Source organism: Lotus japonicus, chromosome 2, assembly GCF_012489685.1.
Source record: "Lotus japonicus ecotype B-129 chromosome 2, LjGifu_v1.2".
Classification (NCBI taxonomy): Eukaryota; Viridiplantae; Streptophyta; class Magnoliopsida; order Fabales; family Fabaceae; genus Lotus; species Lotus japonicus.
In genome coordinates, this window is record NC_080042.1 from 50561752 (window position 1) to 50633540 (window position 71789).

Here is a 71789-nt window from a genome sequence, read left to right on the forward strand (position 1 = left end):
CTCACTCTTCAGTATCACAGATATAAGTGGAATAACATAGTTAAATCAGCGCAATCCAATAAGCATAAACAGCATATTCCAACACATCCTAGATTAACCATTTAGCACATAACATGTGAATCATTTAGCACACAATATCAAGGCATCATGAAATCAACAAGCCCGGCCGAAGCCTCAGAAATCATTTCAGACATTTAGCAATTAAGTGCATAACACATAAATCAAGTCGAATTCGTCGACACCTAAAACATTATCTAGTATTTCAGAGAGTAGCCCTCACCTGTAGATTCTCCAGGGTTCTCTTCAAACGTTCCTACACGATCAACTCCTTGTTCCACGGGAAATTCCTCAAAAGAACCTTTAGAGTAAAAACCACAGAATTCCATCAGAATCTATCAGAAACTCAGCAATCAATGCTCCCTAAGGTTACACGAAGTAGCATATACTCCGAGGTACGATAATCTAGTGCGAAAGGACAAGTTTTTGAAAAAGAATTTTCTTCCTCCTCCTAGGGTAGCTCTCGGCCACACATGGTAATTGTGTGTGTCGATTTTTCTTCGATCAAACTTGGTTCCTAGGCTATTATCAACCGTAACTAAGGTTAATCTAAACTCGGAAAAATTATCGGATCGAAAACTGTCGCAGGGGTATTTTGGTCAATATTTTAAGCTCGAAAACTCAAAATCAGAATTTCGAAAAACAAATTAGATGGGGTTGATACCAACGACGATTATAACGACTAATCTTACTAACGCTAAGCTCAGTCGAGGGTTTTAAGCCCAAAGGTTGGAACTTTAGCCAAAAATGGGTATTATGAGCAGAATTGAAACTCGGCGGCATTTCGGCGAGAATCGGCGAAATGTAATCCGCTAAACATGCTCATGGGCACGCAGGGAATAAGTTTGGATAAAAAGATGAAGTTATTTGGATAGTTGTGCAAAAAGCTCAAAACTTAGAGCACAAAAAAGCATAGAGAAAAGCGACAGAATTTACGATCAGAAGTAAGGATTAGCACCAATACCTTGAGGCCTACGCGTAACAACGAACTGTGGGACGATCAGGCAAGAATCTGCGAAAAACTCTTCTCCTCCTCCTTCCTCCTTGGCCGCGGGTTTGGGTGGGCTTTTGGGTGAGATTTTGTTTCCTTTTCATTCTTCAAGCTACACATATATATAGGGAATGAAATGGAAGATATTTTGTAAGATTAGATAAGGATGACTTGGTGGAGGGATAAGGATGGATAGATATTTTGAGAATATCAGATAAGGATGAATAGATATTTATCAAAGATCGGATAAGGATGAATAGATATTTATCAAAGATCGGATAAGGATGAATAGATATTTATCAAAGATATTTTGAGAAGATATTTTGGAAACCGGTACAGATTTGTTTTAGATATCGGAGGATTTAACTCAAAATGAAAATTTCGCGATTCCTGATTTTTCCTGCACATTCCTCCGTGAATCCTAAGATAGGGTTTGGGGACAGAATTCCAAAACTAAAAAGAGGTTCCTTGGATTTTAAGTGAATAATGCAAAGTCGGTGTAAATCTATTTTACCCGATAAGTTACTTTTTGCAGTGGATGTCGGAAGAGAAAACTTCCTTCTGAAGAAAGATTGAAAATATCAAGAGAAATGGGCGTATGCGTGTGGAATCTTCATTTGAAGCTCCGAATAGAAAAAGTCTTCATCAACCGTTCATTTTAGGTTTCTTGAACTATCAGGGTTTTAGTTTCGGCAAACCTCCGAGTATTGGAATTTGACGTTCGTACAACCTAGAGTTTCGCCTTGAAACGATTGTCATATAAGGATTAAGAGAAGTTCTAACATTTCTCTGAAGATTTTTGGAATTAGTTTCCATCGTCTCTTTAAGTGTAAATTAGCTATTTACTAGCGTTCTTGCCCTAGGTTTAAGCGAATACTAATCGTGCTATAACTTTTATCGACTTTGATGAAATCCTTAGACTTCTCCTGAAGTTTCTCCTTCATAAATTTATTCCATTCGATAAACTCTTGTTGAGGTTTTTCCTTCACGATACATCAAGCCTAATCGTAAATGGAAATCTCTTCCACTTATTCTAAGCTTAAAAACTTGGGTCTTACATACATAAACTACTCGAATTGAACTATGGACCCTTCTTTGGGTCTGGAAGGTTTTGATGCCTTTGCTTCGAGAGGAGTAGCCTCTCATCATATTGCAACAATGACACACATCCTGTCTCATAGCCTATCTTGCTTAGGCTTAGTTTTAGGAGACTTTTACTAGGAACTAAAAGAATGAGAGATGTTGCTTGATCATCCATTGGGATGCAGCGAAGGACCTTCGCAAACCAATTCTAGATGATTTGTGAAAAATGTCGATTGATTCAAAGACAATGTTGAATTATAGTAATTTTATTCAAATCCAAGACATAAACAAAAACACATAGTATTTTTACAAAGGAGGACTTATTTTATACTTTAAAGAACAAAATGTACAAATTAAATAAATATTGCTTTTAGGAGAAATATGAGACATTTAAATTACAAAAGTAGAGCGATCTATTTATTTATAAAAAAAACATAAATAGTTGCAACAATATTGTCTACAACCAACTTCCTCTTGCATGATGTTCAAAAGAAAAACAAAACTTCCTCTTGCATGACCTTAACCATAACCATTAGAGATGACATTATAATTATTTATGTTAAAGGTCAAGATTGTTGTATTGAAAATTAAATAATTAAATATCTTGAATAATTGGTGAAAATCAACTTTTTTCTACACTATCATTTGGAGATTTTTATGACGAAAATCAAATCACACTAGAAAACGGCATGATTCTTGCTAATTTCTACAAAATAGTACAAGATGTTATAACTGAAAATTCTGAAATTCCAAATTCTCCTCAGCAGAATCTGCAAAGTTAGAATGTACATGAAAGGGTAAGGGTTTTGTCAATTTTATTTTTATTAAAAAACTTCAGGGATGGTCCTGACTTCAACCTGCTTTAGATAAAAACAATATGCCAGACACCAACCCAACCATACCGTTTCATTTACTTTAATTTTATTAATCAAGAAAACACCAAAATGACGCTGCACCAAACAAACAAGGGGCAGCAAATTATATTATACTAAAAATAATTGTCAAAAGTTTTGCTATATGAAAAACCAACCTTTTTTTTAAAGGTTTCCAAGTAGGCAAAACATAAAAATATAAACATGAAACATTTTTTCTCAAAAGATTGTCCGTTCAATTCGTTCAAATGTAAGAGTGATTTTATTTTAGCACTTAATTCATTTTTTGTAGACCCGTACTGCCACATAGAATTTAAGGCACCCATAATGTCTTAATGCACATTTCGCTCCAATTAGATCTTACGTTACTTTTAGTTGAACCAACAATACCGAATATTTATATTATTTATTTTACATTTCTTGTATTGAAGAGAGAGAAACACTAATTATTTTATATAAGATCTCACTTTTGAAGGTAGCGAGCTAAGACACGGATCTAAACTTTTGTTAAGATCTCAAACCAGGTAGAACAACTCCAGTGGTGAGATCTTGTTAGATCAAAATCTTATTTTAAGATGTGAGATTAGGATCTCCATTCGAGATGCTCTAAGTACCTTTTAAAGCGACTCGTGTTCTCGAAGACATATCTTGACCCATAGTGGTGTGTGTTTGTCCGAATCCACCCAAGCTTTTTATAAAAAAAAACATAAAAATGAAATAAAATAATTGTAGAGAGTTTGAGAGAGAGGAAAAGAGGGTGAGAGAGAGAACCCAGATTTGGTGTCACCACTCAGTCCTCACCATCATGTCAAAAAGAAGAATAGGAAAGTAAAAATCTCAACTTTTCTTTTTCCTTCTTTTCTTTTTGCCTTTCAAAGACCCTCAAAGTTGGTGCCACCTAATATGCACCACTTTTTAGTGGTGCAACCTTGCACCACTAGACCAATTGTCCATTTTACCCCTGTTAAAAAAATTATTTTATAAAAAGAAAAAAATATTGGTATTACCGGGTGGATTTTGATGGGATTAATTTTTTGAACAGGGGTAAAATGGACAATTAACATAGTGGTGCAAAGTTACACCACTAAAAAGTGGTTCATATTAGGTGGACCCTTCAAAGTTTGGGTTTCATGGCAAGCAATAAACATTTAACGTCCATTAGTTATGCCATGCTATATATAGCATTGAGGAGGGACACACACACACAAACAAAAACACACACCAGAGCGAGTCATTGCCCTGTCAAAATCCTTCAAACCAACGTCGTCTTCGGAGCCTCTTATAATATTATTGCTGCTATTTCTTTACCACCACAATATCCGGTGTACCCATTTTCTCTGAATCTTTTGCAAAATCCCCTGAATCATTCATTTTCTTACCAATTCCTGATACCCTTTGGTGAGAAATCTCTTCTGGGGTCATAAAGTACAAAACTTTGTCTCGGATTCAAGGTGGGTCGTTGTGATGGAACAGAAGCATGTTCTGTTGTCAGCATTGAGTGTTGGGGTGGGGTTGGGTGTTGGGCTTGGATTGAGTTCAGGACAGGCTGTGCAGAAATGGGTTGGAGGGAACTCTGATGAGGTTTCTGGTGAGCAAATTGTGGAGGAGATCAAGAAGCTTGTAGTTGATGGGAAGGACAGCAAAGTTACATTTGATGACTTTCCTTATTACTTAAGGTGATTTTGAAATTTCTGTAGAATTTATATAAATATGACTTAAACTTGATCTTATAGATATCTATGTTTTTGTTGCCATTTTGACCTTGTATAATGACATTTGAACATTATCAGCATTATTGGGAGATTTCATTGAATCTATACTTATAATATATGAATTAACATGGATCTGTCTCAGTTTGACTTGTAAATTTCATGGCCATCTGCTCTGAATCTTGTGGTACATATAAATTTGGCTCTCTTTTTGGGGCTTTTTTCTCTTCTTCTCTGAGAGTTTCTTCGTTTGCTTGTTACTGAGTTCACCTTTGCTCCTTTTTCAACCCCAAACTCTGTCAGATTTTCCATTGGCATATTTCTGTTTGGTTTTACAAAGAAATTTGTTGCATTTTGATAATATGTTGGGTCAGAGACAGGGAAGTTGCAAAAATAAGTGATGGAACATTCCTGTTAGTATGTGTTGCTTCTCTGAAATAAATAAAAGAATGAATCTGATCACATTTTTTCTTCCTGAAACCAGAATGTTTTTTTTTTGTTATGAAAGAATTGCTTGTTTGAATATACAATTCTATTGTAAAATAGATCTTGTTATGTGCGCTTGCACTTTTTGTAGTTTTGTTATGGTTCACCGTTCATATTAGTTCTCTGAAAAATTGCACTATATTCCAAATTAGAGCTTCACCCTTTTCATAGATGTAACAAGTTCTGTTTGTGCTATTCTATACTTCTTGTCTACTTCAAGCTAATGATTCCATTCTGATCCAACGGTGATTACTTTGCACTTAAATCCATGTAATCAATACTAGCTGACCTAAAGATCATACTTCTGTTATCTGAAAAGCTATTATGATTGAGGCTTGAAGTTCAAGTTGTGGTAACAACTACTTGAAGTGAAATGGCTGCCAAGTGTGACCACAGGCCATGGCTATTAACATCTGAGATTAAAATCTTCTGTCACCGTATGGTGTCCCTTTCCCTGTCCCACCAAGAAAGTTGAGTCATGACATTTAAAACAACCCTTATAAGGTTATAAATGTCATATTCATGCCTTTTTTAATTGACATGATACAATTTTATTGGTGGAACAGGGAATGAGACACCATACAGGGACAGAAGATTTTAATCTCAGATGTTAATAGCCATGGCCTGTGGTCTGAGGGTTGTTTCTGCAACTACAGTTCATGACCATAAGGTCACAAGGAACAACCTTACTGTGATGCAAAGACTCATCATGCTATACCTCCTTGATGTACCTAAACATAAAGAAGAATGTTATGTAATTCCTAGTGTTTGAAAGTTTCTCATATCTAGATACTCTAGCACGCTTTATAATAACCATTAGTTTCTTCTATCCTTTTCTTACATTCTTTAATTCATAGGCCACTAAGTTGGTATATGACAACTGTAAAGAAATTTAGTATGTTAGGAAATGATGTTGATTGTTAACTACTGAAAGTAAAAATATATTCTTTTTATATTTGATTGTGCATCTTGGATTAAATAGAACTCAAACTATGGCTTTTTTCTTTTAATTTTATATTCCAATATTTAAATGAGTTTTCAATTAATGAATAAACAAACTACATAACATCAACCTTTAGAATAGATGTCTATATTTGGAGCTCAGGTCCAGTCACTGTTACACTTGATCTACCTTGGATGATTTTTTTAATACATCTTATCTCAACTTCTTATATTATATGGCATTTTCAGTGAAAGAACTCGAGTTTTGTTGACAAGTGCAGCATATGTTCATCTAAAACATCTTAACGTTTCCAAGCATACCAGGAACCTCTCCCCAGCAAGCAGGGCAATTTTGCTCTCTGGTCCAGCAGGTACATTGTGTAGAGTTTAATCTTTTGACACATAAACATCATTTAGTTATCAAGTTTGTGTGATTAATACAAGTTACTTTTTAATTTTTGAAGAACTTTACCAGCAAATGCTTGCAAAAGCTTTAGCACATTACTTTGAATCGAAGTTGCTATTGATAGATATTACCGACTTCTCCATGAAGGTAATATTTTTATAGCTTCTCAATATATTTGCTTTAACTGATGATATACATATACTCATATCTTTCATGTTTTCCCTTACACAGTTGCAGAGCAAATATGGATATACTAGAAAAGAACCAGTAAGTTTGGTCTGCTCCATACTATATTTGTTCTTAGAGAGAAACCCTCAATTAGTTTCCAATGTGAATTACCAACTTAAAATTTGTCCTTACACTAAAAAAACATCTTTTTAAGTTCTCAAACTATTCAAATTTTGGTTATGTTAGACCTGTGGTGTTGGTAACTTTTGTCTGTTCAGGGAATAATCTGATCAACATATGAATAATTCGAGGACATAAATGAGTATTTCTTTAATTTGAGGACTAACTTGAAGTCACAGTTAAATGATGGGCGATACATTGGGGGTTTACTCAACATTCTAGTCTCTAGACTTGGCTAAATTTCCAGTTGCTGGCTTTTTTGCATATATATTTTCAGAAAAGAGCAATTAAACCATTCAGTTATTTGGTGATGGTGAGATTTTCCTGACTTACTTGCTTCTGTTTATACAGTCTTTCAAAAGGTCAATATCCGAGATGACTTTGGAGAGAATGTCTAGTTTGTTTGGTTCCTTTTCAATGCTGCCTCCAACCGGCGAAACTAGAGGTACTAGATGAAATAACACTCCTGTTTAAAAGTACTAATTTACTTGTTAATTTATCTAATTACATGCGATAGAGTTTGGTAATCCATGACTTCAAGGTATCAATGTTTAAAAGTTATAGACATTGGTTTGAAGTTATCATAGTCATAACATAGCAAATGGTTGTGAGGAATACATAGAAATTGCATTAACTGATACCCTCTAGTTGTTGACCTTTATCTATATGTTGCTTACTTTATTTATAGAATACATCCTTTATTTGACCTTGAATGATAATTTCTTTAAAAGGGACTCTGCGTCAACAAAGCAGTGCTGTTGAAAGTTACAACAATCATCCAAAGCTTCGGAGGAATGCGTCTGCTGCGTCCGATTTAAGTAGCACTGCTTCCCAGAGCGGTCCAATAATGCCAGGTTAGAACTAGAAGATACATATCAAGCCAGTTTGGCCTAGCTCATATGTCACAAAGATTGATTTGAACTACTACTTACAATTCATTAGTGCATCCTGTGAGCTTCTTTCAACATAGCGCTTTAAATAGTAATCACTAGGGTGCTTTTAGAAGTAATACAGTGGTAGTAAACAGAACTAATCTGATACATCAAAATTCATGCTCTGATTGTAACACATGTTCCAGGAGTAAACCAATCTATTCAGGAACTAATCTGATACATCAAAATTCATGTTCTGATTATATAAATTCATGTTCTTTATAGCTATGCTTATGACTTTTTTGAATGATTTATTCAGGTTCTTTAAGGCGTGCAAGTAGCTTGTGTTTTGATGAAAAGCTCTTCGTGCAGTCACTTTACAAGGTGATTTAATTTCTGATAACTTACTTTTTTTGATCAACCTTTGTGGCAAATTTTAGGTACAGTTCTAACAGGGTTATTGTTATTTTGGCAGATTCTGGTTTCTATCTCAGAAACCGGTTCCATTATTTTATATATCAGAGACGTTGAGAAGCTCGTTATCAAATCACCAAGGTTATATAATTTACTGCAAAAAATGATAAAGAAACTATCAGGCTCGGTGTTGATACTCGGTTCCCAGATATCAGATCCAGAGGACGATTGCAAAGAAATCGATGAAAGGCTCCCTATGGTATTCCCCTATATCATTGAGATCAAACCTCCTGAAGATGAAACTCATCTTGGCAGCTGGAAAGGCCAGCTTGAAGAGGACATGAAAATTATTCAGTTTCAGGATAACAGAAACCACATTGCTGAAGTACTTGCACAAAATGACATTGATTGTGATGACTTGAATTCAATCTGCCATGCAGACACTATGATACTCAGTAATTATATTGAAGAAATTGTTGTATCTGCAATATCATATCATTTGATGAATACCAAGGATCCGGAATACCGAAATGGAAGGCTAGTTATATCATCCAATAGGTAAATATATTATCAAATGACTATTTGTTAAGCAAATTGATTACATGACAAGGTTTTCTAGTTACTGATCTCGTAAATGCACAGTTTGTCCCATGGATTGAGTTTATTCCAGGAAGGCAAGTGCAGTGGGAATCTGAAGACTAATGATTCGAGCAAGGTAATGTTTTTTTACTATTATATCATCTAGAACATAAAGAATTCTGAAGATTGCTTATGATTATACATTTATTCATTGAGGAGTTTTCTTTAATGTCAGGAAAATGTGGGAGAAGACATTACTGGTGCAAAGAATGATGTGCGGTGTGACAACCAAGCACCTGAAAACAAAAATGAAACAGAGAAAGCCATCCCTGTAACAAAAAAAGATGGTGAAAATCCAACACCTGCAAAAGCTGTAAGATCAATTTACTCAGCACCTAAGCATGTATAGTGCTTCTTAGAACATGTTTGGAAAGCAGAATCAATTCTAGTTTGTTAAAATCAATTCGAATAAGTTGAAATGATGTTTCCCATACGCAATTACAGTAGAATCAATTTTGTCATCCAAAATCAATTCTGCTAACGCCAATCCAAACATACACAAGTTCTTATCTACTGATCTGATCCTCGTAATGTAGTAGTTAAAACAGGAACTAATAAATGAACATGATCCATATACATACTTTTAACAGCTGACTCTTTTGCTGTTTTCAATCTGAACAATAGATACACTGTCATTATTAGATCGTTTGAGCGCAGGTAGGAAACATCTTTATCATCATAGACTGAATGTTTTGCAGATATTCCAGGACTTTATAATTGTTCATGGCTGATTAGAGCTTACATATTACATGGTTATTTATTTATTTTTTGGTTTACTATAATTTAATTGCATGCGTGCAGGAAGTTCCTGATAACGAATTTGAGAAGCGCATAAGACCTGAAGTTATCCCTGCAAATGAGATAGGGGTTACATTTGGAGACATTGGTGCAATGGATGAGATTAAAGAATCACTTCAGGAGTTGGTAATGCTTCCCCTTAGAAGACCAGACCTCTTCAAAGGTGGTCTTCTAAAGCCATGTAGAGGTATATTACTTTTCGGGCCTCCGGGAACCGGGAAAACAATGCTTGCCAAAGCAATTGCAAATGAAGCTGGAGCAAGTTTCATCAATGTTTCAATGTCCACCATCACTTCAAAATGGTTTGGAGAAGACGAAAAGAATGTCCGCGCTCTGTTCTCGCTAGCAGCAAAGGTTGCTCCTACTATAATCTTTGTCGATGAGGTTGACAGCATGCTTGGTCAGAGGACTAGAGTTGGAGAGCATGAGGCCATGAGGAAGATTAAAAATGAATTCATGACACACTGGGATGGGCTATTAACTGCACCTGGTGAGCAAATTCTCGTTCTTGCTGCAACCAATAGGCCATTTGACCTCGATGAAGCAATTATTAGACGGTTCGAGCGCAGGTAGGAAACATCTTTATCATATTGTTTGGCATGATCATTTGTTGATTCTGTTCAGCTACAGCATCTTTACCATTTTAACAAAGACACATGCATTATATTCATTATTTATGATGAACAGCTGGGGGGCCATAAGAAAACAAGAAAAATTCATGATAAACAGTTCATAATACTGACATTTCATCAATTTCTTTTTGAAAAGAAGCATGAGATCTCAATTATTTTAATCTTTTAGTGATGCTGTTCAATTTTCATTTAGAGTTGTCCCCTCTTCTTTTTTATTTAGCTAGCATATGTCTCCCTCAGAAGACAGATCTTGTGTAGCTTTTGTTTCCCTACTTTCAGCAACTTTTTCTGTTTCCTTGTTGTTTAAATTATTCACCAATTGAGAGTCCCATTTGCATAACGGTAAACCAAACAGGCTCTGTGTCTAGGCTTGTTAATAGTGCGCAATAGCTCTATAGCGTAGCACCTTGGGGGTTCACCGCTATCTGTCGCTATTTGCCGCTATAGCGCTCGAAATAGCGTTTTTCGGGATTGCCGCTACGCTACGCTATCAGCCATTAACAACCTATCAAATATCTTTTGTGAAATCGATAAAATCAAGTGTTCTTTTCAACTGTAAAATGACAATTCTCATCAATTATGAGCGCTAGCAGAATCATCTAAGAGCAATATCATTAGACAATGTTCTTTTCCCAAAAACATTCTTATTCTCTTGATTTGTTGATAGCATCTTACTAATTTTTAAATGTTGAGCAGGATCATGGTTGGCCTTCCATCTGTTGAGAACAGGGAAATGATCCTGAAAACTCTCCTGGCTAAGGAAAAGCATGAAAACTTAGACTTCAAAGAGCTGGCAACCATGACAGAAGGATACAGTGGAAGTGATCTTAAGGTAAACTTTTGCTGAGATAACTAGTTTTATCTTGTGGTGATGATATGATCTGATGCTATAAATTTATGTGCACAGAATTTGTGCATCACCGCCGCTTATCGACCTGTGAGGGAGCTAATACAGCAAGAGAGAAAGAAGGATATGGTAGTTGTTAAACTCCTACTGTGTTATGATTAATATCTGTATCCAATGCAGTGCTTTATTTTTTAGATGAAGGGCTAACTAAATATCAATTTGCATGTTCTAACAGGAAAAGAAGAAAAAAGAGGCAGAAGGCCAAAACTCCGAAGATTCTTCAAATAATAAAGATAAAGAAGACCAAGAAATTATCCTGAGGGCTTTAAACATGGAAGACATGAAACAGGCCAAGGGTCAGGTAGGGTGAACTGAAAATCATACACTTAAAAATGGCTAATTAAGCAAATTTAAAATTGGCTTTGTTAAACTCTATGAAGTGAAGCTGCTGTTACAAAGGAATACAGACAATGATATATATATCTTTCATTTGGGTAAATGATATTAAGGATATCTTTTTAGGTAGAACTTAAACACTAATATCATATGCGAGCAATCAAATATTCAACATTGGAGCTATTCTTTTTTAAAAATCAATTAATTCATTCTTTCATTTATCATTGGATTAAAAATGGGCAAACCTGGTGTTACAAAGCTCCCGCTATGTGAGAGAACCAGGGAGGAGCCAGACCCACTTAGTGAATCTAATGCAGGCAGCCTTAGTTTGCATTTTTGCAAGAGGCTGATTCCACGGCTCAAACTTATGACTGCAACCTTACCGTTGCATCGAGGCTCGCCCTCATTTATCATTGGATTGTACACCATATTATTCTTACCCTAATCCTTTGCTGGAATATACTTTCTACCTTATGTATCTAGATGCCGAGACATATTCTGATTAGATATATGATTGAGTTAATCTAATAATTTATTTGTATTGAAGAAATAAATTATGATATTTCAGGCATCTATTTCCCATATGGATGAACTGATAGATGTCTTCTTAAATGCAGGTGGCTGCGAGCTTTGCCACGGAAGGATCAGTAATGGCTGAGCTAAAGCAGTGGAATGAGTTGTATGGAGAAGGAGGTACAAGAAAGAAACAGCAGCTCACTTACTTCCTTTAGATTGCGAAAAAACCACTTGAGTTTTGGATTTGTCCCCATTCATCCAAAAGGATATATGTGAGAAAAACGGAAGGAGTCCTTCACCAGAGATGTTGAATTCAAAAGCATGCTGAAGTTTCCCACAGATCAAAAGTCATGAGATCCTATATCTCTAAGAAGAGCACGACGAGTCGAAGCACGTTTATCCTCGGAAGGATGGTTGAATCATTATGCATCACCATGTTTAGGAGGGGGTTCTCGGTTTTTTTTGTTTGGATTGTCAGCAAACCAATGAACACCTGTATTGGGGGATTTATATTCTGTCATGTTTGGGTTTGAAGATGCAATAGGCCTTTAGGAGTTAGGATTATTTTATACCACGCATTTTAGCTGTATTATATGATCAGAATTTTTAGACAGTTGAATTATATAAATTGATTGTGTAGCTGAAATGTAGTTCATTGAGTTTGGATAAATTATTGCTATGAATTGAATTGCATTCAATAGTATAGCCAGTTCGTTCTTAAACTGAAATATCTAGGAGGAAAACTATCTTAGAGAAATGAAAAATCGTGAATGGATGTCAATAGTCTGAAGATGATATTCAAACTTCAGCACTCAAATTTGAAATGCCTAAATTTGAAAGGAAAATATATTTATTGAAAGAAGTAAAACCCACTTCCGTGATCTTTATGACTCGAAAGAAATTAGTGGGACACTTCTGGTGAAAAAAAAAAAACTCAGGGTTTTATGTAGAATTAGAATTAGGATAGTTGATAGGAAGATCAATATCCTTATTCATTTAGTAATTTTAATATAAGCATAATTTATTTTTTTGTTTTTCAAATAATGATACAATGATATGTCATTAACTAATATGTGTTGGCCCAAAACGAAGGTAATTCAAATCCTTGGACATGTGGGTTCAAGCTGGATTTGTGATGCATGTATAAGAGATAAAATAGTGTGAAACCAGAGTGATCAAGTGGTATTCCAGCATCTCAAAAGGACAACCACAAAGGAGTGCCAACTCCAACAATGTCTCAATATGGGAATCAAATCTTCGTTGCCTTTATGTCCCTTCTCACCTGCTCTAATTAAAATAATCTCCAAGGAAAATAAAATTAGTGTGCAATAATGCCATCAATTACTAATATTTGTTAAGATTTATTGGCGTAGCTGTTTATTTTCAATATTCCAAGTGTAATTAGAAAAGATATAACATTTTTCCGGTTTTAGTTAAAACTAAGGGGGTGTTTGTTTTTCAATTTCAACCATATTAGCACATAGCACACATTTTAAAACATTCAACGTGAAAAGAAAAGGGTAAGTTCCGTTGGATGAAAGCTGGTTAAGGTTGAGTATGCAAACACAAATTAAATGTATAAATACGCATTATAAAATGTGTGATTATGTTTGTATTATCATAAAATAAAAATGTGATAAGCGTCAATTTACAATATTACTCATGTTAAACCTCGCCTTTACGTCTTAGGAATACTTTAGTAATATTAATATCCCTAAAAAGTGATGTTACTTTATTATATTCAAGCAACACATTAGTTCTCTTTAAATTACTTATCCACATCCTTTCAAAACACAAATTTATTCTTTTAAATATAATTTTATTAACATAATTATAACAAGGTTGTCTAAATGACCCATGATAAATTTTGGGTTAAATAACTCATCATCCAATCACATTGAAGATAAATGAGTTGGAAATAAATTAATAAATAAAATACAGAAATTCCAACTATTTCATAACGGTTAGTAAAACAAACCCTAAGTTGCAACAAAGTTGGTTCAGCCTCATAGTTATTATTTAAAAGAAAAAAAAGGAAAAAGACAATCAGGATGAGTGATTTCCACCTAGAGATGAGCCTCACAATTATTATTTAAAAGTAAAAAAGGAAAAAGACAATCAGGATGAGTGATTTCCACCTAGAGATGAAAATAGGCTAGGTTGAAGTAGGATATGCATAACTAGGCTTAGTCTGGTTAATAATTTTAAGGTCTCAACCTGACCAGTTACTCTTTATAGACTTTTTTTTAATTATGGTCTGACATTCTTAAAAGTCTAGCCTACCTATAGTTTATGTAAGGAACTATTTCATAATAAGATTTTTACATTTGCTAATAAACTTATTGTAAAGAAACTAGTTGATGCATATGCTAATGAGTTAGTCCCCGAATGATAACTCAAGTGGTAAGAGCTAGGAGACATATAGGTTGGGTGAGGAAGGTCCAGAGATCAATGATAGCTTATTTGCAAGTGTACAAAGTTGCCCGTAGTAATAAATTATCGATCCCTCGAGGATTGTGATTCAATACTAATTATATTAACTTCTAGTATTTAGATTATGAAAATAAAAACCAATTTTAAAGATTTTAAAGATTGTAGCAATCACTCATAAAAAGTAAAAGCGAAAATCAAATAGTTTAAGAAATCAGATGAGAAAAATAGTACTTGGGTCCTGTTTCACCTATTCGGCTTATGCCTTTATTCTAACAATGTTCATATGAATTTAATAAACTCCTCTACGGCGATTTAGCCTATGTTCTAGGATGTTGATAACTCACACGCCCTAGACTTTCAATTCAATTACTAAGTCTGTTTTACGAGCACCTAGACCAGGGAATTGAAGATTAAGTTCTATTTAAACTAGCCAACGCAATTAGGTTCTACTCTTGAATCAAGCAGTAGGGAACGCTTAACCTAATTGTTTCATTGTTTCTCTAATTCCTAATCAACTTCCGTTCTCATAAGAATCAGTAAATTACTCGCATGCATTCAAGTATAATCAAGATAAATTGAAACAACTACGTAGATTAATAAATAAAATTCATATGAAGCAAAGATTCGAATCAAAACATAATCCTAAAAAGGATCCGCATCCCAAGTACTAAAAGAAGTTTAGTCAAGCATGGCCATAATCAAGAATTAAAGAGAAAGAAAATAGCACCTAAAATCTCCGGGAGAAACCTTGCAAAAGCTCTCAAAACCCTAAGAAGTCTGTGCTCAATTCCAATCACCAAAAGCCTCCAGAAATAATACTGCTACCAAAATATATATATTAAGTTTTTCCAAATTCCAAACGCCGCCACCGGCCACTTTTTCCTTCTGTTTTATTTCCTTCTTTCACGTGAATATGCCACCGCATAAGACAAAAGAAAACCGCCACGTGTCCTCTTGCAATTGGACCAATGCTAAAGTGGGCTGGATTCCAGTGCTTCGCGTGCTACGGTCTAACGATGGACCTCTGCTACGATCGAGCCACATGGCGGAGAGTGAAGTTTCAACCTTCGGATCTGCTGCGGGTGCATGGAAGCTCCTGTGAACCATCAGCACAGGATTAGCTCTCTTATTCTGGTTTTCTCTTTTCTCTTTATTCTGAAAATCCTAAATAAAATTAAAATAAACTAATTAAAATAAAATCCTAGAAAGATAATATTAAAAATAAACAACCTAAATCCTTACTAAATCTATCATTTAAAAAGTACTAATTAATAATAAGATAAAAACTACTAAAATCTAACAAATCAAAATAAAAACTCCTAAAATCCTAAAATAATTAAAAATCCGAAAATTACTTAAAAATATCATAAAAACTAATTAAAACTTAGAAAATAAATTAAAAATAAAATAAAAGACCCACAAAAATACCCTTATATCCTCGGGTCAACAATCAATCTCTGACGGGCGCAATTTATCTTTTCGATGTATCAAAAAAAATGCTAATTAGTTAAATTACACTAAAATAAATTTTTCTATAAAGGCTAGCAAGATATAAGTTACAAGTTTACAGCAAAAGTAAGCTAGAGATTCCGTGGGAGTTTTTGGTGTCTGATCTGGTCTAAAATTATAGGTAAGGTATTTACATAGATTATAAATTTATTTCTTTTTTGGTACATAGATTATAAATCTATTTCTAGATACACTAATATCCTTAAATCTATAATATCAAAATATTAATTTCAAAAAAAATAAAATATCATAATATTGTAATAAAATTATAAAAGATATATTTATATTAATCATATATTTATTTAAATATTCTTATTAGGTATATAAAGCTTTTTGATACGCAATAACCTAACACTTTTAACTAAATAAGTTTATAAAAAAACCTGAACTCTTAAAAAGTTGGTATTGTCCGGCCGACACCAAGATGTATAGCCCTTATGCATAGCATGGTCTATCGAATCCCTATTTCCAACCACAAATATGGTTGCAACTTGACATTACTAGAACCAACATCTTCAATTCATGTTCCATTCGACCAAAAATAAAAAATAAAAGAATTCATGTTCCATAATCGGAATGGCGATACATGCTAATGAAGGTGCCCACTAGAGTGCACAACTTTGATTCTGGTCCACTGGTGGACTAGAGGGCAATATTGACTTTTCCCCTTTCCTTTACCCTCTGCCCTTTACCTTTCCCTTTCCCTTTTCCTCTTCATATTCCTCCCACTTCTTTCCAACCAGCCACCAATCTCCATCTTTGGCATCTTGTCACCCTACCATTATCATCTTCTTTGAACAAAGTGAACTTGGTATGCAGCATGCATAAAAGAGGAGCTACTCGTGGATACAAAAAAAAAGACTAAAATTTAATGTTCCACCAAAGACCTTCAACTCTGTGACGGGTTGACAGGTACTGGCGCACATTAGCGACAACGCCACCGCGGGGACAGCGGCGGTGGCTTTTAGTCCAGGCTTCCACCACACACCAGGTCGCGATCTGCTCTTCCTCTTGTCCAACTAGTCTACCTCCGTCACGGATCTTGCTGCCATCGTTTTTCAGCATCACATGGCCGATATGCTCTTCCTCTTCCCCTGTTTTGACCTCTGTCTTTCCACGCACTTGTCTTTCCTATGGCTTCATTCGCTCTTTCAACTCTCTGGAAAGTGAAATCGAATATGTGTGCCTTTACAGGTCCAGTAAGAGAGAACACTCAGCGTGGGGCTATCTCAGAGCAAGCCAATAAGGGTGACCAGGACGGCTGCGCTGAGACACAATCAAAGGGGAAAAGGCATTGGTGATGTGGGGAATTAAAGGAGGCTTGGTTATGGAGGAGGTCTTGATGATGGAGGTAGGTGGTTGAATGGGGTTTAGCTGGGATGGGAAGGGAGAGGAAGGGAAAAAAAGGTTTGACACTTTACATTTTTACCCTTTTAGTTTTCAATAAATCCTAACCAATGATCCAAAGAATATTCTAAGATTCTCTAATCCAATGGTGTTCAGGGATGGTGCACCGGTGGACCAAAATATAAATGGTCTACCCTAGTGAGCACCACTAATGAATTCGGAGATTAATTGAACCTTCGTCACTTTTATGTATATCTCATAACTCTCCTGCTACGCAAAAAGCTAGAATAGTCTCAACCATTGTCACATAGCACAACACATAGATAATAATTAGAAACACTTGTGAATGAAAAAAAAACTACACTGTTGCATGGCCGGAAAAAACAAATTTACCGGAGCAGAAGAGTGAAGAGAAACACAAACTTGAAACCAATATGCTCCCCTTTTATCTCTTTTAGTGCTCTATGCTAGGGTTTTATGTTTTAGGGTTTTGACCTTAACAAAGACCAAGAAGAGACTTTACTAAGAAGAGTTTTCCTACTCCATCAAGGGAGCTTTTTTCTTCCTTTAGGGAAGCTGTCTAAGATACCTTTGAGCTCACAATTGATTTTCGCGATGTTGCCGCTCAAATGGAGGGAACCTCTGACCCTCACGAGGATCGAATCGAACATACGACTACAAAAAACACAGCTGAAATGGAGACCAGATCTGCAATGACACTGGCGGAGCACAACACAACCAAGAAGATCCGGCCATGACAATGGAAGGAGGAGCAGTGGAGCTACAAAGCAACGAAGATACGAGCGGATAGTTGGTGAAACGCACCTTAGTTGGCAAGATAATTACCGACAAGGTACTCAACAAAACGACGATAAAAATGATCCTTGTCAAAGCTTGGGGTTTTCCCACAGGGCTGTAGATGGTGGATATGGGGGCCCAACTGCCTCCTTTTCACCTTTTCAGGAGAAGGCTACAACACAACACATCCTTCAGGAAGGACCCTGGAGTGTTATGGGGAGTTTACTCAGCCTTCAACTATGGGCACCACAAATGACGATCTTTGAGGTCCGCTTCATGGGATACCTCTAGACATGATGACGACTAGTAACGCCACACACATAGCTTCTATTTTGGGAGAACCGCTAGAGGTGGAGGATCCCAGAGTTAACGGGAAACTTCTCCGACCTTTCTTTAAAGTGAAAGTGGATATAAACATAAACAACCCATTTGTCACAGGGTTTTGGGTACCGAGAAAGAACTTACCAAACGTCTAGATAACCCTGAAATATGAGAAGTTGCAGGGGTATTGCTACGACTGTGGGTTCTGGTCACGAGCAGAAGGTGTGTAAGGCAGCAAAAGCCAAATCCACAGTTAACCCTTAGCCTACCCAGATACAATCAAAACCTAGTAGTCGATTACAACAAAAGCCAAATCAACAGCTAACCCTAGTCGATTGCAGCTTCACAAGCATTTTAAGGAGGGCCTAAGAAGCAGGAGGGAGAACACAAAAATGATGATGTGAGCAATGAATCTAGCCCACCTAGTTCACACCGTGAACAAGTGGACAAAGAGCTGAAATATTGGCAACAGAAATTAAGACCACAACAGGGAAAATTCGTTGTGGAGATGGAAGACGCCTCAAGCCAAAAAAGGTTGTTCCGCGACAAATTGAGGAGGGTGATCTGGTTCTACGACGAAAAACGAGGTCGATTGACGACAACAAGCTCACCCCAAACTAGGAAGGACCCTTTAGAGTCCTGAGGAAGGTTGGAAAGGGAGCTTATCACTTGGAAACTTTGGAGGGGAGGCGCATCCCGCGTTCGTGGAATGCCGCTAATCTCCGCTTTTATTATAGTTGATAAAAAACAATGAGGGGTGTCAATAAGCGACGTACTCTTTTTCCTTCGCGCCAGGGGAGTTTTTAATGAGGCGTCCAAACCTTGAAAAGCAAAAGCAATCGCCCCCTAGTTCTACTTTGTTATGTTTATGATGAGTTTGTAAAGAGTTTAATGTCAAATGAATGATTTAAATGACAAGTCCAAACAAATGATTTTACAAGTTTGATATCTCAAACATAAACACGATGCTTCATGGTCAATAACAAGGCTGATAATATGTAACCACGTCATTAAAGACGACTTTGTGCAACGTAAGTTGCACCGCCAAACCTGGGCTGGTCACGCCAAATATATGTTGGATAATGGCCACACGGTTAACCTGGGTTGGTCCCGCAAGCTATATGTTGGATAGTGGCCATACGGTTCAGCGAGCTAGGAGCCGCTTCATGTGACTTGGTTGTTCACATCTCCAAACCTAGGCTGGTCCCGCCAACTATATGTTGGATAGTAGCCACACGGTTCCGCGAGCTAGGAGCCGCTTTATGTGACTTGGTTGTTCACATCTCCAAACCTAGGTTGGCCACGCCAACTATGTGTTGGATAATGGCCACACAGTTCGCGCTTAGAGAATCGCAGTAAGAATCGAGGCACGAATGAATGAGTCTCAAAGAAATACAAAATATGCCCAGTTTTAAGGCCAATCCGTTGCATCCCATAATGTTTTCAATTTCAATTTCGATTCCTTCTTTGTTTACTTTAAAGAGTTAATTATCAATATTTGTTTTATTTAAAGTTGAAACTTACGTTTTCAGAAAAGAACAAAGGATTTATACTAAAATGGACCATAACTTGCAAATATAGATTGAAATTCGTAAACATTGGCGGGATGCAGAAAAATAAATGACAGGACTTCAAATTGTCAGACTTACAAAACAATACATCAAAAGCAGGAATTAATCAGCGGGTTCATCCCCGGTTGCTTCTTGAACCACCGACGATTGCTCTCCGGCATGAGTGGAGCCGTCAGGGACCTGGATCTCAACACTGGAATTGGCGAGATCCTCAACAGCCATTTCTTCGTTAACATCCGCCATAACATCCGCCGGACCGCTGCTTAGGTTGGTCTCGGCGGGATCGGATGCGATGGGTTCCTCATCGTCAGAATCACTTTCAGATTCGTCGGAATTCGAATCATCGGACCCGACCAATCCTCCATCGACAAACCGCTTATAAGCACCTAAGGCTTTCAGGTTGAACTCAGGGTTAAGAAACCGAAGTTGACGCTTGGAATACTTGAAACCTTCCTCATACTTCTCAATGGCCTTCCCGGTCAAGACCTCGTTGGCAGCGTTGGCCTTGGCGAGATCATTTCGAATAGCTTCAATCTCAATCTGGTGGCGAGAACTCACATCAGCGAGTTCCCTCTCTTTCAGTTTTAACTTCTCTTCCAATGCGGTCCGCGTGGCCTCCAAATCATCTTGCAAGTTGGAAACATGCCTCTCAAGGCTGGACTTTCGGGCAGCGTCTGATTCTAAACGCTCTCGCCCTGCATCATGTGTTTTATAAACTTGTGCCAGTGATGTGGCAAGAGATGCGACCTTCAGACCATGATTAGTGAGAGCCTCGCAAGTCTCGTTCATTCCCAGGTGCCGGATAGTAGAAGTAAGTTGGTCTAGGGGCAGGTTCGCCACAACGAACTCGTAGGACTCCAGCTGGGGGTCCCAAGGGGATGAAGCCTTCTCAATTGATAAATCTTCAAAATCTCTTAGGAGATCCCGCCAATTGTCACTCATGGACATTATGGATGAAGTTTTGGAAAAGGAGGAGGCGCCGACTACCACAGTTTGGGCCTCAACGACCTTTTTCTGTGGCCTGTTAAGAAATTTCTTCAGGGGGGGTGTGTTGGCTTCAAAAGAGGCACCCCTTTTTCATTTCCCGGTGGCGGGTTCTGGGGAGGGGACCTTCGCAACAACTTCAGCTTCTTTCTTCTTCTCGGATTTTGTTTTCCGGCGGGTCCCTAATTCGGCTTGTTTCCGCAGCTTTTGCTCTTTCTCTAGAGCGCGTTGGCGCTTTCGAAAAGCATCCATCACATCAAGGGAAAGACCGGCGCCACCAACTGCACAACAAACAGCAAAGATATTAAAAAATTGAAAGAAAAGTGTAAAGTAATTTGAAACAGAGTGAGAAGTTAAGCACTCGCCATTACACAAGTACTCGTCCAATTGGTTATTGGCGACAACTTTAATCAGGTGGGCACTATGGAGGATGGGTAGAGTTTCCAAAAACTCTACGGCATGAACTTGGTCGCGGGTAAGCATCCCGTCAACAATTTTGATAGACGTCTGAGGCTTGTCAGTCCAATAAAAGGGGAATTTGTAGGAATAGTCGGTGTAAGTCGTCAACTGCGCAAAGTCAGGATTGTCGAAGACTTTAAACCAACGTCCGTGGAAGGGTTTGTGGTAATTATTCTCGAAGGCGTCAAAGCGAGCCAAATTGTTGTATAAAGTAAAGGAAATAAGATTCGCGGTGACTGAGGCCACACCTTTGACCCAATAGAAGGAGAAAAATAGCTCGTATGATGGCGTGATCCCCAAACGGTCGCATAAGATTTCTAAACAGCGAAGAAAACCCCAACTATTAGGGTGCAACTGAGTTGGAGCGACATTCACCACGTTGAGGGTCTCGCAGATGAAATTGGAAAAGGGAAGCTTGAAGCCAAGATCCACAAACAGTGTGTCGTATAGGTAGACATAATGAGAGGTGGGCACGCCAATAGGTTTGTGGGAGGTCACTACTTCCTTAGGTCTCGGCACACCCAGTAAAAGAAGAGGATCGTAGACGTCGCGACAAAGGCCACCACAAGCGTTTACAATTGCTTCAAGATCTTCGATTGAGGTCTAGATAGAGGGTGTCTAGAAATCTCTGTTCATTCGCCAGAGCGGGTCTAAAGGTTCGGGGAGCGAGATATCAAGAAGTTGAGATCTCTCGACGGGAATAAGGGGTTTCAGAAGAGCTAGCGAGTCTTCAAGATCTGATTCAGTCTCGCCGGCTGCACCTCCAGGCGCCACTGCAAGAGGCTCGCCGGAATCTGGAAAAGTGGGTTCCCGAGAGTCAAGAACGGTGGCCAGAGAAGAAACCCTTTCAGCCGTTAGAAATAAAAAACAAAAGAGAGGCCTTCAAACGGTCGGCCGGAGAACCGATGAAGGTGGAGAGGAGAAGAAAAACTAAAAAGACAAAATAACAAGATAAAAGGGAAAAAGAAGAGGAAGTTTAAGACTGACCGGGAAGAGAGACAGGCATGGAGGCTTGGCCACCGGGCATCGGAACCGAACCGGCGCTTAGTGCGGCGTTGGTGGAGGAGATTTGAGCGGCGCTGGATTTTTCTGAAGCCATTGCAAGACGATGGAGGTTGACTGAGAAGTGAGGGAAGAAATGGAGAAAAGATTGGAACTTTGCTTGAAGAAGTTGAAGGAAGGGTGAAAGTTTGAAACTTTGCAGTTGGAGCCCTATTTATAGGCAAAAAGTGGGAACGGTTGAAAAGAGACGCGCTGTTTGCACGCGCCGTTCTGAATGGATGGGGGCCCGCATTTTCAAGAGCCTCAATGATTACGTTGGTAACGGAGCTCGGGAGCACCTTTCGTTTCCAGAGAGAGAAAATGTGAAGAAGAAGCGAGACCACAAGTTTCTTTGGGCAAGATATAAAGTTGTTAGATGATGTGATGGATCAAAAGTGAAAGGGCAGGTTTGATTTTCAAAAACTGGACAGTTGTTCACAGCTGTCACCCAAAGAAGGCGGGTCTGTTTGAAATCAAGGCATGTGGACAGGTGATAGGATATTGAGGCGGGATGTTGGCTACGCTTGTGGGCAGAAGAGAGAGACTCGCCGGGGGTAGTCAATAGAAGATGCGCTTCATCCTTGAAATTCTGGCAGGTATAACACGGATGTTCTACCAGATGTCTAAGGCCTCTTGTACAACATTACAGACAACACAACAGATAAAGCAACAAGATAATCAACTGAAACACAATAAAAAGACACAGGAAATTGTTAATCCAGTTCGGTGCAATATCACCTACGTCTGGAGGGTTTTCATCCAAGAGAGATAATCCACTATTATAGAGAATTTGTACATAAAAGGTTTCACAGGAACTGCCCCAGTTCAACTACCTTTTCTACCTATCTCTACCCGTGGAATATTGCTTAGGTCTCCCCCTAAGTATGAGAACTCCCTCTCACTCTCTTACAATCACTGCCACAGTGATTGAACTCAAGTATGAGTTGCAAAGATAGATCTCAAGATCACACAGTAAACACTCACCCTTAGCTCACAACAATGGCATAAAGTTGCTAAGAGTACAAGCAGTATGAACTCGATAAAAACCCTAATGCAAATAATACATTCGACACCTAGAGCCTAGGTCTTGGGTCTTCATATATAGTCTTCCAGGCCTTGTCTTCATTGAGCTTGAAAGATCATATGGTCCATACACAATATCAGGAAGTTGTTATTAGAAACAACCGAGTAACAAATCTGCACCAGATGCTCGTACAATCAATAATTAAGCAGATTCCAACTTCCATAAATAGCTCCAAATCAAACCCCCTTGAACCGGGTTTGATTACACACGAATACTCCTTAACGGTGAACAGAAGATTCCAGCAAAAACCTAACTTGAATACAAGACTTCACAGATAACCAAATAACCAACTAACAGTAGATACTCAGGGACGACAGATGTCATAGGCCAGATGTTATAACATCGGGTCCGACAAGTTGGCACACACATACTTAGCTAAAATGCAGACAACCAAACAAAGGAACAACAATCCTTCAGGAGAAGGCCTCGATATCTTGTGGGCATGTGGACAGGTCCCGCCGAGTATGCTCTTGGCGAGACATTATGGTCTGGGAACCTCACGTTGGCGAGTGAACTTGGAAATACACAGGCAATAGATGTGGACTTTAATAGGTTCGGGACTATGAGTCCGACCCATAGAACATAGATGATGCCCATAAGTAATAGATTAGGGTTTATGCATCAGCCCCACTGTAAAAGGCTAAAGACTTCATTGAATAGACAGGTTCTCATTTCTACTTACATTTATTGTGTTTACGACTCCGAACCCTAGACCATAAACCCTCCGATTCGGGGGCTCTTGGCCGTGTAAGAACAGTTTTATTTTAAAAATACCTCAACTTATGATTAATAATTTTAATTTCAGGTTTAATTTTAATATATAAGAAATTATAAATTTTTACAATTAGTAATGAATATAAAAACTTATAGTTAACTATTTATAATTAATATTATGTAAAGGTAGTAAGTTTATTATTATTATTATTTAAAAATTCACCTCAAGTTTTAATAATTAAAATTTAATTAATCTTAATATTTAATTTTAAATATTATAAAGTGAAATATTAAAATTTTAAAATTTAATTTTTAATATGAGTAATTGAAAAGTTTAACAATTAATAATTAATATAGTAAATAATAAAGTGGATTTAGTTTTTATTCTTGTTTTCAATTTTTTATTTAATTTTTTTTTGGAATTAATAATAAAGTGGATTTAGTTTTCATTCTTGTTTTCAATTTTTTTATTTAATTCATTTAATACAAAAGAAATTTTTTTTTTGAAAATATTTTTTTGCTTGATATACATAATGCTATTTTTCAAATGTACTTTACATATAGATATAAATATAAATAGATATAGATAGATTGATTTCTCTACCGTTACTTAAATTCTAAACAATTGCAGTCGACAGTTTTTTTGTTTTATACAGTTTCAAATCGCCATTATTATTTGCATATATTTTAGTTAGATGGAGGGCCTAGACGTCCATACCAACGGTTGGTTGTGGATGTTAAATTTCACTCATTAATTCAGTCCACCTATAACCGACCAGGCCAATTGAATTATTTTGTATTCTTTTGTTTTTTTTGAAGCAAATTATTTTGTATTCTTGTTCATCACTCGTGCATCACCAAATTAAAGAACCAAAACAAGTTGATTATATTACAATAAGACACTAAACCAAGTGAATGTGATTATGTATGATTATGTATAATCACATCACATGTTATTGTACTGCATCAATTTAATTAGAGTAAAATACACTTACCCCATTGAGATTTGCCACAAAAACACTTAGTCTTATTCTTATTAAAAATATACACCCCACCCCACTTTATTTAACAGAGTTAAGTTACTGAAAAAAACTGAAAAAAAAAACACACTCTAAATTATAATTTTTCTCTTTTTAAATCTTTCAATAATTTTTTTATATGATTGTTTAAATAAAATAAAAATAAAAATTTAAAAGTTTAAAAATAATTTGAAACATAACTTTTTATATTTAAACATTGATAATGATATTAGAATTTAGACTTTAAGCACGCCAACCAAGATCAATGTCGGAAGAAAAATGGAATATGTTGAGTAGTGATTTTTGTTGAGGTAAACTAGTGATTGTTATATTAGAAAAAAGTTAATAATGATTGTTACATGTTTTTTTTTACTAACCATGGTTTATGTTGGGTTAAATAGAATATTCCGTAAGAATCTTTAATAATGAAGTTAAATCTATTAAATAGAGTGAAGTGGTGTGTCTATTTTCAACAAAAATGAAGCTAGTGTTTTTGTTGCAAACCTAACGAGGTAAATGTATTTTACTCATTTAATTATAGGATTTATATGATCCAATGAGGAGACAGTAACAAGTTTTTTTTTGACAGTCAGGAGCCAGTAACAAGTTGGAACTTAGAAATAAGATAGAAATGCAGTAAGAGTATCATAGCTCCAATTATTCGTGGAGTAATAATTAAGTGATATAGCAAACATGACCCGTCTTAGAACTCGGTTAACTTTTGAGTTAACCTCTTCAATGCAATAGAGGAAGACCCTCCTTCTCCTCTGGCTTCCACCGGACTCATTTTCATCTTAAAAATCCTCTGCCGAATCTCTTCCATGAGCTCCTTAACTCGGTCCCCCAACTCAGTTGCACTCACGAACCCATCTTCAGATTTGTTCACCGCCAAAGCCACCTTCATTTCCTGCACGAAGATCACTTTGTTCAGCTTCTGCTCCCCAAACAGAGGCCATGCCACCATGGGCACTCCCTCATACACAGCCTCCAACACCGAGTTCCACCCGCAGTGAGTCACGAACCCGCCCACCGAGTCATGACTCAGTATCGCCGCCTGCGGGGCCCAGTCCCTCACCACCATCCCCTTCTCCTTCGTCCTCTCCAGAAACCCTTCAGGTAACAACTGTTCTGGTAAGGACTGGCGGGAACCGACCTGAGTAACGTGTGGACGTTCACGTGAACCTAACCTAAAGCTCCTAGCCCACTACTTTAGTGAACTAGAGCTGGGGGGCTACTGTTCTGGGACGGGTGTACCAGCGCCCGATCAGGATCCCCCCGAGGGAGACCCAAGGGGGACGACCAAGGTAAGATGTCACTGTGCTGCGACGAGCGGGCCCTACCCGATCGGGATCCCCCGAGGGAGACCCAAAGGGGACGACCGGGGGGAGATGCCCGACCCCTGACCCCCGAGCAGGACGACACTCCCCTGGCCCTGGGACATGGGTCCCACCACCTAGGGGTTGACCTAGGCCAACCACCCTACGAAACTAGGGTGGTTGGATGGTGGGTCCCTGGGTAATCTAAGCCATTGGATCACTGCAAACCGCAGAGGGGGCAGAAAGATCCAACGACCCTTAAACCACCGGTACGGACCATGCTTGACGTTGCATGGCTCCAACCCTAAATACTCCAACGTGTATATAAAGGGGGCAACTCACCAAGGTTAAGGTACGTTATTCTCTTCACTTCACTACCCCCTTACTCGATTCCCCTACTTACTTTGGCATTGGAGTACCTTGCAGGAGCCCCTCCCGAGTCCGTTCTGCAGTCCAGCGCACCGGTTCCGCTTCTTCTCTTGGCTGCCCCGCTCCCGTGATCCTCCCGATCATTTGGCGCCGTCTGTGGGGATCGAGTAAACTTTTCCTTCACCACGTGACGTCAGAGACAAGTGCAGCAGCAACGCGCAATGGTAGAGACTCGACAGACTTCTCGCCGTTTCAACCGAACACCCGAGGGCCATGTGGAAACTCTGGACGAATCCGCGAATCGCCAACACTCCCCCCCACCCCAGAGGACTACCCCACCAACTCCACCTCGGGGACGATCCCCGGAGGCAGGGATCCTTACCCCCCACGCAGCGCACGAAGCCCTGTGCAGACTGGAGGCCCGAGTTAGGGCGATGGAGGAGGAACACCCTCCGGAGGAAGGGCAGGAGCGCAATGTCCAAGCCCGCAACACTCGGACGAGATCCGCGCCCTCCGTGCGCGCCTCCGCCAGCTGGAGGAATTGGAAGAACTGATCGAGGCCGTACCCGATACAAATAATTAATTTAGAAAACTGTAGTAACTAGGAAGTGACTCCTAGGTCGTTTCCCAAGGATTATCGTTTCAACAAAGATTCAGTATTAAGAACGCACAACGCACACACACTGGGGGGTTTTTGTGATTCAGTTCAAAAGATTAGCAGTAAGTAAAAAAACAGATTAATATGATAAGTAAAGACAGACGAATCCCTTTGTTCAGTATATCGCTGCTCAATCACGGGTATTTAAAGATCAATTCTTGTTATTAGTTTCCTAGTTCGTGAGAATTAATTAACTAAGCGATAACTAATTCACAGATTCCTAAACTAAGCGATTAAGAATCGTTTACGCCCTAATATGAACTAAGCGAACATACATCATCTTATATTTTCAATCATAAGGAATTAAGCAAACCTAAGTCAGAAGTAGAGATGAAGAAAACTAATCAGGCGAATTCTATTAAGCACTATACCTCAAGAGCGCGATATACTTTGCAAAGGAATTCGTTCGAAAGGAATTAGCCTTCCATGGATGGGGCGAATTCAGCAATTAAATTGGAGGAAGCAGGGAATAAAAGCATAAACCCTAGCAGAGCTCTAATAATTACTGAAAAACGAAAATTATATTAAATAATAGCAGAAGGCAAAAGGTAATTGTTTCTCTCAGCACAAACCCTTAAATAAGAGCTGAGATCACAAATCCTAATCAAAATCAAATCCTAAAAGATAACAATAAATCCTAACAAATCCTAAAGATAGAGTTTTAAAATAACAACCTAAATAAGTTTGAATCTGAAAGATATCAAACTTAATTTATTCCGAAATTAAATCCTAATATTTCCTAAAATACAATCTTCACTCCAGCACAATTAAATCTTCATTCCACAAATCTCCAAAATGCCCTTGATGTCAAATAAGACCTGAAAATAAGAATAAATGTAATTAGACCAAATAATATAAATCTCTGTCAAGCAAGGTCAATTAATTACGAATAATCATTAATAATGACAAATTAAGGCTATATAAAATGGGTAAAATATTGCTCATCAAATACCCCCACACTTAGCCTTTTGCACTCCTGGGCAAAATAAAGAATTAAGAACATGAAAACCAATTTGAAACTAGAAGTGAATCATGCAATAACCTAAAAGATCACATACTTAACAATGAATCCTAGGAAATGTAGAGAAATGGGCAAAATCAAGTGAAGAATCAAAGAGACAAGAAATCCATGAATATCATCCAAACATCCAAGCATGTAAAGTAACCAATCAAACCAAGAGGTGAGAACAAAGATGATAGAACCTCACAAATTATGCTCTCAAAGTGTCTACACTCAAGTGTTTAAGGTTTGTGTTTACGCTCAAGGCACTTCATGAGAACAAACACTACCATAGGCTTGGCAGGCCGCTAACATCAACAATCAAAAACACATGCACATAAAGATCAAAAAGGACTTTTAAAGGTTGTATTGGGGCCAAGGACAAGGTAGGATAGAATATGGGATAAGTAGCTAAAACCTTAAGAAATAGAGGAGCAATGGGGAATAAGTAAGAAGTAAGTCAAAATCAACCCAATTTCATAGCATAAGATTTGCAATTCTTCCTCCAATTCCACACTTCAACTTTTCATTCTTCCTTCATTCATTCATTTTTTTCCTCTTTGGCCTTCTTTTTTTTTCTTTTTCTTTTTTTTTTCGTTTTTTTTTATTTTTTTTTTTTTTATTTTTTATTTTTTATTTTTTTACTGAATAACAAAGCTAGTAAGAAAAACAGCACCACCATACTATTTACAACAACCAACTAAGCATAACCACCGAGAATTGGAAGAATTAAAGAACAATGCACCCTTACCCACTTAGTACTTACTCCCAAGACAATTCCAAAGCTCCAAAATTCCCTAAGATTAGGTCAATCATGGTTTTTTCACTTATAAGCTTGTAATGAGCTAAATAAAAGGAGGGTAAAAAGGCTCAAAGTGGCTATCAAAGGATAAATTCATTCAAGGTAGGCTTATTTGGCTAGTGGCTTATTAATTAAAAGAAGAAAATGTCTAAAATCACCTCAATATGTGCATGTGAATATCAAGTAGAAACAAGCGTCAAGTCAAGTTCTAGAGTGCAAGTAATCAAGAGTGCAATCACACAAGAAAAAGATTAGAGATGGCATACAGTTGACCACCTATAGGTAAGGCTCAAAATCTCTCACAGGGGAATTAAGTCTATCATAATTGTTTCCACCCCTCAATTTTCAAAAGTAACTTGACACACAAGAACACATGGATTCACATCACAAGATATCATGACTCAATTCAAAGAAGGAAAATGCCCATAATCTAAACAAGACCTAAGAATTCAAAGAGAAGCATGCATCAATTTATTCATCTAATTTATTCTACCTAAGCTAATCTCCCCCCCACACTTAAACTACACATTGTCCCAATGAAGCATAACAAATATGGAATTGAACAAGTGCAATGAAAGTAAAGAAGGAGAAAGAAAACTCTCTGATTCATGGCGGGAGGAGGGCGGAAACAACCAAGGAAACATCTTCCATGGTAGCATCCACAAGAGAAGGGTTAGTGAGGAAATGCTTGAGGCGATGACCATTAACTTTGAAGCTCTTATCTGTGGATTCACTTTTGATCTCTACAGTACCATAAGGAAACACATTAGTAACAACAAAAGGACCAATCCACTTAGAACGAAGCTTACCGCTCATTAGGCCAAGCCTAGAGTTATACAACAACACTTGTTGTCCAACCAAAAAGTCTTTTCTGGAAATCAAGCTATCATGGAATATTTTGGTCTTCTCTTTGTAGAACTTAGAGTTCTCATAGGCTTCCAAGCGGATCTCATCTAACTCACTCAATTGAAGCTTCCTTTCGCCACCAGCTTGATCAAGAGCCAAGTTGCAAGTCTTCACAGCCCAATAAGCCCTATGCTCTATCTCAACTGGAAGATGACATGCCTTACCAAAAACAATGCGATAAGGAGACATTCCGATGGGTGCTTTGTAAGCAGTACGGTGGGCCCAAAGAGCATCCTCAAGTCTATTGCTCCAATCCTTCCTGTTAGGCTGGACCGTCTTCTCCAAGATCCTCTTTATCTCTCTGTTGGAATTCTCAGCTTGCCCATTTGTTTGAGGATGGTATGGTGTGGAAATTCTATGAACAACCCCATATTTCTTGAGAAGAGCTTGCATGGACCTATTGCAGAAATGGGTGCCTTGGTCACTAATGATTGCTCTAGGAATGCCAAACCTGCAAAAGATGTTAGACCTAACAAAATCCACAACAACTCGAGAATCATTAGTCCGGGTGGCCTTAGCTTCCACCCATTTAGAAACATAATCAACAGCAAGCAAAATATAATAAAAACCAAAAGAAACAAGAAAAGGACCCATAAAATCGATACCCCAAACATCAAAGACCTCACAAAACAGCATGGGCTGTTGAGGCATCTCTTTTCTCCAAGAAATGGTACCGCCTGCTCTCTGACATGGCTCACAAGTGCTGCAAATCCTTGACGCGTCTTTGAAGATGGTGGGCCAGTAAAATCCAGAATCAAGCACCTTGCGTGCTGTCCTTTGGGGTCCAAAGTGACCGCCCACTGCAGAAGCATGACAAAACTGAAGGACTGATTCAATCTCATGATCCGGAATGCACCTCCTAATAACCTGGTCAATACAAAAATTCCACAAATAGGGGTCATCCCAACAATAATATTTAGCTTCACTCTTAAGCTTAGCAATCTGGGCTCGAGATGCAAATGGAGGGAAAACAGAAGCAACTAAATAATTAACAATATTAGCAAACCAGGGTGCTGGAAAAGAAACTGAAATATGAAAGAGTCGCTCATCCGGAAAGTCATCTCTAATGGGTAGAGTATCAGCATCCCTCTCTATCCGACTCAAGTGATCGGCCACCAAATTCTGTGCTCCACTTCTATCTCTAATCTCCAAGTCAAACTCTTGGAGTAAGAGCATCCATCGGATCAACCTAGGTTTTGATTCAGCCTTCTTCAACAGGAACTTTCGAGCTGCATGGTCAGTGTACACAATAATTCTAGAACCTAGCAAATATGATCGAAATTTATCTAGAGCAAACACAATAGCTAGAAGTTCTTTTTCAGTGGTTGTGTAATTCGCTTGTGCAGAATCTAAAGTCCTAGATGCATAATATATTACCCTAGGAAACTTATCTACTTTTTGAGCAAGGACAACACCCAATGCGTAATTAGAGGCATCACACATGAGCTCAAAAGGGGCTGTCCAATCAGGTGCCTGAATGATAGGAGTGGTGGTCAAGGCTTTCTTTAGGCAATCGAACGCCTCTCTGCATTTCTCATCAAAATCAAACGCCACTTCCTTTGCAATAAGTTAGAGAGAGGAATGGCTTTCTTGCTGAAATCCTGAATGAACCTGCGATAAAAACCTGCATGGCCAAGAAAAGAACGCACCTCTCGCACGCAAGAGGGGTAAGGCAAATGTGAAATAACATCTATCTTGGCAGGATCCACTTCTATACCTTTGTTAGAAATCACATGACCTAGAACTATGCCTTGCTCTACCATAAAATGACACTTCTCATAATTCAAAACAAGGTTAGCTTCAATGCACCTATGCAAAACTTTATCCAGATTATCTAAACATGTATCAAATGAAGATCCGTAAACAGTGAAATCATCCATAAATACCTCGATGCAACTCTATAAGAAATCACTGAAAATACTTACCATGCACCGCTGGAATGTACCAGGGGCATTGCATAGGCCAAATGGCATCCTCCTATAGGAAAAGTGCCAAAGGGACAAGTGAATGTGGTCTTTTCTTGGTCCTCAGGAGCAATGTGAATTTGAAAGTACCCAGAAAAACCATCAAGAAAACAGTAGTGACTTTTACCTGCTAAGCGCTCAAGCATTTGATCAATGAAGGGCAAAGGAAAGTGATCTTTTCTGGTTGCTTGATTGAGCCTCCTATAATCAATGCAGACTCTCCAACTATTTTGCACTCGAGTAGGGATAAGCTCGTTCCTCTCATTCTTCACTACGGTAAGTCCTGTCTTCTTAGGGACCACTTGAACTGGGCTCACCCAAGGGCTGTCAGAGATCAGATATATAATTCCAGCTTGTAGCAGCTTGGTGATCTCCTTCTTCACAACATCAAGTATCACTGGTTGAGTCTCCTTTGTGGTTGTCTTACTGGCTTCGCTCCTTCTTCCAAGAGTATTCTATGCATGCCCATGGATGGACTAATCCCAGGAATGTCAGCTAAGGTCCAACCAATAGCTTTCTTGTGCTTCTTTAGTACTTGCAACAACTTTTCCTCTTGATTTTCATGAAGGGTTGAGGAAACAATGACAGGGAGCTTCTTATCATCCTCCAAGTAAGCATACTTGAGGTTATCTGGTAAGGGCTTAAGCTCCAATATGGGTGCCTGCAAAACAGATGGAACCAAACTAGCAGATACAGTTTCTGCAGCCTGCACTTCAACAACTGGGTTAGTGCAATCAGATTTCTTAACATCTGAGTCAACAACAACAGTGTCCAAAAATTGATCAATGCAAGAATCACACATTTCAGTAGCAGTACATGTATGACAAGTGTATGACCCAGTTAGTGAAGGAAAATCAGAATCATGTAGGAAATCAGATTCATGTTCATCAAGCATATCATCAAGCAGTTCATCAAGCAAATCAATATGAAACACAGAATAGTCTTCAGGTGGATGTTTCATAGCATCAAAAATGTTTATCCTAACCACAATATCACCGAATTCCATTGTCAGTGTACCAGCATAAACATCTATCTTGGTTCGGGCTGTCTTTAAAAATGGTCTCCCCAAAATGATAGGAACTGTATTACGGGAAGATCCTTTTTCCATTTCAAGCACATAAAAATCAGCATGGAAAACAAGTTTACCAACCCTAACCAAAACATCCTCTACCCAACCAGCAGGGTGTGTCGTGCTCCTATTTGCTAATTGGATGACAACACCCGTAGGTTTCAAAGGTCCAAGTGAAAGTGATTTAAAAATAGACATAGGCATCACATTAATTGAAGCTCCTAGATCTAGCATGACATTTTCAAATTTAGTATCACCTATGACACAATGAACATAAAACGTACCTGGATCCTCACACTTTTCAGGAACATCAGAAACAGGAGCAGGTTTACCAGCTTTACCTATGATTGCAGAAACGTTTCTCCCCATGCGAACTCTTTCATTTCCTTTCAGCTTCCTTTTCTGAGTGCATAATTCTTTCAGAAACTTTGCATATCTTGGAATTTGCTTGAGTGCATCAAGTAGAGGTATGTTCACCTCCATTTTCTTGAATATCTCCAAGATTCCCTTATCTACCTCCTCCTTCTTTTTGCTTAGCATAGCTTTCGGAGGGAATGGAAGAGGAATGTGGAAGGTGGTTGTACGTTGAAAGTTCTTGTGGCAATGGTCTCTGTCTCCTTTTCAGGTTCAGGCTCTGGTCCATGATCTGCATCAATTTGCTTCCCCGACCGTAAGGTGATGGCGCTCACATTTCTTGGATTGACAACCGCCTGAGAGGGCAGCTTATCAGAATTCTGGGACTGTAGCTGGTTTATCGAAGTAGCCATCTGTCCTATCTGGTTGGTCAGATTCTGAATAGATACTTCCTACCTTTGAATGGAGGATCTGGTGTCTTGTTGGAACTGCATGTTTTGGGCTGTCATCTGCTTCAACATCTCCTCCAATGAAGATTCTTTAGATTGCGGTGCAGCAGGGTTGTTAGCCTGTTGTTGTATTGGAGGAGGAACATATGGTCTAGCAGTATTCTGGAACGGTGCTTGGGCAGGTTGTGACTGATCAGACCATGTAAGATTTGGATGATTTCTCCATCCAGGGTTATATCTGTTAGATGACAGATCATAATTTTGCTGAGGTCGATTATTGAAAATGTTGGCAGCATATGCTACAGGATTCTCATTTGTAGGTTCCTGTAGAGAAGGACAAACATCAGTATTATGGTCTTTAGTGCAAATGCCACAAACCTTTGCCTGTTGTGAAGGTTTATTCTGGTTCATGGCCAATTGAGTAACCAAGCTAGCAATGGTTTCCATCCTCTTCTCAAGCTTGTCCATCCTTGGATTTGTCCCAATCTCATTAACAGTTTTAACAGCATCATTACTCCTTGTGTGAAACTGCTGAGAATTAGCAGCCATCTTCTCAAACAACTGTCTGGCTTCAGAAGGAGTCATGTCATTCAATGCACCTCCACAAGCAGCATCAATGAGATGTCTCTCCATGTTGAGCAAACCCTCATAGAAATACTGAACTAGGAGCTGCTCGGAAATCTGGTGATGGGGGCAGCTCACACATAGTGTCTTGAATCTTTCCCAGTATTCATGTAGAGTCTCTCCATGTAGCTGCCTGATTCCTGAGATGTCTTTTCTGATTGAAGTTGTCCTAGAGGCAGGGAAGAACTTCTCAAGAAACTTTCTTTTCGAGTCGTCCCAGCTTTCAATGGATGAAGGAGGCAGGTTATACAGCCAAGTCTTTGCAGTTCCCTGAAGAGAATGAGGAAAAGCCTTCAAACAGATATGATCTTTGTCAACTTCAGGAGGCTTCATGGTGGATATGACAGTACGAAACTCCTTGATATGCATATGAGGATCTTCACCTGCAAGACCACCAAACTTAGGCAATAAATGGATAAGTCCAGTTTTGAGTACACATGGTACATCCTCAGGATACTGGATACACAAGCTTTCGTAGGTGAAATCAGGTGCAGCCAGCTCCCTTAATGTTCTCTCTCGCGGTCCTTCTTTAGCCATGTTATCAGAAACTGCAACAAAATCAGAATCAAAATCAAGGTCAGAATCAGAATCACTTGAATGAGGATCAGTTACAAAAGCTCTACGTGCTCTAATTAACCTATGAAATTCTCTATCTATTTCAGAAATAAACGGATGCACAAACCTAGGATTTGCCCTAGTCATGCAACACTAAGTATCCCAAATAGAATAAGAATGAAAGTAAATTTTTTTTTTTCAAAACCCTAAAAAATGTTTTTTGGCGGAAGGCCTTTTTTTTCGTTTGTAAAAATCGATCTCACGGCGTAGCGGTCATAGATGGATTGGAATTTTTGTTCTACCCCAAAAGCATATATAATATGTTGAATTCCGAGTTTTGAAGCAAAAGATACAGCCGTTTGAAGTTACAGCCTAATTATCCTTCAAAAATCACTATTCCTTACCTTCAGCAACAAATCCAGTACCGACGCCAGAGATTGAACTTGAACTACTAATACTAACTAATACTACTTCTACTACTACTAATACTAATACTAACTCTATTGAACCTTTGGCAAGGACGAAAATCCCCGGCAACGGCGCCAAATTTGATCGAGGCCGTACCCGATACAAATAATTAATTTAGAAAACTGTAGTAACTAGGAAGTGACTCCTAGGTCATTTCCCAAGGATTATCGTTTCAACAAAGATTCAGTATTAAGAACGCACAACGCACACACACTGGGGGGGTTTTTGTGATTCAGTTCAAAAGATTAGCAGAAAGTAAAAAAAAAAAACAGATTAATATGATAAGTAAAGACGGACGAATCCCTTTGTTCAGTATATCGCTGCTCAATCACGGGTATTTAAAGATCAATTCTTGTTATTAGCTTCCTAGTTCATGAGAATTAATTAACTAAGCGATAACTAATTCACAGATTCCTAAACTAAGCGATTAAGAATCGTTTACGCCCTAATATGAACTAAGTGAACATACATCATCTTCTATTTCCAATCATAAGGAATTAAGCAAACCTAAGTCAGAAGTAGAGATGAAGAAAACTAATCAGGCGAATTCTATTAAGCACTATACCTCAAGAGCGCGATATACTTTGCAAAGGAATTCGTTCGAAAGGAATTAGCCTTCCATGGATGGGGCGAATTCAGCAATTAAATTGGAGGAAGCAGGGAATAAAAGCATAAACCCTAGCAGAGCTCTAATAATTACTAAAAAATGAAAATTATATTAAATAATAGCAGAAGGCAAAAGGTAATTGTTTCTCTCAGCACAAACCCTTAAATAAGAGCTGAGTTCACAAATCATAATCAAAATCAAATCCTAAAAGATAACAATAAATCCTAACAAATCCTAAAGATAGAGTTTTAAAATAAGAACCTAAATAAGTTTGAATCTGAAAGATATCAAACTTAATTTATTCCGAAATTAAATCCTTATATTTCCTAAAATACAATCTTCACTCCAGCACAATTAAATCTTCATTCCACAAATCTCCAAAATGCCCTTGATGTCAAATAAGTCCTGAAAATAAGAATAAATGTAATTAGACCAAATAATATAAATCTCTGTCTAGCAAGGTCAATTAATTACGAATAATCATTAATAATGACAAATTAAGGCTATATAAAATGAGTAAAATATTGCTCATCAAGAACACTCTAGACAAGATCCGACGTTCTCTCAAGAGGGGGAGACGGGAAGGAGGCCACCTCCCCCGTCAAACTACCACAACGACCATGGCCGAGAACAAACTACCGAAAGAGCCGTGAATCAACCCTCCCATCACCGCAGGCACCACTCCCTGCGCAGGAGTTACTCCAGGCGGAGGAGCTCCGTTTCCACCAGGGAGCCGCTCAGGGACCCGATCCGCCCACACGACACTCTGGTTGCCCTACCGCAGACTATCAACGACCCCCTCTCTCCAGACATCATGGCGACCCCTTTTCCCCCAGGATGGTCAAGACCTAAAATGAAACTCTATGAGGGTGACTCCGACCCGACGGAGCACATCAACTTCTTCGTAGGAGCCATGCAGTACGCCGGAGCTACTGACCCGATCTACTGCCGCTGCTTCCCGATGAGCTTGGGAAAAGGCCCAATGAACTGGTTCCAAAACCTCCGCAACAACTCCATTCACAACTGGGAAGGAGTCATGTCAAGCTTCTTAGCCCAGTATTCCTCGGTGAGAAACATTCCGAAGTCAGAAGAAACACTGGCCCTAATCAAGCAGGGCGAGAAGGAATCCCTGAAGGCTTTCCTTAACCGCTTTAACAAAGAAGCGGGAGATATTCCGGACCTCCTCCCTCAGGTCCGCCTGATCTTGGTACGACAGGCGCTCAGGCCAGGCCCTTTTTTAACTTCTTTGGATGGGAAGAAAGCCAGGACACTAGAGGAATTCCAGACCCGGTCAGAGAAATATATTAACATGGAGGAAGCGGCAACATTAAGGTCCACCAATCAAAACCCAGGCCATAGGCCCCCTGAGAAAACCCGAGACCCCGGTGAAACTAAGCGCGATCGCGAGCCTCGACGGAAGAGCCGGGATGAGAAAAAGCAAAAACGGAAGAAGTTCGATAGTTACACCCCCCTGAACTCTTCCCTCTTCCGCATCTTGCGGGAGAGAGTCTCTACTGACCTCAGGGACAAACCCCCCCCACTACTCACGCGGGGGGATAAACTGGATTCCAAAAGGTTTTGCGAATTTCATGACAACCCCGGTCATAACACGGACGAATGCCTGAACCTGAAAGACAAGGTAGAAGAACTGGTCAGAATCAGGAGATTTTCAAAGTACGTCGCCCTCTCCTCGGGCGACCTCCCTCGTCCATGTTCACCACCTCCCAGAAGATCACCCACCCCGCCCAGGGCCCGTGCCCGGACCCCTCCCCGCGCACGCACACCCCCTCGAGCAAGGAGTCCCCGTCATCACCGTAGTCCCGACCGACGCAGGAGCCCCGACCGTCGTAGAAGTCCGGATCGACGCCGGTCTCCAGATCGGCGGGACCACGATGACGTACGAAGGCTCCACGGGACCAATCTGGTCAGTGTCGGATCGATTGCTGGAGGATGGCCGCAGGTGGACCATCAAACAACAGTAGGAAGAAGAGCACTCGAGTCATCATGTTAGCCGCGGGAAGGCCTCTTCCTAGCTCCCTCCGTTCACCGCAGCAGAAAGTTCTCATCACCTTCACGGAAGACGACTACGACACGGACACCGGGGAGGAGGACGACCCGATTGTCGTGGAAGCCCTCATCACAAACGGTAAGGTACGGCAGGTACTCATCGACACAGGTAGTTCCGCTGACATTATATTTTACGATGCTTATAAAACCCTAGGCTTATCTGTGAAAGACCTGATCCCCAATGACCACGACTTGATCGGGTTCACTAGGGACAGAGTTCTACCGTTGGGAAATTTTGATGCATACCTCTCCCTAGGAGACCCTGATGATTGCAGGACTGTCAAGGCCCGGTTCTTGGTGGTGAAATGCCCAACGGCCTACAACGCCATCATCGGCAGACCAAGCCTCAATGTCTACCGAGCCATCATCTCCACCCACCACCACATGCTGAAGTACCCATGGGCTGGAAGGGCGATTTCCGTACGCGGAAACCTAACCATGGCCAGGGGGTGTTATAACTCCAGCTGCAGATTGGCGCGAGAGAATCGCAAGAGGAAAGAGCCCGACCACGGGAAAAGGGTCGAAAGCTTCCATCTCCGAGCAGGAGCATGCTTGACCGACATCGACCCAGGAGTGGACCAATCCAGAGAGGATCAACATCTTAAGCCGGATGGGGAAGCACGACCTGTTCAGATCGGCCGTGGCCTCGAGCAAACCACCAAGCTGGCACGAGACCTCCCTCAGGATCTTTCAAACCGACTGGAGACCCTTCTGAGAAGTAACGGGCACCTATTTGCATGGTCGTCCGCGGATATGCCGGGCAGTGACCCAACATTCTGCAATCACAAGCTATCAGTGGACCGTAAATTCAAGCCAGTGGCCCAGAAGAAGAGACAGATGAGCGCGGAGAAGCAAGAAGCGATCAGGGAACAGACGACGGAACTTCTAAAGGCCGGGATCATTCGCGAAGTTAAGTACACTACTTGGCTTTCGAACGTGGTCCTGGTAAAAAAATCCAATGGGAAATGGAGGATGTGCGTGGATTACACGGATCTGAACAAGGCCTGCCCTAAGGATCCCTTCCCCCTCCCCAGCATCGATGCCTTGGTGGACAACTCCTCCGGGTACGAATACTTGTCCCTCATGGACGCGTATTCTGGGTATAACCAGATTCCGATGTACAGAGACGATGAAGAAAAGACCGCTTTTATAACCGATCGGGGGACGTATTGCTACACTATGCTCCCCTTCAGCCTGAAGAATGCAGTGGCCACCTACCAGCGAATGATGACCAGAATCTTCGGGGCACTTATTGGAAAGTCAGTCGAAGTCTACATTGATGACATCATCGTGAAAACACCAAAGGGAGGCGACCATGCAGCCGATCTGACCGCGGTGTTCGAACAGCTGAGGAAGCACAATATGCGCCTCAACCCCGAAAAGTGTACATTTGGAGTCAAGAGCGGGAAGTTCCTGGGATATATGCTCACAAGTCGCGGGATCGAACTAAACCCCAAGAAGTGCCAGGCTATTGTAGAAATGAAAAGCCCTAGGACGGTCAAGGAAGTCCAGCAACTGGCCGGACGGATGGCAGCAATCGGAAGATTTCTCCCCAAGGCCGCCCTAAGAGCCCTACCACTTTATGCCCTACTAAAGAAAGGAGCGAACTTTACTTGGTCGGAAGAGGCTGAACAGGCTTTCTCCCGGCTGAAAGATATTCTCACCTCTCCACCGATCCTGTCAAGTCCAAAGCCAGGGGAGCCCCTGTACTTATACTTAGCTGTTCGAGACAAGGTTGTGAGCTCCGTGTTGGTAAGAGAGGAGGCGAGAGTCCAACTTCCGGTTTACTTCGTCAGCCGCTCGCTCAAGGGAGCTGAGCTCAGATATCAGATGCTCGAGAAAGTTGCACTCGCCCTCCTAACCACTGCCAGGCGACTCAGAAGGTACTTCCAATCTCATAGCATCATTGTCCGCACAGATCAACCGGTCAAACAAGTCCTCCATAAGCCAGATCTAGCCGGTCGAATGGTGGGTTGGTCGATTGAGTTATCCGAGCATGACATTCGCTATGAACCTAGACGTGCGATTAGAGCGCAAGTCCTAGCAGACTTCCTGGTGGAACTCACGAGCGATGAGGACCCACCAGCAGAAATCTCCTGGGTCGTCCACGTGGATGGCTCGAGCAACAAAGAGGGGGGCGGCGCAGGGATCGTCCTCCCAAGCAACTCAGGGATGGTCGTAGAACAATCGCTGCGCTTTAATTTCCCAGCCACTAACAACCAAGCTGAATATGAAGCTTGCATAGCCGGTCTGGTGACAGCGAGGGACCTGGGGGCGCAAGACATACTTGTCTGCTGCGACTCCTTACTAGTGGTCTCCCAGGCTAACGGCGAAGCACAGGCCAAGGACCCAATTCTGGAGCAATAACTCTCCCACCTGAAACAGCTGGCCGCAACCTTCCGAAAGGTAGAATTCCGCCACGTTCCAAGAGCTCAAAACGACCGCGCGGATACCCTAGCAAAGCTGGCAAGCACCGGGAAACCCGGCCTGAACAGGACAGTCATCCAGGGCACACTGGCCCTCCCTTACGTCGCAGACCTCGATCGTCCCGCTGGATTCAACACCTTGAGCATTGGCGCGAACGACGATTGGAGGACCCCTATTGTTAAGAACCTCACGGCGGGCTGGCTACCACCCGACAAGTTGGAGGCAAAGAAGCTGACTAGAAGCGCTTCCTGGTACACAATCGTAAACGGGGACCTCTTTAAGAGAGGATTTTCCACTCCGCTCCTCAAGTGCTTGTCAAAGGAACGAGCGGAGTATGTGCTCGCAGAGATTCATGAGGGCAGCTGTGGCCACCACCCCGGCGGGCGGTCTCTGGCAAGAAAGGTCCTCCGGGCCGACTATTACTGGCCCACCCTGGAGAAAGACGTTGCCGATCACGTCAAACACTGTGACCCGTGCCAGAAGCATGCCGACCACCGCTTAGCCCCACCCGAACAACTCTCGTCTATGGTCTCCCCTTGGCCTTTCCACCAATGGGGAATGGACCTCTTGGGACCCTTTGAAACCGCCCCGGGACAGCTTAAGCACCTGGTTGTCGCGGTAGACTACTTCACCAAGTGAATTGAGGCAGAACCCCTTGCAACTATCACTTCAGCCCGCATACAACGCTTCTTTTACAAGAACATCATCATCAGCCGATTCGGGGTACCTGGAGTCCTGGTTACCGACAATGGCACACAATTTGCCTCCAAAGGATTCAAGGAGCTCGTGGTCGGACTTCACATCAAGCACCACTTCACCTCTGTGGAACACCCCTAGACGAACGGACAAGCTGAAGCGGCGAACCGAGTAATCCTTAGAGGACTCAAGAAAAGACTGGACGACGCTAAGGGTGTGAGACCCAAGTTTTTGAGTTGGAATAAACCGAATAAAATTTCTTTTCACGATTAATTTGATGTAACGTGAAGGGAAAACCTGAACAAGGGGTAAATGGATGGAATGAATTTGTGAAGGAGAAAGTTCAAGAAAAGCTAAAGATTGTATCAAAGTCGATAAGAGTTATAGCACGACTAATATTCGCATTTAAAACCTAGGACAAGAACTTTAGGAAACAAAACTATGTTCCAGCTTTGGAACACTATAGGAATATAATTTCCAACAAACTTCCAGCTTTGGAACACTATAGGAAATTTTCCAAAAATATTCTAGAGGAAAATAAGACTTTCTCTTATTCCTTTCCAAAACGAGCGTTTCGATACGAAACTCTAGGATGTACGAACGTCTGATTCCGATACTCGGAAGTTTGCCGAAACGGAATCCCTGATAGTTCAGAAACCCTAAAATCGACGGACGATGGAGACTTTTCTACTCGGGGCTTCAAATAAAGATTTCATCCGCGGACGCTCACTCTAATCGACGTTCCAAATCTTTCTTCAGAAGGAAGTTTCTGCATCCGAGGTCAATATCATAAAGTGCATAAAGTGCATTTTTAATGCCGGTAAGCATTAAAAACAAGCCTCGAAAACCAAAAATCATACTGATATTTCTTTGAAGAATTAGAAGATTCAGCGGGAAGTATATTGTGTCTAAAATACGTTGGAATCAGTAGGAAAAATCGGAATCGCGAAATTTTCATTTTTCCGCGTTTTCCATTTCCTATATATAGTATGAAAAATGAAAAAAAACAAAAAAATTGCCATTTGGAGAGGGAGTGGCCGAGAGCTTGGAGGAGAGAAAGAGGAGAAGTGATTTTCGCCGTTTCTTGCCCGATTGCTTCACCGTTCGTTGCTAATCGAAGACATCGAGGTATAGTTACTATCTCTCACTTCTGATCGTCAGATCTGTCGACTTCTTCTATGTCTTTCTGTGCTCAAAGTTTTGAGCTTTTTGTAAAACTGTTCAAATAAGCTGATTTCAGTGTCTAAACTTATTCCCTGCATGCTTCTGAGCGTGTTCTGCGGATTAGATTTTGTCAGATGTCGACGAAATGCCGCCGGAATCAATTTTTGCATCAAATACCCATTTCTGGGCAAAGTTTCGTTCTTTACGCTTAAAACTGACGATTGAGCTTAGTGCTAGTAGGATTAGTCGTCATAAACGTCGTTGTTGACATTCCCGTCCAATTTGTTTTTCGAAAATTCAGTTTTGAAATTCTGAGCTAAAAATATTGACCAAAATACCCCTGCGACAGTTTTTAACCCGATAATTTTTCTGAGAGTTTCCCTGGCCTTGATATCGCCTAAGAATACCTAGGAATTGATTTAGATCGAAGAAAAAGTTCGAAAACCCTATTTTCCATAGTGGCCGAAACCTATTTGCTTGGGTACCGTGTCCAAAAATAATTTTTGGGTCTCTATGACCTGAGCCATTGCGTAGCTCTTTCAATTGTCGAAATTTTGGCGCCGGTTTCGTGTCATTCCGAGTTCTGTAGCTCGAGTTATGCACGTTTTAGCGAATAAAGTGTTTTTGCACAAAACTTGAATCGAGTCAAAACTCATCCATTCGGGGAAAGCCCTTTCATTCGTGCCTAAGTGTTGTACTCTGAAGTTTCTTGAGCTTTGTCTAACTCTAGTTAGTATTGTTTCGATTATGTCGACTTAATTTGATTGATTTCTGCTTTGTTTGCTCTAAGGTTCGTTTGTGGAAACCTTGGGCTTGACTGAACAAGCTTGTGAGCGAGACCTGCACCGCGAGACTAGAACAACTCGAGGTTAGGGCAACTTACTTACTAGCTATTTCCTTGTAGGCGTCGATCAATTCGACTGGGTTATTGTGTTGATATTGAATATTGCTTGGATATTGTTTATCGCTTTATGGAAAAATGTTTTCTGAGAGGCTTCGGCCGTTTGCTGGTTAATCTAGGATGTGTTGGAATATGCTGTTTATGCTTATTGATTGCGCTGATTTAGTTATGCTATTCCACTTATATCTGTGATACTGATGAGTGAGGATAACGGGCAAGTCATGCCGAATTTTATGAGATTTTTGAGAGAGTTCGAAAGGACGAACGGAGTTCGGACCTTGTTATGTTTTAATGGATCGAGACCTTCTCAAGGAATTGTTTGGGATTATGGGATCCCTGAAACTTATAGGAAGTATTATAAGATTAAAAGAAACCTATTTTCTCAAGGAAAACTCATAAGACATTAATCAATCTCTAAAACCATTGATCCGCTACTACAGCTAGCTTGGCCAACCAAATGTTTGAAACCCGGTTTTCTATTCTTTCTTTTATGTTCTTAAGTCTAGAATCAAGGAACTACTTCCAGTCCTCCTCTTGTAGCCGAAAGGTACACTTGCATTATTTAATGAATCAAGAAGGAGCGTTTTGCTTAAGTTATTTTCGCATGGATGACGATCGAAGCAATTCAAAAGACCCACCGGGCACCGAATTAAAAAGACCCACCGGGCACCAAATTTAAAAGACCCACCGGGCACCGAATTAAAAAGACCCACCGGGCACAAAATTAAAAGACCCCCCGGGCACGAAGTTAAAAGTCCTACCGGGACAATCACAAGACCCAACCGGGCAAGTCAAATAATATAAGTCGGAAATAGAACAAACCGAATAATCCATTCATTAATATTGGAAGTTGTCATTACAAACGGTTACAATAACCCAGAGCAACTCAAAACACTTTAACAAAACAGAAACATAGACTAGAAACAAAATGAAATTACAATCCCCTCAGGGTGCCTGCTCCTCCGGGAAGGTTGGGGTAAATTTCCCTTTGGAATCCACAGTCCCGATCCGTCCCCCGGAGACCACCTTTCGATACCCGACCGGACCGGTCTCCAAACCCGGGTTGACAACTGTAAGCTGGCTCACCGCATTGTTGAAAGAAGTCTTGTTAATCTTGGACACGGTGGCCGTCAGTTTCTTCTTGTCAGCCTCAAGAGAGGCGACCCTGGCCTCAAGCTCTTTCTTCACGGCCGAACTCTGTTCTTGCTCTTTCGACAAAGCGGCCTCTACCTCCTTCAAGCGAGCCGCACCAGTCTCAACGCTCCCCTCCGCAGCCTTCAGCCGACCCTCCAAAGCTTGACGAACAGCATCACCGTCCAGGACCTTCTTCTTCAACTGCTCATTCTCGAGCTTCATGTTGTCCAGCGCCTTACTTAGCTCTTCAATCGCGGAGCACCCCTCTTTCAACTCCCTGCTCATGGAGGATATCAGCTGGTCGTCCTTCTCGGCTTTCTGCCTGAGCTCCTCCAGTTCAGGAATGGTCGACAACTGGAGATACCTGACCGCGGGAGCAGTCTTGAGCGATGCCCGGAGAACATAATTGAGGAGCCTAGAAGGTTCCCGATCGCCCAAGTATTTTAGGTCACTCTCCGTCAGCACTAGGTCGTCGATCTGCTCCAGGTTCTCCCGACAGTTGGCGGCCCTAGGACCCCAAATCGAGAGCCGGGTGGGGGGGGGGCTACCACGGTGACGGGCTCTGCCCGCTCCGGCTCGGTACCCTGCACTTCGCCATCGGCATGGTCTTAATGGCTCTCCACCCTGTGCTTCTTTGAGGCCGGACCCCGAGTGTCCTCTTCCTCGGCGACCGACCGCCCTTCCTCCTGGACGGGATCGGACCCGTGATCGCCTTCCAGAGAAGCCTTCTTTACCGATCCGGAGGTCCCCCCAACTTCGGCCCCTCCCTCATCCTCCGGGTCGGGCTGGGGCTGATTTCCAGCACCTTCCTCTTCCCCCGCGGGAGCATCAGTCTCTTGGTCCACCTCCTCATCCGTGGACTGCCCGTCTTCCATCTGGAGCGCATACAGCAAAGTTCTGTCAATGTCCGCCATGCCACCTGCCCAGAGATCAAAACAACATTAGCACACAAAAGAGGGAAAAGCAACGAAGAAAGATATAACAAGTAAATAACTTACACAGTAACTTAGCATTCTTTCGAACGCTGAAGGAACACAAGTTATAGCAGCGAAGAGGACGGACAGGGACCTTCTTGTCCCCATCCATAACGTAACGGACGGCGCCCATCAGCAACCGCTTGAATTCCAAGTCGGTCTCCGAGAGGGCACCCTCGTCCGAGAAGCTGAATGAAGTCACCTTTTCTTTATAATGGGCCGCATTCCAGGCCAGGGGGAATCGCGGCCGCATCCCACCGGTCGGCCCCTGCTCAAACCACCAGAAAGGAGGCGGCGAGGTCGGCGCCACCCGGTAGAATTGACCCTAGAAATCTTTATATGAATCGGCAAAGGCCATGACCACCGTGACCTTGGGTATGGGCGACCGCGAAGAGATGGAAGAAGAGGGGCAGGGACGGCACCTGCCCGAAAAGCGCGCAAGCGGTCTCGTAACCGCGCACAAAACCCCAACCCCCAGAGTGGAGTTGGGAGGGCGCAACCATCATATGCCGCAGCACGGCGACCTGAAAGTCGGTTAGCGACATCCGCACCTTCACCTTCTTGGCCGTATAAATGTGCATATAGATGCCGAACGGGGGTCTCTGCGGGAGCCTCTCCTTCGAGCCAGGGGCAAAAACGTCATGCCCTGGACCGATCTGCATCTCAGACAGGTAGTACTGTCTCCGGAAGTGCCCTTCGTCCGCATTGGCATAGCAGGACTCTATCTTCAATATCTCCCTGCACCAGTCGTCCAATGGCGCCAGATCTCCCTTAAGTGAGGCCACTTCTTTCGGTCGATTTTCTTTCGTTTCGGGGCGTCGCTGCTCATCTTCGGCTTAGAGCCCCCCCCGACCGCTTTACCCTTTTTCTTTTCAGCTCCGGTCATCCTTACCTGCACAAGGGAAAACGTCGTTTCAATATTCCAAGTTATTGACCACGACTCAAAGGGGACAACCACTAGGGTCCGCCTTTGTCCCCGGCAGGGAGAGCAAACCCTGCGCCGGAGGACCGGCCCACGAACCGCCCCTCCGCCGCACGGGGGGAGGGGGGAGATAGCTCTCTCCCACCCAAAAAGACACACCCTAAGAACCCCTAGGGAACGGAACGAGGAGGAGAAGGAGAAGAAAATAAAAGGCAGAGGAAATCAAGAACGACCGCCTGGAAAGCTATGCCTTACGACGTCGGAATACAGAGCTCCAAAGGAAGAAAAGATGAGAGCTTGAGGTGCAGAAGGTGAAGAAAAAACGCAAATGAAGCCCCTTCTGCCCCTTTTATAAGGAAAATCAGGAATGGGAAGCGACGCTTCACCAAACCCTACGTCTGTAATGATGACCCTAGGGGAGGCGGGAAAACTCCCAACCACGTCAGCAAGAGGAATGAAACGACGTAACGCGTGCCACTTCTTGTCAGAAGCATTAATGGCGCTGCCGAAACGTCGCTTCATGTTACTGTTGCGTAACGTTTGGAATTCGGGACCGCCTCGTCGTCCCAAGACCACACGGGTGTCGATCGGTCACCCCCACTCGGCTACCACCAACCGGGTCGTGGGGTACCCAACCCCGACCGTCCAAATCACATTCGTCCGACAGATCCTGAAGCTCACACCTCACTCGCAGTGAGGCAGAGCTGGGGGGCAACTGTTCTGGTAAGGACTGGCGGGAACCGACCTGAGTAACGTGTGGACGTTCACGTGAACCTAACCTAAAGCTCCTAGCACACTACTTTAGTGGACTAGAGCTGGGGGGCTACTGTTCTGGGACGGGCGTACCAGCGCCCGATCGGGATCCCCCCGAGGGAGACCCAAGGGGGACGACCAGGGTAAGATGTCACTGTGCCGGGACGGGCGGGCCCTACCCGATCGGGATCCCCCGAGGGAGACCCAAAGGGGACGACCGGGGGGAGATGCCCGACCCCTGACCCCCGAGCAGGATTACACTCCCCTGGCTCTGGGACATGGGTCCCACCACCTAGGGGTTGACCTAGACCAACCACCCTACGAAACTAGGGTGGTTAGATGGTGGGTTCCTGGGTAATCTAAGCCATTGGATCACTGCAAACCGCAGAGGGGGCAGAAAGATCCAACAGCCCTTAAACCATCGGTACGGACCATGCATGACGTTGCATGGCTCCAACCCTAAATACTCCAACGTGTATATAAAGGGGGCAACTCACCAAGGTTAAGGTACGTTATTCTCTTCACTTCACTACCCCCTTACTCGATTCCCCTACTTATTTTGGCATTGGAGTACCTTGCAGGAGCCCCTCCCGGGTCCGTTCTGCAATCCAGCGCACCGGTTCCGCTTCTTCTCTTGGCTGCCCCGCTCCCGTGATCCTCCCGATCAACAACTCGTCCAAACTCGCCTCCTCCTCCTCCGAGCCAGACTCGCTCCTCAGTCTCACCACCCACAAAAACCACTGCTCGCTCTTCTCCAACCTAACAACAATCTCTTTCAACTGGGCCCTGGAAAATGCTCCCTCGCTCCCAAAACACAGGAACACCACGCTGTGACTTGGCTGCGAGTCAAGCCAACGCAAACACCCTTTCACATTATCTTCTGCTCCGCAAGAAGCAGACGATGATGTGAAAGCAGCGGTCACGGGTCCAACACAGAAAATCGGCAGAGTAGTTCCTTCTGGCAAGCACAACCCATTGCTTAAGGCTGTGATGACTCTTCCTTCAATGCCATCAAAGGTGTTTATGATAACCCCATCACTGCCCCTCATGCTTTTCGCTAGTTCAAGGTAAACATGGTACGTGCGACTGGCACGATCTTGAACTTCAAGAGGAAGTTCACTAGGGTGAATATTTGGCAATCTAGGGATGAGAAGAGGCTTGTGAAGGTCTTTGATAGATTCTTCGGTGTTTTGGTGAATGGACGGAAGCTGGAGAAAGATGGCGAGTGTGGATGCGCCGGAGGTGTAGTAGAAGTAAGTGGGGATGTTGATGGGGGCGGTTACTTGGGTGGCGGTATAGTTGAAGAAGTCCAAGATAACGGCTTTGAGGTTGCAGGTTTTGGAAATGGATTGAAGGACATGGAGAACGTGTTGGTTGCTGCGGCGGCATAGCTCGAGGGTGAGTATGTGAGAAGGGAGGGTGGCGCCGCCGGGGAATGAAATGGGAGGAATATAATGGAAGGTGATGGAGGGTGCGGCCGTGGACACGGCGGAGATGTACTGATTGGTGGCGGTGATGGAGGGGGTTTGGTTGTTTTTGTTGGGTGGAGTGAGGATGAGAATTATGATGGAAAGTGAAGGGTTGTGTGTTGAGATGAAGATGGGTTTCAAGAGATGAAATTTAAGGAAATTCTAAGTAGATAAAAGGCTAGGTGTGTTTCAAGAGATGAAACTATCAAAGATGCAACAAGATTTAAGAAAAGCAACGTTTGATGGTGAAATGTCAAACTCCTCCACAGCTATAGCCACAACGTAGCACCCTAAATCAAGAGGATACAACCTCAAAGCCAGCAATTGATCATGCCAAAATGAAAAGGGTACCTCCTTTTAATCAGGGCGCAATAAACCTAGGTCATCAAACGAAGCCCATAGAACAGAGAAATCACCTACGATCGAAGATGGTACAGGAAGCCCCAAGATGTTTAATTATCCCCAACATTGCTAGAGCTTCGCATTCAGCTGAATTAAGCCCCTCCTCTATCGTTTCTCCAACTACAAATAAATCTTCAGACACTTGAGAAAGATCTCTAAGACCCCCAAAGGATAACTTTGTGAAGAGAAGCTCCACTGGAAAACTTGGCCCCAAATCACCAAAAATAATTTTTTGTCTCGATCAAAAGCCTCATCTTTATCGCCGAAGATAAGGACTCATGAGAAACTGACGACTTCCCCACGAGAACATCCTCCAAGACAAAAATATCAAACCATGTCCCTTCGTTTTCCTTCCTTGCTACTTGAAACCTCGAACCTCCTTCCTCGAAGCGGATGACACGTAACCACCTCCGCGGGATCCACACTGGAACGTCTGGGAAGGGGAACCTCTCTAACATCCCAAAGCGACGACTTGATGATTGTTCTCATAGTAACAACACGAGTCTTTCCAATACACTTTGTCCTCACTCACGTGCTCCGTAAAAAGATAATGGAAGATGGGTAAATTACTACATGGTTGATAGCATGAAGAGTCAAAGTCAATATTTGTATATTTGCAAAGATTGTGCAAAATCCCTTAAGTTGTAAAGAACCTTGGCATAACCATGGGTATATTTGCTTGTGATCTTCTCTTTTCCCTATTTTTGTCATTTAATTTGTTTTACCGCACTAACGGGGAATTGAATCTAGGTTACAAAAATATCGCTCTAAATCTTAGAAGATATTATATGTTGCTTATGAAAGTTGCACTATTGTGCAGATCTGTATAACTTACACTAGCTTATTCTAACTTTTTACATATGCATGTGATAGAGTAATGTTTCATCCACACCTCTCTTTTGAGGTGGAGAGGTGGAATGGTGAGAGAGATAGAAAGAAAAGAAAAAGTAAGAGAGAGAAAATACATGACAACCTCATTGTGAGACCCAGGTTTTTAAGCTTAGAATAAATAACTAAATTTCATATTCACGATTAGGTTTCGACGTATCGTGAAGGAAACCTGAACAAGTGTTTACCGAAGGAAATAAATTTATGAAGGAGAACATTCAGGAAAAGGCTAAGAATATTATTAAAGTCGATATAAGTTATAGCGCGAGTCTTATTCACTTATGCCTAGGGCAAGAATGTTAGTATATGACTAATCTGCTCTTAAAGCACTATAGAAACGAAATTCAAAAATCTTCAGAGGAATATAAGAATTTCTCTTTTTTCTTTCCATGACAAGTGTTTCGACACGAAACCCTGGAATGTACGAACGTCCGATTCCAATTCTCGGAAGTTTGTCGAAATTAAGTTCCTGATAGCTCATAAACCTTAAAATAAACTGTCGATGAAGACCTTTTCTATTCGGAGCTTCAAATGAAGATTCCACATGTGCGTGCCGATTGCTCTCAATGTTTCTAATCTTTCTTCAGAAGGAAGATTTCTCATCCAACATCAACTGCAAAAAGTAGTTTTTCGTTTGCTTTAATTCGAAAAAACATGTTTCGAGTTTTGGAATTTTGTCGCCAGAATCTATCTTAGAATTCACAGAGGAACGCGCAGAAAAAATCGGAATCGTGAAATAATCATTTTCCCGCATTTTCCCTCACATATAAATAGGTGAGAAATCAAAATTCAAACCCCACAACACCATTGAACCCGCGAGCTTGGAGAGGAGAAATGGAGGAGAGATTTTGGCCGATTCTTATCTGATCGTTGCTCTGTTCGTTGCTACGCGTAGATTTCGACGTACTGATGCTATTCCTTACCTCTGATCGTAAATTTCGTCGTTTTTCTCTATGTCTTTCTGTGCTCAAAGTTATGAGCTTTTTGTAAAACTGTCCAAATAACTTGATTTCTCTGTCAAAACCTCTTCTGTACTAACCGAAGAGCATGTTTATCCGATTACATTTAGCTGAATCTCGCCGAATCGTCGCAGAGCTTCAATTCGGCTCAAATGCCCATTTTCCGACTAAATTTTCGCTCTTTGGACTGAAAACTTTCGAATGAGCTTAGTGCCATTAGGATTAGTAGTCATAAGAGTCGTTAGGGGCGACCCCATCCATTTTGATTTTCAAAATTCCGACTTTGGATTTCCAAGCTAAAAACACTGACCAAAATACCCCTGCTTCAGTATTCGATCTGATAACTTTTCCGAGCTTTAATTTACTCTAGTTACGACAAATGATAACCTAGGAATCAAGTTTCACCGAAGAAAAAACGCCGGTACCCTAAGAGAGTGCACTGCCGAGAGCACCCCCTTTAGGGGAGGAAAATTATCTCTTTTGCGAAAACTCGTCGTATCGTGTTAGGTTATCGTACTCTAGAGCTCATAATGCTTCGTATAACGTTAGCAATTATTGTTTGATTAGTTCTGACTTGTTGTGATTGAATTATGTGATTTTGGTGAAAGGTTCGTTTAAAGAACTTCTTGGAGCCGAATGAGGGGATTGTGAAGGAACCTTGCTGGAACACGCTGGACGAACTAGAGGTGAGGGCTACTCACATATTACTAGCTAATACTTTAGGTGTCGACGAATTGGACTTGATTTATTGTTTATGCTCTTGATTGTTGACTGAACTGGAAAATGTCTGAGTGAACTAATTGAGATGTGTGTCTCCGTTTTCTAGGGATTCAGACGACATTGTTGATTGGGATTTATATATCGCTTATATTGTCGTTGATTGATTCACATACTATGTGTTAAATGGTTAATCTTATGATGTGTTGATATATGTGCCATGAATGTTGGATTGTGCTAACTTGGTAGTACAATTATACATATATCTGTTGTACGTCAGAGAGAGGAAAACGGGTAGTTATGCCACACTCATGATGAGATTTTGGGAAAGTTTGACGGGACGAACCAAGGTTCGGGCCCTATCATTGTTTTTGAAATTCTGGTTCTCGCACAGGACAGATGTTCTACGCGATGTTGGGATAACCGGCTCGACAACCGACTAACAGTAACAACAGAAACTTTAAAAGCATAAGTAAACAAGACACAAGAATTGTTAACCCAGTTTGGTGCAACATCACCTACATCTGGAGGGCTTTCACCCAAAGAAAGGAAATTCACTATCTCAAGATTCAGGAGTTACATACATTAATGAACACCACAGTTCATAGTTCACTTCCTAATCTACCCAATGTATTTCTACTTAGTATCTCAACCTAAGTATAAGAGCCCCTCTCACTTTCTCTCAATCACTGCCTCAGTGATTGGTAAAAACAATAAGCAACACAGGTTTGAAGAGTTATAGAATCATACCTGAAACAGATTTTGTTGGTACATGTTGCCTTGCATTTTGTCAAAACAACCAATTGTCGAAGCAGATGTCGTGGCATCTGATTCCGTGAAGCTAGGGCATCAGTCCTCAGCTTGAGTTTCTGTTGTGGGCCCTCTGAAGATTTGTTGCAGATATGTTTTACGTGTTACTTGGGGATCAAGTAGCTATTTCAGAAGGGTTTTATTTATGGGTTGTTATTTGTTGAAATAATCTTTGTTAAAAGATTGGTTTCTATCTTTACTTGTGCAATAAGTAAATAAAATCTATCAAGATTGCGTTTTGAATTGCTGTTGCTGCAATCTGTTACTTCAGCCCATGCTAACCCTAGAGCCCATGCCACCGGTGCTGAAGTCTATAAAAGGATGAAGACCTAAAACATGAAGACCACCGAAGCTAAGAGAGAGAGATCAAATGTTTTAGGATTTGTGATTGTGTTTTGTCCTTTGTTAGTTGTGAATCCTCTTTGCTCACTGATTCTATAAAGCAAAGTAGGGTTCTGTGTGTTTGATTGCATTCAAACTCTGATTGTTTATTGTGTTCACCAATCACTGTGGTAGTGATTGAGAGAAAGTGAGAGGGGTTCTCATACTTAGGTTGAGATTCTAAGTAGAAATACACTAGGTAGATTAGGAAGTGAACTATGAACTGTTGTGTTCATGAGTGTCTGTAATTCCTGAATCTTGAGATAGTGGATTTCCTTTCTTTGGGTGCAAACCCTCCAAACGTTGGTGAAAGTCTTTCACTGAACTGGGTTAACAATTTTTGTGTTTTGTTGTTTCTGGTTTAAGCTTTGTTTTACTGTTAAGCGATTGTCGAACCTATTGTCCTAGCATTGTGCAGGATGTTTCTGAATTGAATTACAATTGGCATCAGAGCAGCCACCCTGTTCTGGTTGGGTGAGCTCCAGGGAGTTTGATTCAAGTTCTCATGGATAACAAGGAGGGAGGATCAGTCAACAGGCCACCCATTCTGGATGGTACTAACTATGACTACTGGAAGGTTCGCATGACAGTCTTTCTCAAGTCAATTGACAACAAGACTTGGAAAGCTATTGTCAAGAGTTGGAAGCACCCCACTAAGCCTGAGGTTGAAGGCACATCTACTACTGTTGTGGAGAAACCTGAAGAGGAATGGACTAGTGTTGAAGATGAAGCTGCTCTTGGAAACTCAAAGCCTCTAAATGCTATCTTCAATGGAGTTGACAAGAATATGTTTAGGCTGATCAATATGTGTACTGTGGCAAAGGATGCTTGGGGTATTCTGAAAACTGCACATGAAGGAACTACTCGAGTAAGGATGTCAAGGCTTCAGATGCTTACTACTTAATTTGAAAATTTGATGATGACTGAAGAAGAGACTATCTCAGAATTCCACATGCGTGTCCATGACTAGTCTAATGCTTCATTTGCTTTGGGAGAACCTATGTCAGATGAGAAGCTTGTAAGGAAGATCTTGAGATCTCTTCCTCAGAAATTTTCTATGAAAGTCACTGCGATTGAGGAGGCTCAAGACATTGAGAACATGAAGGTTGATGAACCTTTTGGCTCTTTGCAGACATTTGAGTTGAAACTGAGTGGAAAGTCTGAAAAGAAGAACAAGAGTATTGCTTTTGTGTCTAACACTGATGAAGGTGATGATGAAGACTGTGAGGGTGAAAAGCTTTCTAAGGCTCTGGTTATGCTAGCAAAAAAATTCAACAGGGCATTGAGAAAGATTGACAAAAGAACCAGGCCTAGTGTTCAGGACATGAAGTTCGACAACAAACCCAAGTTTTCTAATTCACAGAGGAAAACCAAGGAAGAAGAAAGATCTGGTCAGAATAAAGGAATGCAGTGTCATGAATGTGAAGGATATGGTCATATCAGGTCTGAATGTGCCACCTATCTAAAGAAGCAGAAGAAAGGTATGATGGTTACTTGGTCAGATGAAGACACTGAAGATGAGGAGGAGATATCTGCAAACAAAGTCAATGCTTTTACTGGAACCATCTATGAGTCTGATACAAGTGATGAGGACATTTCAGATGAGGAGCTGGCTGAGACTTACAAGCTACTACATATCAAGTGGGAAGAAGTATGTAAACTTGTGAGTGAAAAGCAAAGTGAGATAGAACAACTTGTCTCTTAGAATGAAAGGCTGAAAGAGCTCAGCACAAAGCTTAAGGAAGATCTGGAGGACTGGCAAAGTAATTTTAATAATGCTGATGTTATGGAAAAGACTAATCTAATGTTGATTAATGCAGGACTTCAAGAGGAAGTGGCAACTCTGACAAGAAAGCTTGAAGCTACTCACAAATCTGTTAGAATGTTGAACAGTGGCTCTGATATGCTTGATGAAATTTTGAAAGAAACTAGCAAGCAAGGAGGGAGTTTGAAGGGAATTTGCTTTGACTACAGGACAACTAACAAACAAGATCAGAAATGATCAAAGAAATTTGTTTCTGCTACAAAACAAACTGAATTCTAGAAGCCCAAGAATTATTAGTTGTCAGACCCATTGCCACGACATGTGCCTCAGCATGTGAACCCTCAGCTTAAGTTTGGCAAAAATGTGCCTTGGAAGTGTCACTATTGTGGTAGGAATGGTCATATAAATCCCTACTGCTTCAAGTTATATGGCTATCCTCATATGCACAATAATATCAAGTCCACAAAGCCTATTCAAATGAGGAAGCAATTGAAGCCCAAGGGTGAAATCAAATGTCAGGTAGCCTACACATCTTTCAGAGCATCATCAAAGGAAGACTGGTATTTTGATAGTGGCTGCTCAAAGCACATGACAGGGAACAAGAGCTTTTTACAAGACATCAGAAGTCACTCAACCAACTATGTTACTTTTGGAGATGGAGCTAAAGGAAAAATCAAGGGAGTAGGAAAGCTTGTTAGCACAGAATCTCCTAACTTGAATAATGTGTTACTTGTCAATGGTTTAACTGCCAACCTGATCAGCATAAGCCAACTGTGTGATCAAGGTTATGATGTGAAGTTCAATAAGTTAGAATGTGTTGTGACCACTGATGATGACAAAGTTGTGATGAGAGGGGTTAGATCAAAAGACAACTGTTTTATGTGGACATCAGAAGAAAAAGCTCATGTTTCTAGATGTTTGTTAACCAAAGAAGATGAGGTAAATTTATGGCATCAAAGACTATGACATCTCAACTACAGGAGCATGCAAAAGGTTATTTCTGATGAAGCAATAAGAGGCCTGCCCAATTTAAGCTTGGGAGAAGGAAAGCTTTGTGAAGAATGTCAGATTGGTAAACAAACCAAAGTGTCACACAAGATGCTCCAGCATCAGACCACGACAAAGGTTCTGGAATTGCTTCACATGGATCTCATGGGTCCCATGCAGGTTAAAAGCTTGGGAGGAAAAAGGTATGTGTTTGTTTGTGTAGATGACTTTTCAAGGTATACATGGGTTGAATTTATGAGAGAAAAATCAGAGACATTTGAAATATTCAAGAACCTATGTTTGAGACTTCAGAATGAGAAGGATTGTGTGATTGTGTGAATCAGAAGTGATCATGGAAGGGAGTTTGAGAATTCTAAGTTCTTTGAGTTCTGTGGAACAGAAGGTATTAGTCACGAGTTTTCTTCCCCCATCACTCCACAGCAGAATGGAATTGTTGAAAGAAAAAATAGAACTCTCCAGGAATCAGCTAGAGTAATGTTACATGCTAAGAAGATTCCACACCAGCTCTGGGCTGAAGCTATGAGTACTGCCTGTTATATTCACAATAGAGTCACCATCAGGGCAAGGACATCCTCTACTCAGTATGAGCTATGGAAAGGAAGAAAGTCTTATGTAAAATACTTTCACATATTTGGAAGTAAATGTTATACTCTTGCAGATCGTGATCCCATGAGGAAGCTTGATCCAAGAAGTGATGAAGGGATTTTCATGGGGTATTCTATGAGCAACAAAGCTTATAGAGTTTTTAATTCTCGCACAAGGACCATGATGGAATCTGTGAATGTGATTGTGAATGATGAACCAAGCAAGAAGGAAGAAGCAAATTTGAATGAAGATGATGATGGTGCAGATGTTCCAGCTGATGCTCCAACAACCATCCTCGACAATGACTCAGAGACAAGTGCTGATGAAAAAGAGGACAAAGATATCCCATCAAATAAAGCTCCATCAATTAGAGTTCAGAAGAATCACCCTCAAGAAAACATCATGGGTAATCTTCAAGAAGGGGTGACTACCAGATCCAGAAGTCTTATTGCTCATGGTTGTTTCATCTCTAAGATAGAACCCAAGAATGTCAACGAAGCTCTCACTGATGAATATTGGATAAATACGATGCAAGAGGAGCTAGAGCAGTTCAGGAGAAATGAAGTGTGGGAATTAGTGTCTAGACTAGAAGAAGTAAACATCATTTGCACTAAGTGGATCTTCAAGAACAAATCAGATGAAACTAGAACAGTCACAAGGAATAAAGCAAGGCTAGTTGCTCAAGGATATACTCAGATAGAAGGGGTTGATTTTGATGAGACCTTTGCTCCAGTAGCTAGACTAGAATCTATAAGACTCTTGTTAGGTGTTGCTTGTATTTTGAAGTTCAGACTCTATCAGATGGATGTGAAGAGTGCTTTTCTGAATGGTTATTTGAGTGAAGAGGTTTATGTTGAGCAACCTAAAGGATTTATAGATCCACATCATCCAGATCATGTGTACAAACTGAGGAAAGCCTTGTATGGTTTGAAGCAAGCACCTAGGGCTTGGTATGAAATGTTAACTGATTTTCTTGTTAGCAATGGTTACTGTAAGGGAGGAATTGATAAAACTCTGTTTGTGAAGAATGACAAAGGAAAGCTCATGATAGCACAGATTTATGTGGATGACATTGTTTTTGGAGGAATGTCGAACTCGATGGTGGAGCAATTCGTCCGACAAATGAAATCTGAATTTGAGATGAGCTTAGTTGGTGAATTGAATTATTTCCTAGGGCTACAAGTCAAACAAATGGTGGATTCTATGTTCATATCACAGAGTAAGTATGCTAAAGGATTAGTCAAGAAGTTTGGTCTTGAAAAGGCTGGTCACAAGAGAACTCCTGCTGCTACACTTATCAAACTGTCCAAGGATGAGCAAGGAGAAGATGTTGATCAAAGTCTCTATAGAAGCATGATTGGAAGCTTGTTGTATCTTACTGCTAGCAGACCAGACATCACCTTTGTTGTTGGTGTATGTGCTAGATATCAAGCAGCTCCTAAGGCAAGTCATCTTCTACAAGTCAAGAGAATTATCAAGTACATCAATGGCACAAGTGACTATGGTATTCTCTATACTCATGATACAAATTCTTCTTTAGTTGGATTCTGTGATGCAGATTGGGCAGGTAGTGCAGATGATAGAAAGAGCACATCTGGTGGATGTTTCTTCCTAGGGAATAATTTGATTTCATAGTTTAGCAAGAAGCAGAATTGTATCTCATTATCTACAGCTGAAGCAGAGTATATTGCAGCAGGAAGTAGTTGTACTCAACTCATGTGGATGAAGCAAATGCTGAAGGAGTATGATGTTGAACAAGATGTCATAACATTGTACTGCGACAATCTTAGTGCAATCAACATTTCCAAGAATCCCATACATCATAGCAGGACCAAGCATATTGATATTAGACATCATTTTATTAGAGACTTGGTGGAGGATAAAATTGTCAATTTGGAGCATGTTACAACTGACAAACAGTTAGCTGATATTTTCACAAAACCCCTTGATGCAATTACCTTTGAAAAATTAAGAGGAAACCTAGGGATTTGTTTTTTTAATGCATAGCAATTAGCGTTCCCTAATGTGTCAACGACTAGTTTATTTTTTGTCATCATTAACTGTCGTTGTGACATCATTAACTTGCCCTATAACTACCTCCAACGAGCAAATTGTGTTCTCTCAACCACTTGTTCATCTATTTTCTTCAAGACTCATTATCTCTCATTTTCAATTCTTCTTCATCGTTCTGTGCTCTGTTTGTGTTTGCTCCTATTTCATCATGTCTTAAAGTTCAAGAAAGAATGACTTTGTCAAGGCAAAGATTGAAAAACGGCTAAAGGAGTTAAATGCATGGGTTTGAAGAGTGGTTCTTCCCAACCATCTCCAATGACAAAGAAAGCTCCTGGGAAGATGAAGACAAGATACCCAGCAAGAAAGACCTACATGTCCAAGGTTCAAAATAAAGAACCCGCCAATGTCCCTCTATGTGAGGATGTTACTGATGAAGAGGAAATCAATGCTGAAGACTCTCCTTTGAAATCGCCTCCTAATGTTGTGCCCGATGTTGAGACATCTGTGTCTCAGGAAATTTATGATCAAGAAAATTCTGGAAACGTGTCCACTACTCTTGAAGATTCAGGCAAGGCTACCAAGCCTGATGTCTCTGTATCGTCTTCTTCAAAGGATGCTGATCCAAAGAATGGCAATTCTGAGGATATCAATTCTGCAAAGCCAACCCAGGCTCCAGCCCATGTTCAGGACATCTCTAATGATGTTTCTGATGATGTGCCCCTGGTTAAGTCCATTCCTGATAGCGTTGCTGCCAGGATGAAAAGAAAAAGAAAGGTCTCTACACCTGAAGTCACTCCCACTCCACCAAAGAGATCCAAGTCATCTCTTGTAACCTACAAATCTAAACAAGCAAGTGTGAAGGATAAGGGAAAGCAAAAGGCTGTCAAGAGTCCAAGTGAGAAGAAGAAAAGGAAGATTCCAGTTGATGTTGAAGACTCTGAGTCAGATGCTGAAGCCGATGTCCAGGACATTCGACCCTCTGAGAAAAAGAAGTTTTCTGGTAAGCGTATTCCTCAAAATGTTCCTGCTGTTCCTATTGATAGAGCGTCTTTTCACTTGGAAGAGAATGTAGAGAAGTGGAAGTTTGTTTGAAAGAGAAGAATGGCCAAGGAAAGGGAAGTTGGCCCTGATGTTCTTGAATGCAGAGATGTTATTGCACTTATTGAGAAAGCAGGTCTGATGAAGACTATCCAAAATGTTGGAAGGTGCTTTGAGAAGCTTGTGAGAGAGTTCTTGGTGAATCTCTCTGTTGATGTTGGACTTCCTGATAGTGATGAATTCAGGAAAGTATTTGTGAGGGCTGAATGTGTTGTGTTCTCACCTGCTGTGATCAATCAAGCACTTGGAAGAAGTGTTATTGAATTTGCTGATGAAGAAGTGTCCATGGATGATGTTGCTAAGGAACTTACTGCTGATTATGTGAAGAAGTGGCCCAACAAGAAATTGTTGTCCACTGGCAATCTCAGTGTGAAGTATGCAATCTTTAACAGGAATGGTGCTGTGAATTGGGTTCCTACACAACATACCTCTGGTGTTTCTACAACCCTTGCCAAATTTCTCTATAGAATTGGCTAGTCTATTGCTTTTGATTTTGGAACTTTTGTGTTTGAGCAGACATTGAAGCATGCTGATACTTGTGCTGTGAAGCTGCCTGTTTCATTTCCTTCACTTATTGCTGAGATCATTCTCAAGCAGCATCCTCAGATTCTCAGGGCTGATGAAGTGGTTATGTCTCGTGGAGTTCCAATCACCTTGGATCAATGTTTGTTTATGGAGCCACATGTCATAGACATTGCCATGCTAACTAGCATGACATCTGCCCCTCCTGTGACTGAAACTGGCACTCAGACCATCATTGCTGAATTACAGGAAGTCTCCAAGGCTTTGCAGGAAACAATCAGGGTGAGCACTGCAAGGATGCTCAAGGTTGATGCTTTGCTACTCAAGCTGCAAGAAGAAGAACGCCAAGGAGGTGAGCAAAGGGCTGCAGCTACAGCTGCTGATGATGAGAGCAGTGAAGAGGAGGAAGGATCTGAAGAGAGTGCAGAGGAAAATGCAGAAGAGTCTAGAGAGGAGGAAGGATCTGAAGACTAGTTTGTTCTGTTCTTTTGCGATTTTCTTTTGTTTATGGATGTATTTGTGCACCCTTTGCAAATTTGTTCTAAAAAGGGGGAGTAGTTTGAAGTTTGAAGATTCTATCTGCTATGGTCTGTAATAATTTGTGCTGTTACTGTGAAGACCTATGTTACTACTGTGAAGTTGCTACTGTGAAGACTATGTGTGTTTTTCTAGTGTTAGCTTTGGTCTGTTCAATTTGAAGACAAGTTCAAGACAATTGCTAGGTGTGTTTTCAAGTTGCATCTTCTGGTTTTATGTGGTCAGCTTATGTGTAAGTAACTTCTGATAGTGTTTTCTGGTATGTTGAAGTTCAAGTTGATCTACTGTAGCTACTCTACTGTGAAGTCATCATATGCTAAGGATTGATAGTACTTCTGTTTGTGTGTTTTTGCTGCTAAGTGTAATGTTTCAACTATGCTAATTGTTGGTATGGATGCATCATTTGAGAGGGAGCTATGCTTAAGGGGGAGAATTGATTCTCTATTTTTATCCTCTCTGGTTGTGTGTTGTTTAAGACAAAATTTGACAAAGGGGGAGATTGTTGGTACATGTTGCCTTGCATTTTGTCAAAACAACCGATTGTCGAAGCAGATGTCGTGGCATCTGATTCCGTGAAGCTAGGGCATCAGTCCTCAGCTTGAGTTTCTGTTGTGGGCCCTCTGAAGATTTGTTGCAGATATGTTTTACGTGTTACTTGGGGATCAAGTAGCTATTCCAGAAGGGTTTTATTTATGGGTTGTTATTTGTTGAAACAATCGTTGTTAAAAGATTGGTTTCTATCTTTACTTGTGCAATAAGTAAACAAAATCTATCAAGATTGTGTTTTGAATTGCTGTTGCTGCAATCTGTTACTTCAGCCCATGCTAACCCCAGAGCCCATGCTACCGCTGCTGAAGTCTATAAAAGGATGAAGACCTAAAACATGAAGACCATCGAAACTAAGAGAGAGAGATCAAGTGTTTTAGGGCTTGTGATTGTGCTTTGTCCTTTCTTAGTTGTGAATCCTCTTTGCTCACTGATTCTATAAAGCAAAGAAGGGTTCTGCGTGTTTGATTGCTTTCAAACTCTGATTGTTTATTGTATCACCAATCATTGTGGCAGTGATTGAGAGAAAGTGAGAGGGGCTCTCATACTTAGGTTGAGATTCTAAGTAGAAATACACTGGGTAGATTAGGAAGTAAACTATGAACTGTTGTGTTCATGAGTGTCTGTAATTCCTGAATCTTAAAATAGTGGATTTCCTTTCTTTGGGTGCAAACCCTCCAGACGTAGGTGAAAGTCTTTCACTGAACTGGGTTAACAATTCTTGTGTTTTGTTGTTTCTGGTTTAAGTTCTATTTTACTGTTAACGATTGTCGAACCTATTGTCCTAGCATCGTGCAGGACGTTCGTACTACACGGAACCTGAATTACACTAGCTAACCTTCCAGTCCTAGACTGCGTTCGTGTGATTGCTAAAGCTAGGATTTCACTAACTCCCGCATACCTAGGTCTCCTGACCTTCCTTTGATTCGTTCCTTGTCCCTTGCTCATTTCATTCCCCCTATATTTTTACTGACTTTCCTTCGTTGTCCTTTGAACCAGGGAAAATGAATTTTACCAGTGCGGACCTCCTTGCTGTCTTTGAGAAGAAGAAGAATGTCTCATTTCCTCCTCGAGTTAACTTGAAGGGTGACAAAACACCCTCCCCGTCCAATTTGGAGGGCGAGGACCAGAAGCGAGCGCCCCAGAGCCTTGGCAAAGAGGTCTCCCAACCGTCTTTCAAGAAGAAACTCGACTCGGTCGCCGCTTCTTCTTCTGGCGGGGAGGACGTCTCGGTCACCGCCTCCACTTCCAGTGAGCCTGGTGGACCGCCCAAGACGACTCTAGTTCCTTCGTCTGGCATACAAGGCGAGCTCGCCAACAGAGCCCCCCCTGGAATCAACTCTACCACCACCTAGCTCTTTCAGACTGCCCCTGGTGGAACTGTTGCCATGTCGCTTGCCGGGCAAACCTCAAAGCCCTCCACTGGTTCGACGCTGCCGCCGCCTCCAAGTCACATGTCACGTCAATCCTCGGTCTCCGAGAATCCTGGGATGCCACTTACCCTCTCCTCTACGCCGGCACAAGTCGAGAAAACGGATGAAGTGACTCAAAGGCAAGGTTTGGACATAGTGTCCGAGGGCGCTCTAGGGACACTGCTCCATTCTTTTCATCGCTACAAGCGGGCAGCTAGAGATTCTGAAGCTTTGCAGCAAGAGGTGACTCGTATTCGTGCCCTTAACTCCAAATTCGTTGAAGAGCGCGATGTGCTACTGGCCCGGCTAGCCTCCCAAGAAGTCGCCTCCTCCGAAAAGTTGGATGAACAAACCAAACGTTATGCGATTAGCTTGGAATTCTAGGATAAAAAGATCTTGGAACTAGAGAACACGTTTGAGAAATTCAAATAGGAGGAGCAAATTGAGTCTGATACAAAGGAGGACTTGCTTGCCTCCAAAGACCAAACCATTTCTTCCATGGGTGCGGAACTTGAGACCCTCCGTGCAGAAATGGTTAAGAAGGACGAGGCTTTGGTTGCAGCAAGAGCCCAAGCCCGATCCGACGCAGAGGCCCTTGAAAAGAAGTTAAGATCAGATGCGGCTGCAGCTGCTGTTTTCGAATGTGGTCGCGGATTCTTTCTTGCCAAGACCCAAATTCAGCGCCTCCACTCCTAGTTAGACCTTAGCCCAATGGGGGAGTTCAAGAAGGTCACCCCCGCCGGATTGGTTGGTCCCGAGGATCCTCCGGGTTTTGTAGCCGAGCATTTCCAGAATGATGAAGACATAGAACAAGAGGAAATCATTAATAATACTTAAAATGATTGTGTAATAATTCTGTCTTTTTCTGTTAACTCCTGTAACTTTTATTATATTTGTTCTAATGGGAATAGTAGTTTTGAGCGGCTTTGTTCTCCCTTTGCTTTTCGTCTCGCCATGTTTCGCTTTTGTGTTTGTTTTTCGGTATAAGTCTGAATTACGTTTAACAACCTTGAGAGTGTGCTTGGCATAACTAGGACTTTTGCTTAGTTTTAGAACTAAGGCTTTGTTCACACAATTTTCCCGTAAGAATAGGTGTGGCCTTACCAGTTGTGCTTGGCGAGGACTTACAGTATGTCGGGTCCCATGGCCATGTGGGTGTAAGCTGACTCTGAAGACCAAGTACTTCTCTTCTGAGTTCAAAAGCAGAAGGTACAAAGTTCAGAGGATCCAAGCTTCCCTCTGAATCTGATCACCAAGCTTCACAAGTTCCAAGATGAAGCATCACTCTGATTAGAAGTCAACAAGGATAAAGGTCATGTCGCTATCCAAAGTACAAAAGCAATTGTACTATTGCTGACGACCTTACCTATCTGATTCAGCCACAGCAGAACCTGGAAATCCCAGATCTGCCCTCCAGCGGTAGCATCTCCATGCAACGTCCAAACCCTAATCCTTGGAGTATATAAAGGCTGAAGATTGAAAGATGTCGTCTAAGAAACTTGTTCACGCGCAAGCAATATTCAAATATTCTCTTAGCAATCTATCTTCATATTGTATTAACTATGTTTACTATTAGCTTTCCAAGAAGCATTTCTTTGTAAGCCAAAACCTACAAACAGTTGTTTGATTTTCCTTTAGGAGATCAAGGTTGATCGGATCCTAGAGAAGACTAAGAGAGTGAATCTTAGTGATAGTTAAGTCAGTGTATTGTTAGTCACTTTGCAGGTAGCAAGTGCAGTTGTAACAAACTCTGATTAGTGGATTGCCTTCATTCTAAGAAGGAAGTAATCACCTTAACGGGTGGACTGGATTAGCTTGAGGGATTTATCAAGTGAACACTCTTATCTTAGCACTTTATCCTAGGTGGTTGAAGAGATTTATTTAAATCTCAAGTGGGTCAAGTTTTTAGTTTTAAAACGCTATTCAAACCTCCCCTTTCTATCGTTTTTCATACCTTCAGTGGGTTGCCCGAGGCTTAGCCTAGTTTGGAGTGCTCGCCCATATTTCAGGGAGACTTTCGCTCACCCATATTTCGGGGAGGCTTTTGGGATAAGAAGCTTATCCGTACACCTCGCCAATAGGTGGCAACGGTCGCGCCGGACTTTTCGGAGCGATCCCCAGACATCAAGGTCGTGTTGGGATCGCCACCATCAGAGAATTTTTTCCACCAAGCGACCGTTTCAATTAGGTTGAGAGTTAGGAGTATTGCAGAGAATATCCTTTTGTATTCGATTATAAAAGAGATTTTACATTTATTGAGGGATGCCTCATTAAAAAACTCTCGTGATGGAGAAAAAGAGTACATCTTTATTTTTGACCTATTCCTGCTCCTCCTCGCCGCGTCACTGCTCCTTCCATAGGCCCACCTTGCTTTTCCAGTAGTCACCCCTCCTAGTTAAGGTACCACGCCAAACACTTCATCCTTTAGCCCCGACGTGCTCGCCACCCACTCATCGCCCTTGGGAGGCCGGTCGCCCCGCTCAACTACCCTATAATAGAAAGGGGGCCTGCCTAGGCTGTTCTCTAACCTGACGCACTGGGCCGCCTTTGTCCGTCTCAAATTTGCAGCTCCCAGTGGTTTCCAACACTCCACATTCCTCTTTCCTTTGTTCCTACGACGCCGTGCCTGGCACTGCTCTTCCTCAGTCTTCAGCTTGCCCTGAGATTGATCGACTTTTCCTAATTTCCTTTGAATCGCGCCCCGTAGTGCTTGTTCTTCCTCTCCACCTTCCACTAGCTGTGTTGGCTTGTTGAACCTGGGCAGGCTCCAGAGCGCTGCGTCTCTTTGACTCCAATTAAAGAGGTCAAAATTGTCTCCTACTAACCTTTCCAAGTGCCTTTCCTGATCAGCTGTTAGCCTTGGCTCAATCGCCAACACGCCCCTGCTAGATTTGTTCATTTCCAGGTCCTCCTATCGCTCCTCAGCATGAGCATCGGTAAATTGTCCATCTTCCCCCGTCCTTTGACCTGCCCTTTCTTGATTTCGGTTCCTTCTTGGCCCCCCATACCTTTCATTAATCCACCGTCCCTGTCTTCTCACACCACTTTGTCCTTGGCCCTATAAGCCCTGCTGGCCTTGACCGCCTTCCAAGACCTCGATCTTGTGACATCTGTGCTCAGCGCCAGCTCCCTTCTTCCCATACAAGCTCAAGCAGTTATTGTAGCATTCCTTCGCCCGCTGTTGATCCACCGCACTCTTTCCAGCTTTTTAAGCGCAAGAGCTTTGCGCTCTCGTCCACACCAAAGACTGTGTCCAAATCCAAGTAGCCACGCACCCAGACCTATAACCCCGAGAAGCCTACCAAAGTCCTGGAGTATGGCATTAGGTCTTTATCTGTCAACCCTAACTGGTCAAACGCATCGCCATAGATGATATCCAAAGAACTACCCTGATCTAAGAGAACTCTTCGCACGTTGAAACTATTAATCCTTTCCATTACCACCACGGGATCGTCCTTATGTGTTTTAATCCCTTCAAAGTCTGCCAACGATATCTCTATGTCCGGGTGCTGAAAACCAAATGGAGTTGAAAACTCTTGTACTGAACTCACTACCCTCACATGTTTGCGCCTTGCTAAAGGCATGTCGCCCCCTCCGCCGAAACCCCCCGCAATTGTATTGATCGTCCCAATCGACGGCTCGAGACCCTTGTTGAAGGTTTCGTTGGCTCCTTTCTTCCTCGTCGCCAATGTCTCCTTCTTGTTCGCTGTTGGTGTCTACCGACGGCCATCCCGCCTGCGATCATTCTGCTGGCGGCTTTCCTGTTGGCGCTCCCCCCGGCCGCGGTCAATCCTTTGCAAGCGTCCCGCCCTGATCAGCCTCTCGATCTCACCTTTTGACATAAAACAATCACCGGTGTAGTGGCCCGCCGAGCGATGATACTCGCACCACTTGGTTCTGTCTACTGCCTCTCGTGGCGGATTAACGTCTTTCTCTCCTTCTTCGACTGCATGCGTTGCCTTTACTTCCCGGAGTAGTTGTGTTAATTCCGCGTTCATGTCTTCTCTCAGCCTCTCGCGCCAGCGAGGGTCAGTTTGTTGCCATGGGCGGCGACGTTCGAAGTTTTCTTTCTTCGGATAGGGTTGCTCTTTCGCAAACTTCTCCGGTTGCTTGACTTTCTTATCCCTTCTCTTACTGCTTTCTCCCTTCTCCCGACCTTGCTTTCTTGCCGGCGACACATCCCTTTGTCCGCCATCTTTTTCCACTTTTGCACGTCTCCTTTTGAACGCGTCGTCCTCCTCATCCAGAATGTAGGTATTCGCCCGAGCGCGGACTTCCGCCATCGAACGCTGGCTTTCGACTTAGCTTGCTGTTCAGCTTTCCTGGTAACAGTCCATTCTTGAAGGCGCGCGCACAGGCTTGCGGCTCCAACTCCTCAATCTTGACAGATGCGGTGTTGTACTGCTTCACGTATTGCTTCAAAGTTTCCCGTTCTAATTGGAAAAAATTGTACAGGTCATCAATTGTGACCTGCTTGATCTTGCTTGCAGAGAACTGAATGAGGAATTTCGACAAGAAATCGCGGAATTTCGCAATGGAACCACGAGGCAGAGTCCTGAACCAAGTCATCACCGTGCCTTCGAATGTTGATGGGAACATCCTGCACCTCACCGCATCAGAAGCTGCACTTATCACCATTTTTGTGTTGAAATAAAGCAGATGATCCTTTGGTATGGCTACCTCCCTTCCACTATACGTCTCCAGAACAAGATTCTTCATGTTGTCAGGTATGGCTACCTCCCTTACCGCCGCCGAGAATGGCTCAAACTCCGCTACAGCCTCCGCCTCCCGTTCTCCTTCGTCCTGTTGCTCAAGGCGGTAGTAATCTTACTGCTCCTGCAAGTAATCGTTCCGCTGTCGTATGTTGTCTACGTTGAGGATCAAGCGTCTCCAATCTCTATGAGTGATCGGAGCTGGAGGAAACAACGATCCACCTCCTGAGACCTCCGGCGAGCGTGCTGGAGATCCTTGCCGTGACGGTGAGGACGGTGGAGAAGGTAATGGAGGTGTCAGAGAAGGAGTAGGAGGAGGCGGAGGAGGAGTTGGCTGCTCATGTTGCTTGCGACGAACCTCCTCACGGCGCGGCCTTCCCCTCACACGACGCGGTGGTGAACCATGCCTCTGCTCGAGCGTTTCGCTGCGGCGACGACGGCGAGTCTCCATCGAATTTCAACCACGAACCAGAAATTTAACCAAAAACATGAAATGCAAAGGAAATTGTACAGAATTCCGAACTCCTCTCAACCAAAAACAGCAATCCACGTAGTCTGAGAATCGAAATCTACCGATCTCCACAGACGGCGACAAATGTTCCAGCCAAGAACATAGAAAGAAGGTATAGTACCTAGAGTGAAAGGATTGAAATGGGGGAATCTAGAGAGAGAGAATGTGTAACCGCTTCGAGAGAGAATGTAACTGAATTTTTGGTTTGTTATTTATCAAATGAGCCAAGAGTCCCTTACAATTGGTAACCACCCCTATTTATAGGCTAGGGGTTGGGCCTGGCGCCCCTAACTGTCTTCAATGGGCCGGTTTGGCCTCTCTGGGGAGGCCCAATTCCCTGGCTCGCGTGTCGCCCTGAGGCAAGCATCCCTAGGCGACGGCCCCTGGGGTCTCTCGCAGTCCACTTGGGATGATGGGATCTTTTAAACTCATAAGATTAGAGACAAACCTAAATGGAAACTATTTCACAAGGACAATTCATAATACACTAAACAACCTCTGAACCCTTTAAACACTGATAAAAATCTCAGATGAAAGCTTAGGGCTTGGATATTAGTTTTGGAAAGTGAGAAGTGTCGTCGAATCTAAGTTTTCGGGAAACTATTAAGTTTCTGCGTATGTTGATACTCTTTTGCTCGATGAGCAGTTTTATTGTTTGGCTATCAAAAAGATAAGCCGGGAAACTATAAGTTTCTGAGTATGTTGATACTCTTTTGCTCGATGAGTAGTTTATTGTTTGGCTATCAAAAAGATAAGCCGGGGAACTATAAGTTTCCAAGTACATTGGTACTCTTTCGCTAGCTGAGTAGTTTTTGACCATCAAAATTGGATGAGTCAGATGACTCAAGAAGTCATCAAGGGTGATTGCACTCTTTTTATATTTAATTGTCTTTTGTCGCAGAATCAACATTTACCTTAGGGTATTCTTTTTAGAGACAATAAGTTAGCTAGAACACGTGACGACGTGACGGGTGAGGTCAGAGACGTTGTTTGGCTAATCATATTGCATCATTCATACATTTTGAGGTTTATACACGGTGGGATGTCAGACCTTGGTGGATTCCAAAATGGTCATAAGACCCGGATTTCCACATAAGAACACTGCGTGTGTTTCTTAGTAGCATACGGAAATGGCAGACCTGCGGGTTGCGGCTGATCTGACTACATTTGTTTGGTGTAAGAGACGCCCGAGCGGAAATGGTTAAACGTTAGGCCGGTGTCAGGACTGACTCGATGGTGCCCATCTATCTGAAGCATTCTTATGAAGCATGTCATTGCATCTCATCACACATTTTGACCTAATTGTCGAATGTGATTGATATTTGTTATCTTACTTGATAATTGATAAATTTTCAGTAATTGTTATTCATGATTCATTGGAGGACATGCTACTTACATTGCTATTATAAGCCTATTGAACCTAAGTATTTATCCCCGTACACTCTATCGATTATGTGTATTATTTATGTATCTCTTTGAGTTGACCCTTGCGCCTGCTGTTTGTGTTTGGGCGATTGTACGCCTGCTGTCAGATGTCCATGGCAGGCTGGTTCATGATGGTCCACCCCTCGAGGGGACTAGGTTCGAGATGATTGACCAGGATATCCCTAGCTCGTGGGTGGTTGACCCCGCTAGCCATCGAGCTATATATTCGGGGAGAATAATAGAGGACAGGTTAGCAAGTTTGGGCACTTGACGAAGGGAGTCTTGAGACGGTATTCGGTTAGCTTTAACCTACCACCCGGCGTGCACTGCAGACATAGTGCAGGAGTGCCACCACCGCCGTCGTCTGACAACAAGGACCCACCGGATGGGGAGTCTGTTGCAGAGCTTCTTCGGGATCGAACTCTCCTACCCTTGCTGACCGTGCTGACACCGGACCAAGTTCCAGACCTGCTGTGCCAGTGGAGGAGCTTGTCACTGCTGCCACCCTTCGCCTAAGGACTTCGACTTCCTCCCGTGGCTACCATGTTGTGTTGTTGGTACACATGATGGAGGAGGACTTGTTCGTTTGTGTGGTGGACGCGGAGACGGGTGTCTCTAGGATTGAGACTCGGTCGGTAGAGAGAGAGGTCATCGACGTGGACAGGGAGCTGATCGTTCTGGATTCTAATTTAGACGACGACTTTGCCAGCGCTTTGGATGAGGAGTGTTGAGATGCGCTCCTCAGGGGAGGTTAGAGTAGAAGTGGTGTCATAGCTCTGATCGCATATTCTCATTTTGGGGCAGGGTAGGTCCCCGACCTTTAGCTTTTTGTGTGGTTCTTTCTATGAGGATCACAGAGAGTTGGTCGAACTAGGTGGTCTAGTTTAGGCCGTTTTGGGCTGACTTGAAGGTATGAAAAACGGTAGAAAGGGGGGGGGGGGTTTGAATAACGTTTTCAGAACAAAACTTCCACCTTAAAGATTTTGACAAATCTTTCGAGAACTTAAGTGCTAAAGATAAGAGATAGAAAAGCACACAAGGATTTTATCCTGGTTCACTTGATAAATCACTCAAGCTACTCCAGTCCACCCGTTAAGGTGATTTCTTCCTTCTTAGAATGAAGGCAATCCACTAATCAGGTAAGAGTTACAACTGCACTTGAAACCTACAAGTGACTAACAATTACACTGACTTAGCTCACACTAAGATTCACTCTCTTAGTCTTCTCTAGGATCCGATCAACCTTGATCTCCTAAAGGCAAACTATACAACTGTATATGAAGTTCTTGTTTACAAAGAAATTGCTTCTAAAAAGCTTATAGTAAACACAATGAATTTCAAGATGAAAGAAAGCTTAGAATATTTTGAATATGTCTTGCGCGTGTATATTGCTTCTTCTTTGTTTCTTTCTTAGCTTCTTTCAATCTTCAGCCTTTATATATACTCCAAGGATTAGGGTTGAGCGTTGCATGGGAAATGCTACCGTTGGAGGGCAGTTCTGGAAAATCCAGCTTCTGTTGTGGCTGAGAACGTTAGGTAGGTCGTCAGGAAGGTACACTTGCTTTTGTACTTGGATAGCGACTTGACCTTTTAACCTAGGAGACTTCTGATCAGGGGAATACTTCATATTGGAACTTGTGAAGCCGGTTGATCAGAGTCAGAGGGAAAGCACAGATCCTCTGACCATTGTATCTTCTGATTCTGAACTCAGAGGGAAGAACATGGCCTTCAGAGTTTCTTGCTTCTGGACATCAGAGTTTCCACTATTCAGCTTCTGGATCTTCAGAGTCTTCTACACCATCAGAACATCTGAACCTTCAGTGTTTCTTGGTTATCAGAACTTCTGGATCTTCAGAGCTTCTAGCGACTGAGTCCACATCAGAGTTTGTATAGCTTCAGAACTTCTGAAGCTTTTCCACTGTTCATACTGAACATGGTGAATGCGAAAGCGTTGCTTGGGTCACTCTTTATACACAGTGCTTCTGATTTGTGTGAGATTGAGTTGAGGCCAGAGCCTGTAAATAGCACACTCAGAAAAACACGTTAGAGTACCACAATTGTTCATATCAAAAGGTTAACTTGTAATCATCAAAACATAGAGTTGTACTACTAGATCAAAACTTGATCTTACAATCTCCCCCTTTTTGATGATGACAAAACTAAGATTTTTGATGAACAATTCTTAAACATTAAACTGAATTCACTCAGAGTTTAGAGATATAGAATAATACTTATCCTGATGTGAGTAGTTTATCTTGCTCATTCTGAATTCAAGTCACTGCTTGATTCTGAGCTTAGCTCCCCCTGAATCTAATACTTGATGAAAACGTTAGTAAAGTCTAGATTCTGAGCTAAATGATGTAAGAGTTCAGAGTGAAAAACTTATGACATAGATGAAAAACGAATAATCAGAGCGCATAAGTGATCAGAGTCAGGGACAAGGTATCAGAGTCTTGGGTATCAGAGCCAACTTATAATCACTTCAGAAGAAGTGAAATGTATTCCTTGTATTTGCCCAGTGACACATCTATGGTCATGAAGGTGGAACTCTTAAAATCTCCA

General features: G+C 41.7%; 4 protein-coding genes and 1 pseudogene across 4 annotated transcripts; 2 read left to right on the forward strand and 3 right to left on the reverse strand.

Moving 5' to 3' along the window:
- The first annotated feature begins 4196 nt into the window (after positions 1-4196).
- On the forward strand, positions 4197-12654 carry LOC130738225 (uncharacterized). Its single transcript, XM_057590163.1, has 15 exons — positions 4197-4679; positions 6390-6511; positions 6605-6693; positions 6778-6813; positions 7246-7339; positions 7626-7748; positions 8086-8150; positions 8242-8738; positions 8823-8895; positions 8995-9132; positions 9621-10186; positions 10946-11081; positions 11157-11225; positions 11332-11457; positions 12110-12654. The coding sequence occupies exons 1-15, from the start codon at positions 4468-4470 to the stop codon at positions 12221-12223; spliced, it is 2460 nt and encodes an 819-aa protein (XP_057446146.1). The 5' UTR covers positions 4197-4467; the 3' UTR covers positions 12224-12654.
- A 13337-nt stretch (positions 12655-25991) lies between these two features.
- Positions 25992-26369, reverse strand: LOC130736574 (isoflavone 7-O-glucosyltransferase 1-like). The gene has a single exon (XM_057588388.1). The coding sequence runs from the start codon at positions 26367-26369 to the stop codon at positions 25992-25994; it is 378 nt and encodes a 125-aa protein (XP_057444371.1).
- A 3670-nt stretch (positions 26370-30039) lies between these two features.
- LOC130736575 (uncharacterized) lies at positions 30040-35501 on the reverse strand (annotated as a pseudogene).
- A 9925-nt stretch (positions 35502-45426) lies between these two features.
- On the reverse strand, positions 45427-48516 carry LOC130736576 (UDP-glycosyltransferase 71K3-like). The gene is made up of 2 exons (XM_057588390.1): positions 48042-48516; positions 45427-45737 (listed from the first exon to the last, which is right to left on the reverse strand). Exons 1-2 carry the CDS (start codon positions 48514-48516, stop codon positions 45427-45429), a joined length of 786 nt encoding a protein of 261 aa, XP_057444373.1.
- A 10227-nt stretch (positions 48517-58743) lies between these two features.
- LOC130736577 (uncharacterized) lies at positions 58744-62522 on the forward strand. Its single transcript, XM_057588391.1, has 5 exons — positions 58744-59359; positions 59804-59973; positions 60355-60557; positions 60724-60806; positions 62167-62522. Exons 1-5 carry the CDS (start codon positions 58744-58746, stop codon positions 62520-62522), a joined length of 1428 nt encoding a protein of 475 aa, XP_057444374.1.
- The last annotated feature ends 9267 nt before the right edge of the window (positions 62523-71789 follow it).

Bases quoted from the DNA above. Each gene is read 5' to 3' on its own strand.
- LOC130738225 (XM_057590163.1), top strand. From the start codon at position 4,468: ATGGAACAGAAGCATGTTCTGTTGTCAGCATTGAGTGTTGGGGTGGGG. The intron at 9,133-9,620 runs GTAAGATCAATT...GCATGCGTGCAG, and splicing joins ATCCAACACCTGCAAAAGCT to GAAGTTCCTGATAACGAATT. The intron at 11,226-11,331 runs GTAGTTGTTAAA...ATGTTCTAACAG, and splicing joins AAGAGAGAAAGAAGGATATG to GAAAAGAAGAAAAAAGAGGC.
- LOC130736574 (XM_057588388.1), bottom strand. From the start codon at position 26,369: ATGGTGGTGAGGGACTGGGCCCCGCAGGCGGCGATACTGAGTCATGAC.
- LOC130736576 (XM_057588390.1), bottom strand. From the start codon at position 48,516: ATGAGGGGCAGTGATGGGGTTATCATAAACACCTTTGATGGCATTGAA. The intron at 45,738-48,041 runs GTACTCCAATGC...ATCTCTGGGCAG, and splicing joins CCGGGAGGGGCTCCTGCAAG to GTGGCATGGCGGACATTGAC.
- LOC130736577 (XM_057588391.1), top strand. From the start codon at position 58,744: ATGGGTTTGAAGAGTGGTTCTTCCCAACCATCTCCAATGACAAAGAAA. The intron at 59,360-59,803 runs GTGAGAAGAAGA...TGATCAATCAAG, and splicing joins AAAGGCTGTCAAGAGTCCAA to CACTTGGAAGAAGTGTTATT. The intron at 59,974-60,354 runs GTTCCTACACAA...AAGGCTTTGCAG, and splicing joins GGAATGGTGCTGTGAATTGG to GAAACAATCAGGGTGAGCAC.